This window comes from Sander vitreus, chromosome 10, assembly GCF_031162955.1.
Source record: "Sander vitreus isolate 19-12246 chromosome 10, sanVit1, whole genome shotgun sequence".
NCBI classification, from domain to species: Eukaryota; Metazoa; Chordata; class Actinopteri; order Perciformes; family Percidae; genus Sander; species Sander vitreus.
In genome coordinates this window covers 6,101,226-6,173,314 of record NC_135864.1, presented here as the reverse complement: position 1 = coordinate 6,173,314, position 72,089 = coordinate 6,101,226, and the positions used below count along the sequence as shown (strand labels likewise).

The 72,089-nt window shown below is 40.3% G+C and overlaps 1 protein-coding gene across 1 annotated transcript; it reads right to left on the bottom strand.

Moving 5' to 3' along the window:
- Positions 1-18,603: 18,603 nt before the first annotated feature.
- On the bottom strand, positions 18,604-54,326 carry ankrd50 (ankyrin repeat domain 50). Its single transcript, XM_078260056.1, has 5 exons — positions 54,289-54,326; positions 51,897-53,017; positions 39,584-39,816; positions 20,652-24,196; positions 18,604-20,348 (listed from the first exon to the last, which is right to left on the bottom strand). Exons 2-4 carry the CDS (start codon positions 52,400-52,402, stop codon positions 20,655-20,657), a joined length of 4,281 nt encoding a protein of 1,426 aa, XP_078116182.1. The 5' UTR covers positions 52,403-53,017; positions 54,289-54,326; the 3' UTR covers positions 18,604-20,348; positions 20,652-20,654.
- Positions 54,327-72,089: the final 17,763 nt, after the last annotated feature.

Below are 72,089 nucleotides of genomic sequence, written 5' to 3'. Positions count from 1 at the left end.
ATAAAGCAACAAATAAATTATGGATAATATTATAGGTTAAGATAAAACATATTTTATTACAAATGAAAATGTATTTATTTATTTAACTAATTTAACGTAACTTCAAAATACAGCTTGATAATCTTTCACTGGACCATATTCAGTATTCTCACATAACAGGAAGAGGATGCAGGCACAGCATTGTTAAGAGACAGTCCTTTAATGACTTCCTGTGGTAGCACAAGGCCGGTCTCATGCCATTGTTGTCTCAAAGGATACAGTATAACCTACTCATCTTGTTGTACTGTGTGACCTATATTCTCTTGCACCCACTACTGCCAAGTTCCCTCATGTTCGGAAATACAATGGTAAAGGTGCAATGAATCAACTACGGACACACTGAGCGACAGACATGAAGCTCTGCACGTGTCACTGAGTTGACTAAATGAGGTGAGTGAGTGATGGTGGTCCAGTGGGTTTTCTATGCACAGAACAGTGACTCCTAACAGACAAACTATAGGAATGGATGAGCCATGCATGAATAATTTGTGAGTGAGTTGTTTTCTCTATTAACAATGTCCCTCAGTATTAAACAGTAGTAAAAAACCATTCATTCGCCCTCCATGCAAGCTGAGCAGTAAATTGCTGCAGGGGCGTTGATGTGCAAGAAGAGCCGGCCGTCTTAATGGGGGACATGAGTGGGTGGTCTGCTCTCTGAGGGCCTTGAGCAGCCCTTTACCTTGCTGTAATGACTCATTCAGTTCCGCTTATCACCCTCCTTTTAGCTTGTTTTTGCATGGTATTGAAAGATGTTACAAAAATTGGGCTTAGTCTCTTTTCTATGCCTTTCATCATGAGCTGAAAAATCATTATTAACTATCAGCCAGGAAGATTACTAGTGTTTGGAGATATTCCATTTGGAGATGGCTTTTTGCTAATATTACACAGAGTTTTGAAGGAAAAGGATATGATTAGTAAAACGGCCACTGGCCTTTAATCTGAGAGCTGATGCATTGTGAAACCAGGGGCCCTATTCACTAAAGAGGCCAGGGAGTGAGACTTTCTTCTTGTCTCGCCATGCCCTGAGTTAATTCTTCCTATTTCCAATCGGTCCCTTGACTTTTGCTGTTTCCAGTCCTGTCCAGATGCTGTTTGGTTTACTCCCATGTTGAGTATGATAGAGCGTGTAACCAAAACAACCTAAGAAGGTCTAAACAAGACAGGCAATACATCGTACATGTCAGGATGAGGTTGTTTGTCTGTGGCTTCCAATATGACCCATAAAGCTAAAAGCAATTTTCAGCATAGGCAAACACACTATGCCTTCTAGTTTCATCAAGTCTGTGTGTTTCACTGTCCTGTTTTTTGTGAGTTTACACTGTCGTTAAACTCTGTCGAGTGTTTATTGTGATTCCATATCACATGCTGGTCTGTGTCTGCAGCAGGGCAACCATGACAGACAGATGTATATTTATGTATTTGAACAGTTGCCAAATAAGGTGTTTCTCATTTTAAATTACATTACAGTCGAATACCCCCCTAATTTGCTAAACACCTAACGTGACACTGTTTTTTTATGCAGATAAACATTGTTTACTTACACAAGTGTACTGATAAAAATAGCAACGGCTCTTTTAGTGTAACATAGAATTACAGTGTACAGCGATTTTGTTGGATATGCTGGTAGTTTACTGCTCTCCATGTTTGAAGGCTACAACAAACAGGGTTTAACAAGGCTTTGCAGAGCACCAGTTAAGGAGTCATGTTTGGTTGAGAAATAAAAGTTAGTGTGTTTGGAAACTAATTAGAGTTGATTTGCACTGTAAAGGATGTCCATCTCATCCAGAGTATGAAGCCAAAAACTCCAAAATAAGTGTTATATTAATACTCTATTTCAGTAATATGCATCCATAATGTGAAGTAATTTTACTTTGCCCAAAGAAAATCCATTTGTATAGTAGACTGTATTTCCATAAAGAACAGATAAATATTTAAATATTTAACAACTGATTAAATTACTTTATACACGGGGGACGTTTTCAGAGACAGTGTGCATTCATGCCCCTCACTTGCATAATATCTTGAATGCCAAAACTCAGTTTGATGAAATGAACACCACCCGCAAAAGTTTATTGAGGAATGAATCCTTAAGCTATTTGATAAAGCTATGCAATTGGTTTGTTTTTCTCTCAAGAAAAGCTCAGATGTATTTTTAGGGACTCAGTAATATCATTTAAATATATGCTTGACTTGGTAAAAGAAGTAAGGAAGAGATTTATTTCTGTTACTTATTTGTATAGCAGTTTAAAATATGACTGGCCACTCTTGCAAGTAGAAACATTTTGAGGCTATTCATTTGGAGCATCATTCAGTTTTTTTAAGGATACCAAGGCTCGACATCCATTTCACGAAAAACCTTGGTGTCTCCTCCTCCAAACCTCTTTCACTGCACATCATTGGCAGAAAACAGATAGGAAATGAAGGGCATGATCTTGCCTGTAGTTTCATTTATATGTTGATCTTTATGTGGTCCTTGGTTAGGATTTGAATGATTCCAGCTTGGTAATGCATTCAGCTGGACACATTCAGACAGCAGTGGAAAGCCTATACATCCTTGTAGTGTAGAAGCAATCTATCATTTGCTTTGGCAGCATGGCGGCCCTCCAGACTCCATAGCTGTTCCATTTATATAGAAGACTACCTGTAAAATATCTGTTGAATACAGTATAGAGCAGCCGCGCAGCTGAGGTTAACTTTTGTCATAAATCCAGAAGACAAAGTAGGAGTCTGTATGATTGACTGTAGCCTGCTCTATTTCCATCCAGTGACTTGTAACTGAACTGTGAACTGTAAATGGCAAATGTAGGGGAGAAAAGAGGAAACGAGATTTTTCACAGGCCGCTAATGCAAGCACATGCCTGTTGAAAGCCACGGAGAGAGTGGCATGATGGATGGAAGCTATTGACAGAAAAGGCTTTGGATTGTGCTGTTTGCTGCTTTAAAAATGTAACATATTTTGAAAAGGTTTTAGGGCTAAACAGAGGCTTTAAAAACTAATATCTATTCATCAATCTGTGATATACAGTAAAATAGTCGAGCACTTAAGACTAAAATGTCAATACTTTGTGTCATAATGTCCTTACCTTTGTATGAATCATTTCAGAGTTACATTTTGCATTAGCTTTGTATTGCTCTTTATAGCTGATATTCTTTTGTTATGGCTTTATCTGTATTTTTCATGTTGCAGCAAAGATTTATAGTTTTTACCTATTGATTTTTCTCTTGATGTTCTTCATGTTCTATCTTTTCTATCTGTGTGACAGCTGCTTCTGCGTACAATAAGCAGATTTAAAACAGACAAAACAAGACCAGGTCAGCCAACCTAATGGCTCTGTGAGGATGCACTTAGGTGCTTTATGGTCACATCAGCATGCTTATATGCTCACAATAACAATGCTAAAATGCTGATGTGTGGCAGGTATAATGTTTACTCTGTTCCAGGTAGTGTCTTAGCATGCTAATATTTGCTAATTCACTTGAAACACAAAGTTAATTTGAGGCAGGTGGGAATGGGATTCATTTTTGCTGGTATTTGGTATTAAACAAAAGTATTGAAATAAATGAAATTTTGATAATGGCGCTAGATGAAAAATCAGAGGATCACTAGAGTGATTAAGATCATCCTGAGGGGGACATGAATGTCTGTACCAAATTTCATGACAGTCCAATAGTTGTTGAGATATTTTAGTCTGGATCAAAGTGGTGGACTGACCGACATTGCCATCCCTAGAGCCACGCCGCTGGCATGGCTAAAAGAAAATGAAATGCCTAAGAACATATCTTGTTTCACAATCCATACGCTTTACCCCCACATATTTGGTACTATTTATAAAATCTATCATGCATATGAAAGCATCCAACACGGGAATATGGCTTAGCTCTCCTGCTCTCTGCAGTCCATCCTGCTCCCCTCACCACTTACATCGACAGACCCTCCCCTGGCTGGCTGCCATGGTTCCTAATGAGGTCAGATTCCCGCCTGCTCGGCTACCTTGATCAGCAATATGTGTGTCATTGTGTGTGTGTGTGTGTGTGTGTGTGTGTGTGTGTGTGTGTGTGTGTGTGTATATGTGTTGAAAGGGGGGGGGGGTAGAAAGGGGCAAAGCAAGCAAGACAAAGAGAGACTCACAGAAAGACAGAGTGACTTTGAGGGAGGGTAAAAGGGGTAAACGTGTGTGTGTGTGTGTGTGTGTGTGTGTGTGTGTGTGTGTGTGTGTGTGTGTGTGTGTGTGTGTGTGTGCCATAGGTATTGACCTGGGTTAGGGTTAGTGCTAATGAGGAGAGGGTGAGAGATGTGAGGGGAAGTGCAGGGTTGCCAGGTCAGGCCTAATTCACATTTATGGGGGAACATTTGTAAAGTCATGCACTGATTGTGCTGAATAGCAGCTATTTTCAGGGTTTGGTGTCACACACAAAAGCTTGGCCAGTGATTTCAATGGTGGTAGTGAATGTCTACAGCAAGAATAGACACCCCAGCCAGCAGCCATTAGCAACTTGGAATTTCAGTTATGCAAATGTCTCCCTGAGGTAAACTAGACTAAAGACTAAAAGTTTATAACAAAAATGTAATGCTCATTACACACCAGAAAATGAAATCCTGAAAAACAGAGAAAACATTGCTATTCTTTCAGCCTTATGTGAGACCGTACTCAGGTGCTGCTTTGAGCTAGAGATGCTAACATCAGCATACTATGATGCTCACAATGGCAATGTCATCATGCTGATGTTTGGCAGGTATAATTACCACAAAGTTCAGCTGAGGCAGATGGGAATTACATAGGTTTTGCAGGTATGCATGCTGCATTCACCAAATCTGTCGTGGTGGCGATTAGCGCAGGGTTGTGCGGTGGTGTGGGACTGTCACTTAAATGGCCCATTTGTGTTTCCATTGTGTTCTCTATGGTGCTAGCATTTAGCCATGCATGCTACATGTGAAACATAACGTTATCCTCCATTGTGTTTTGTCTGTTTCCCAGTTACGTTATTGGCCACCGCAGGGCCACTGCAGGGTTTTTCCCGGCATCCCCTGCGATCCACACCGCCTCAGCCTTGCACTACCCACATTCAAATGAATGGAAGGATTATGCTTTTCTCGCAACACCTGATTTGGTGTGAATGCAGCCTTAGTCATAAACCAAAGTACAGTATTGAACAAATAGAAGATTTGACCTGATGATGGCGCTAGATGTAGGTATGATGTTAAGGGATCATCAAAGTTGCTGCAATTAATCCTGAGAGGGACATGAATATGTGTACCAAATTACATGTAAATATATTCAATACTTGTCGACATATTTTACACTAAAGTGTTGAAAAGATGATGGGCTAGCCAGCATTACCATCCCCAGAGGAACTCTGCTAACGTGGCCAATCTCACTGGTTGGGTTCAATTTCAACATTTGGAACCAGCTTCTGGCATCCCGATGCTGGAGATTTTCCCTCACAGTGTGATATCCTTTTATCTTATTGCATCATTGTAATGTTAGATAAACAAATAGATTTATATTTGTCCCAAAGCTGCCACCTAGAATATGATCCTTCAATTTCCCACTCTGTTGTGCTGTACAGTAAACATTGTGAAAAGTGATATCCGGGAAGGTCTTGAGACGTTGAGAGTAACATCTTCTGTAAAAGTCAGGTCAAGTCTGCTAAGCACTCCTGACAAAATAAATTCAAATACTGGCAGAAGCAAGACGGAGCAAAGAGATCGCAAAATTGAAGCCAAAAGGGCAGAGTCTGTGCCAGTTTTTCATGTGCTCATGTGCAAAACACTGTTGAACAGCATTCGAGATATCATGTGGCATCCTTGCCTGCCTTGTCATTTTAATATTTCTCCCCCTGCTTTGCGCATCAGTGAAACTAGGAGAACGTCTTTCTTTCGTCTTCACGGTTCTCCATCTGTCCCCGGGCCCCGTTACACCCAAGACTTTGATTCAGTCGACAAACGGTGTGTGTGTGCAACAACAGCAGAAACAGCAGCAGCAGAGCAGAGTTTTGTCCTGAGGTGAACTCTGCAGCAGTCGTGGTGAGGGTTGCTCTCTGCTGACGGAGGGAAGAAACAGAGGGAGCGAGAGCGAAAGGCAGGGGAGGGCGAAAAACAGACAAAGAGAGAAAAGAGCGACAGAGAAGGCGGACATGAAAAATAAGAGCACGGAAAAAAGAGTAAAAGAGACAGAGAAGGAAATGAAAAGACTAATGAAACTATTCCACAATAACAGCAGAATAAACAGCACGAATGAGTGGCATTAAAAGAGAGAATGAGCCACAAAGAAGCAGAGCAACAGGAAAACAGCAAAGAGACATACGAATAAAATATGGAAAAGGGGGGTCAAAAAAAGAAAACAAATATGGACAGGAAAAGCAAGAGAGGGGAAAATGCAAACAGGCAGCAAATAAACAATCAGAGAGGATGGGGCTATGGAAAAGGAGACCAGGAAAGAGAAAATCTAAATACAGAGATAGAGGATGAGAGATAAGTAAAAGATAGAGAGGGGAAAAAAAGGCAGTGAACAGGACAGAAAGAGAGTGACAGGAAGAAACATGAATATATTGGCAGCAAGTAAAAAAAGACATGAAAGAAGAAAAATGAAAGAAACATTGCCAAGAAGAGAGACAGAGCCAGGTAGCAAGAGGGAGTGAGAAAGCGAGAGCAAACCTTTGCCAACACTGTGAAATTTCCTCAACTCCCGGCGATAACAGCTCTGCATAATAAGCCGATTTAGCAGCTCAGTACCAATAAAACACCCAGGTGGTGCTCACTTTTCTCAGCTTGATGAGCAAACGCTGTGTTTCAAGCAAATCTGCTTCTCATTGTCCTGTTTGTGCTGTACTTGTAATGCTTAGCTACAGTAACACTAGGGAGGAATCAAGGAGCGGTGGGGGAGTTTACAGGGTGTCAATGATCATTACCGCTTAGATAAAAATTCACATTGTGGTGCTGTGTTTATTGAACTGTCTAGGTAGGATCTGTCTTGATAGGACACCACATGCTGTTGAAATGCTTTACAGAAACTGGCTTTGATAACTCCTTACCTGTAGGCAGTTCAGAAATTACTTTTACAAGAGATTTCAGTGTTGTGGATGAAGTTGTGCACACAAGTTTCTCAATATCAATACAGAAGTTCCTCTGGATTCTTGGGTCTTATCCTTTTTTAGAATTTACATGACTAATTATGACCGGATGTTAATAATTGTGGATTCGTGGATTAAAGTTATATGCAGATGACACTACATTTATATACAAATGCAAACATAACTAAACACTTAGACCTGGTTTAGAATGCTTACAAAGATCAATCTAAAACTGATTGTATACTTCATATACATTGTATACATTTTACATTTTAAAAGTATCTGCCTACAAATATTTTGGAATTTGAAAATAACATTTTTATTGACAGTTATTCACTTACCAGGTAGAAAACAGTTTACACGTTTACACTTACACTCGCAATTCTTGACTATGGCCCTGTTTCAGACCTGTCCACATGCTTCTTAAATGACCACTTGTTATCAGATCTTACTTCCCTGCTCTATGTGCAAATACACACGTACATCATTTTCATTTGTTAAGACCAAATGTGTGTTGTTTTTTTACCAGTGTGACGCAGCAACATACTCGTAATATATACTGTATCTTTGGGATTTTCCAAAATTTTAGACATCGTGGATAAAGAAAAGCCAGTTTACACGATTTCAGAATGTTACGCTTACACATGGGACACATTCGCATACACACAGCTAAAAGAATGTAACCATATGTGGCGCGATCAGATCTCTACGTCTCGAGGTGCATTCACACCTGTACTTACTGTAGCTGTACACTTGTGTTTGGATCACCCAAGAAACTTGTTAATGCCAGGTCTGAACAGGGCCTACGATACCTACGATGTTGCAGTTTATATTCAAACTTAAACCTCATGCCTTAACCACCCAGAAAAACATGACAAATTATTATCCTGTGTCCCTCTCTACATTAATTGTTGTGTCATCTCAATGCGTTATCTCATCGCATTGTCATGAACGGGTTTGTATGATAGCCTACGAAAATGCATGCACAAGTCGCATGATTTCCTACACATTAAGGCTGTTTATGCTTCTGCGTCAACTCCACACCGTAGCTACGCCATTGCTCCTACGCCGTCGTGACCCTTTCGGAGTTCTGCGTCAGGGTTGCTTTGCATCACGGTGAATTTCACCGCCATAACGCTAGGGGCTGTCGCCTGTGTCTGTGTCGCTCACCACCGAAACGGTACTCAGAATGGCAAACCCCATAGACAGTCGTCCTAAAATATTAATCTTATTTGTTTGGCCTTTTCTTGCTTACATTTTGTAAAATGTCGAGAAATAGACACAGTAAAATCCATTGACTTAGTTACTGTAACCAGAAAATAAATCTGAGGTTATTTGCGTGGTGTCTGTCAGCCAGTTTATGTTAGCAAACAAACTTTAGCACAACTGCCCACAAAGTACTGCTTGCTGGCAAAGTGCTAATTTCAAAATGTAAGTAAGTAAGTAAGTAAGTAAGTAAATTTTATTTATACAGCGCTTTTCACAGACAAGTTCACAAAGTGCTTTACAATGTGCATAGACAATAAAAACATGGTAAAAATAATCAATAGAATAAAATACAAATACAACAGAAACAATTATCAAATAAATAAAAGACATAAGCTACCCAAAAGCTAACCTGAACAAGTGAGTCAACAAGTGTTTGTCCCTTAAAACAGTCCACATTCTCAGCATACCTAATGCTGGTTGGTAGTGCATTCCAGAGTCATCTAGAGCCCTATAGGTTATGGTGAAAATTTTGAATTGGATCCTGTAGGTTACAGGAAGCCAGTGAAGGGAGTAGAGTAAAGGGGTGGTATGGATGCGCCTGTTTGATCTAGTAAGAAGCCTAGCAGCAGCGTTTTGAATGGATTGCAGGCGGTGAAGGACAGATTTATTGAGTGAGGAGAAAAGTGAATTGCAATAGTCAATACGGGAGGAAATGAAAGCATGGATGAGCATCTCCAGTTCTGACTGAGAGACCACAGCCCTTAATTTGCTAATATTGCGTAAGTGAAAATGTTACTGACATATAGACACTTTACAAACGGATAACCCCGTCATTGTAACCAAACTATGTCTGTTAATTTGCAAAGCTTATGTCAGTGAACTAGCATGTTGCTACTCCCCACAGTAGGCTGCTTGAAAAACACAAAAACACAGGATGAGTTGACCAATCACAGTCCTTGCGGTCTGTGTCACCTCAACGCAAAGTTACAAATTTTTGGAGGTGCACGTCGAGCTACGGCAGCACATGGACAGGTGTTTGTTTATGTTATCTGTAGGACAACGGACGGGAAAGGACACGGATAAGGTGGTGTTTTTTTATACATGAGCCTATTTATGAATAATTTGAAACATGTTATGTCTGTGTATGTTTCTTGACAGAGGCATTTGTTCACAATAAAACAGTTTATTGTCATTGAAATATGTTCAGTGAACCAAAGTCGCCTACATCAAACGTCAGTTGTCAACAACGCGTCACCAACTGGGAAACTCGGTTAGCAAAATCTAGCTCCAGTTTCCCACCTCTGATTCCCACAGCAAGGGACGTGAATGATGACGTTTTCACTCGGAAAAATGTTTTTCCGATGTCTATGAACGCAGCATAAAACGCTGGCCCCCTAAAGTAGTACTCCCGGGACACAAACACACATTTCCTGGGTCAAAGTCTTGTGTTTTTCCTGGGACACGAACTCCACTTCCCCTCTTGAAAGCCCTGTAAAATGATACAAGGTTTCCTTCTGAAAGTGATTGTGATGGAAAGAAAGCATGGAGCTATGAAATATGGGGCTATCTAGTTTACAGGCTGCTGCTTTTGTCTGACACCAGAATATCTCGGTCTGTGGAGCGACAGACCTTTCATTGTGTCGAGCTTTAGTCCATTTATTGTCCTTGGCTTGATTAATGATGCAAAGTATGACGGTGAACTATAGCCAACTCAACCCCGCTCAAAAGACCATTTTTTTTCAGTGTTTTTTTTCCCCACAGACAGACAGACTTCATCTTTTACTGGTGTTATCCTGTTCAGTGTTTAGTGAAAGTAGAACACCTGTGTGAATGTTGGGCCACTGTGTTAAGCTTCAAAGAAGAAAACGGGTTTTCCACAGAGAGGTGATGAAAGCTTTTCATCCATGCTGCTTGATGAGAGACTGTAGGGATTATGTAAACAGGCAACAAAGAGGAATACAGTATGTTTAATCTCTCATTCTCCAGTTTTGTTGGCCATGAGTTACTTCATTGTTGTCGAGCAGAGACTGCTTTCATAAGCTGCCTGTTTTTAAGCACTGGCTTTTTTATTTATTCAACTTTTTGAGTTGATACGGCCCTGCAACAAACAGTTTTAGAGCCTACAGTTTGAAATCTTCCTTTTGTAAAAAATAAAAATGCATTCATAAAAGTTCATTCAGTCCTTTTGATGGACCTAAGAGCTGTTTAAGAAAGCAGATGAGCACAAGCAGGTCTGCTAAGCCATCTTTTAAATGCTTGGTTCCTGAAGGACTCTTGAATAACCACCTGCTGTACTACACTGACACAAATCCAGACTAGAATGGCCTTGTTCAACTCAAACGCTCTGTGTTTGAACCGTTGCCAGTAAAGAGTGTAAAATGCAGCAGGTTGGCTGTAACAACCACATCTGAAATCAACTTTGTGATTACTGCTTGTTGGCATTATGGTAGTCCAAAAGTTTATAGGAGCTATAACAAAGATTTATTCTGCCCTATAGCACTAAGTGATCATAATGTATCTGCAAGGGGATGATGGGGTTTCTGATCAATACCAATGACTTAATGACTACTTCAGGAGGTTCAGAGATTTCTGGCTTTTAAACTGACTAGTGCAGTGCCCGTTGAAAATGTGCCTGTTTGGAACGGGCCGATTGCTTGGCCTGTGGTATTGCTGCTTGTAGAATTCTTCAAAACCAAATTGTACCCCAAAATTACTTACAGAAGGACTTAATATGCAACTCCACTGTATAGCCTACTACTGACTTACAGTGTAGGCTACTTCTACTTCAGAGGAAGACATTGTACTTCTATATTTACCTGACAGAGAACGCTGCAGATTCAGAATGTAATCACAAAATCTCACAATGAAAATGTGGCATAATCAGTAGAGATGCACCGATTACAACTTTCTATGCCGATTCCGATTTTCTTTGAGTTAGGCCAGCCGATACCGATTTTAGCCGATTCCGATTTCATTTTTTCTAACCACTTTACAGCACACACAAATATTTATTTTCTATCTTTTCTTTAATAGAAAATGTAACATTTTGCATAGAACATAGAACATTTGTTAAATAGATAATTGATCGCAATAAAATACAGCGATATAAATTACTCCTGGTGTGGGAAATTAACACACATCTAAAGTGCAATGTTATGGAAGAACCATTTCCTTCTTTTCACATCCAGTATCCAACTAAACAAATGTGATATATTTAGCAAACTAAACTTCTGTATGTATGAAAACAGGTAATGGCAATAAAATAATATAAAAATAACAAATAAAAATAAAATAAATATAGCCTTAATGCAGTATAAAGATATTTCTCAAAACACACACACAGGCCTATTTGAACATCAACAGTAACGTTACCTTAACAGCGTGTAGTTCCTTTTTTAGCAAGTTTGCTTTATGTGTCATTGTGCATAAATGTGAACACTACCGTTGCTGTCAACGGGCTTATCTGCTAACATTAGCTACCGGCGGTTACCTCGGAACAATCCAGCAAATAGACGGTAGGCTACCCTAGAGTGCCGTTACCTGAAACAGATGATTTAACGTCACCGCTCATTTTACACACAGTTTAACAACAAAACTAAACTCTTTAAAGATTACTGTGTTTTTAATGTTGGTTTTAAGCGGTATGCACCCCCACTAACTGGAAAGCGTTTTAAACAGTAACGTTAGTACAGCGTGTCGGAGGAATACAGCGTCTCTTTTTTTTTTGTCTCCTACAGCGGCCAGCGGGGCGGCAGAGGTAGACGGACCACACAGCGTTTGCTAACATTAGTTTCTTGTCTCATCTGGGGTCTGATACACTCATCAAAGTCAGTGTGCCCAACGCTATTTTCCAATAAACTGTAGCTGTCATATTTCACGGGACTCGCGTGAGTGCGGTTTTCATGTTCCAGTTTTTCAGCCTCGGAGGGGAGGGAGAGCGGCTGACTGTTCGAGCCGTGTATAATTACGACTTTATGACATTTCATAAACAGCTGATTGAGCGGCAGTGCGCCGCTGCTACATGCATACAGCGAAAACCCTGCATGCGCACGTGTGATGTTGCTGTTGTGCGATGTAAATCATGCGGCGCCCGAGTGCATTTGACCGGCATAAAATCGGCATATGTCAGTCTGACCGGCAGGTCGCCGGTCATGGCCGATGACGTGAAAATCGGCCAATTCCGGTCACCGGCCGGTCAATCGGTGCATCTCTAGTAATCAGACCTCAGCCTCATGGTAGTGCTCTACCCAAATTTGTTATGAGAGCTAATCAGCACCTGCATCTCAATCAGCATCTGCGTTCATCAACCACCAGAACCGGACCGTGTGTGTGTGTGTGTGTGTGTGTGTGTGTGTGTGTGTGTGTGTGTGTGTGTGCATGCATGCGAGAGAGAGAGAGAGAGAGAGAGAGAGAGAGACTTTGTGTCTTACGATCGTTGACAAATTTAACACTTCAGCAGAGGACGTGTTCATTTCTATACAGGTTTAGTGGCTTGACGGTTAACAGTGAAGTAGGGGATTTGAGTCGCAGGGGTATTTTGGCGACGGTAATGTTATTAGTGTTGTAAGTTAGCAGTAGACTTAATTAACCCGACCCAGGGTGAGTCTGATGAAAACTGATGTGTCTGCCCGGTTCAACTCTGAGATTTTCTCGCATTGCACAGCGCTCTGAAGGAATAATCTCCGAGATTACGTTATGTTCTGCCAGCTCACAGCAATTTAATACAATAGCATGAAAAAGAGTCCCTCTGCTTTTCTAAAGCATTCTGCATGTGGCGCCTGCATGTGATGTGTAGGTTACCTTCCCCCCAAACATGTCCCCAAACACGGACACATATATATATATATATATACACAGATACGTCTTGCTTTATACTGTAAAATAGATAGCCTGCATCACGCTCTGTCTGCACTTGTTGTCTGTAGCTGGTTGTGCTTTGCATGTGTGGGATTCTGAAACGTCCTTAAATTCGGGAATTGTCGTTTGTTTATTCAAAGTCAAAGACAGTCCAAAGTAGTGCAACTTTGCACACTTTTGTGGGTCTGAGGTGTATGTCACATTTTAGCTGCCAAAGCTCCGCTGCTCTGGTCCACAGTGTGAGAGGGGGAGTGGCCAGCGGTTAGAGCGGCAAAAGTCAATGTGTGCTTCTTTTACCTATATATTTAACGATATATTTTGCATTTCTAATCCAAACAACGTCAAACTTGGCATTGCATTTATTAGTGCCCGTAGCAAGACACCTGTCAAGTTTGAAATCCATCTGACTAATGGGTCGAGAGATATGCGCATGACAGACAGACAGACAGACAGACAGACAGACATTCCTGCAATTTATAGATAGATGTTGGAAGTTGTTGGAACTGAGGCAAAAGTTATACATGTAACTGTGGTTCTATGAATCATCGCTGATGTCAAGATCGTAATCGATTGTTTAGGAGGGAGGTGAGCAAAACAAGCTTACAAAGCCGCTCGTGAATAAGATCCAAGGCTCAAGAGGTTACAAGGCTAACAGCAACTAGTCATTACATTACTGTTTAGACGTTTCATGTTTTAATGCAATACCCATTTGTCATATGTATGTTGATTTTCTACTTTCCATAAACCACCTTCGTAAAGTAACCACTGTACATAATGCAAAATCCATAGTCCTCATTGCGTGCAAAAAAAGGCATCTAGTTCATCTGACCAACTCTCTCTGTGATCTGTGGTCTTTTTAGCCAAAGCAAGTGGGTATTTTCCAAACCTACGTTTTTTTTTAAAGTTTCCGCGCAATGTGTGTCCTTAATGAGCCACGCGGGAGGAATACGTCATGGTTGTCACATGTAGGTTTGTTGCTGGGATAGAATGTAGGCAATCAACCAACATACAACTGCCAGATACCCACTCGATTTGGCTAACTCAGACTACAGAAGCCTCTTTTAGCTTCAAACATTAGCATCATAGGACATTTTAGCCATGATGGCTCAAACAAAAGACTAATTATTAATGACGCAATATTATTGTTCCAGCACTTCACCTTTTAATACAGAAGGTGCCTTCATTAATCGTTGCAGTTCTCTGATGTCTTTAGTTAAAAAGTGTAACTGTTTTCTGTCCACTATAGGTCAGCCATGCCAGAGAGCTGTTGATTTAAATATAAGAAATTTAAGAAATTTAAAAATAAATCACAGAAATTGGATGGGGAATCTCAATGCTTGGAAATAGGCCTCCCCTCTCTTAACGTGATCTTATATTAGAACAGCCGGCACTGTGGCAACAAGTGGCAATTTATAATGGTAAAGACTAAAACGTTTTACTGTAGAGACAAGTCATAAAGTCAGTGAACTGACTCAGTAATGCAAGTTAAACAGCTATGTATATCTAATGTCAGCTAACATTAGCCATCGTAGGCTAATGGTAATACCAAGTATAGGTTGTATCAGCGTAACTCCAGGGTGTATTGAGCAAGCGTGTGTTTAGTCATACTTTTCATTTCTGAGGGATTCAAAGTGCTATTTCGTCCTTCAAAAGTTCATCTCACAAGATCATCTCACTTTAAGAGCAACTGCTAGGGCAGACAAAGTCTGTCTTGGATAAATTAAGGTTAGAAACAAGATCTCATTCATGAAAGAACAAGAAATCTGTTATGGACCCTAACTTCTAAATCTCTTAAAAACAACATAACATTCAATAAAATGTAGCTGGGAATTTGAAACCTCTTTCAAGGTCAGTGGACCTCCAACTACAACATTAATTTCCATTCAAAATACTTAAATTGCAGTCGTTTCCTGGAATTGTCAAGTAATTGCTGTGAGTTTGGAAAAAGATCACCTTTTTTGAATAATGCTCCTACACTGGCAATGCCAGTCAATCTAATTTGAAATCTGGTATGACAAAGGGCTCTGCATGGCTGCACTTGTGTCATTATAAAAATGGATGGGCAGATTTAAATACCCCTTTGTAAAATTCTCCATAAGTCTGCCACTTGGCTGCCTCCTCATCAAATCACTGTTGGCATTGATCTGCAGAAGTTGACTATTTGTGGGTGTGTGGATGCCAGTTTCCCAGAACAAGTCAGGGGTTGTCAAAGGTTTGATGACTGAGTGCCAAGTTAGGGAGCTAGCACATAATTGAGGGCTGCAAGCGAAAAATGCAAACAAAGCAACATATATTTTTCATCCCACTTCCACATTAAACTACTACTACTACTACTAGTTGTCTACCGAAATCGCTAACTTTATCACTGACTTTTTTTACGACATAGTATACAATGACGTTTTTATAACATACTGTACTATGACTTTTTATGACATACTGTACTATGACTTTTTACTGTACTATGACTTTTTATAACATACTGTACTATGACTTTTTATGACGTACTGTACTATGACTTTTTTTAGACTAATTTATAACATGACTTTTATATCACGTTTTAATGACACTGTACAATGAGTTTTTTAATGACATACTATACTATGACTTTTGTATAATATACAATACTATGACTTTCATTTGACATATACTATGAATTTGTTTTAACTTTAATTACATACTATGCTATGATTTTTGTAATAAGATTTTCTTGACATACTATACTATGCCTTTATGACATTTTTTAAGACATACTATACTATGACTTTTTTTTATAACTTTTCTGTGACAATATACTATGACTTTTTATGACATTTTCTAGACATACTATGACTTTTATATGACATACTATACTATGACTTTTTATGATTGGTTTCATGACATACTATACTATGACTTTTTAATGACTTACATGACTTTTCATGACTTTTTTATGAGATGAGATATGCTCCTTTTTTTAGCGAGGCTTTGCGCTTGTTCATACCATAGTCTCATGTCTGAAGATGCATTTGCAAATGCACCTTTTTTTGTCCGTTTTTGCCCACTACGATTGCATTTTTCACCAAGTGAAAATTGAATTTCTTGAAAATCTCAGCTATGATGAGCTATACTGAAAAACATGTGATCACAGAGAGAGTTGGAAGCAAGGGCAGGCACACAGCCCTGCCAAACAAGATATCTTGTCAATGTTTGCATTCTTTTGAATGTCCTCCTAAGGCGAGCTGGGAAAAAAATTTCCACACAAGGACACAACAATTAACAGCAGTTTTTTTTATTTGATAATTATCTTGAGCCTGTTTAGAGACATATGTATGCATGGTTTCAGTACAACCAAACAACAAAGCAGCTGGTTTCACTCAGTAGTTCCTGCTAGTTACAGAGCTAAAAAGTGCTAATCAGAGAAATCTTTAGCTAAAGTGTTTTTTTGGAATGAAAACCTGCACGCACATGGCTATTGATGGCACATAGATGAAGGCCATTGGGTTTAAAGTTGTGTCTGGAATGAGTCGGCCACAACTGTCGCCATGTTGTGTATATTGCGTGGGAGCTTGTTAGCACTGTATCCAAAACAAGGGCATGGGTGGAGAAGAAACAGATGTGGCTATTGGCAGATGGTTCAGGAGGAGATCCTCCAAGCATGGACAGAACATATTACATGACATCAGCACCAGATGGTTTAATCATTAACACCCACCCTCCGAAAACATACAGAAAAGGCTGTGCTGAAAGTCCAAAAATCAAAATACAACTTTAGGAAATGTTTACACTTGCCGTCTTTTTTTAAACTGCCAGCGTCTCTTTTACATTATAATCCTATAATCGTGTTTTCAAAAAAGTCCGGAGCGCTTTTTTAAACGCCACCGTCAATGTTTTTTTCTGCAGCTAAGAGAATCTTTTTGAAGTTGAAAAATGTTTAACTTTTCTGAAAAGAATATTGCCCTACGTCAAAGCACTTTTTTGGCAGCTGACCAATGACAAGCCGAGGAGCGAGACCTGTTGTTTCAGGTCAAAAAGAAAAATGGAGAAGGTGCCGATAGACTTGTGCTACTGTCGGAGCACAGCGAGTTAAATGATATGACTTGCTTTGTTTTAGCTAACGTCAGTAGTAGCACCGCTCCCTGTCTCTGTTCATTTTCTAGATCACTCGACCACTTTGTTTTATCTAGCACCGCTCCACATAGCACTCTTGGATACTGTAGCAGTAGCTGTTGTTATAGCAACAAAAGACGCTCCCGGCTGCTTTTTGGAACCAAAACGATGCCAGCTTTTTTTTTTTTTTATCTACAAAAGCGCACTATTCAACTTTTTCTTGTCAAAAAAGACGCAATATGTTTATTGCCTTAGCTGCTCTGTCTCACATTTTTTCATGAGATGTTAGCCTAATTGGTCAGCGTAAGAACTTTTTTTGTTTGTTTCTGAAATACTATGCATCTATTTTGACTTAAAATGTTATAATATATGAAATGAAAGAAATCAATACAATCTCTGTATTTGATCTATCTTACAGCTCCTGTTTGACTGAGATAAACTCAGGGGAAAGGGGGTAGTGATAGCACTTGGCACACTTGTCTGTTCCACTTCAGCTTGATCCATGTGTTGTGATGCCTGCAGTGTCCTGGTTTGGCCCTCCACCACCGAATGACCAACAGTGACTTAAGTATTAACAGTAGCCTGTGGCTTTGCAGCCCCAATACAGGGAAAAGCACTACAGTGGATAAAAAAGGGCCTTTAGATTCAAACAAACAAGATTTATCTGAGATAGGAATGGATGGAGAAAATAATTAGTCACTGCAGAATTGTCAATTGTTTTCTAATTGCCATTCCCCTCTCTGGCTTTTTTCCTGTGTATATCTATATTAAAACAATGCAGACTTCTTCAAAGTCAATGGAGCATCATTGCTAACACAAGGGTTTCTGTTCCAGACATAATCACTTAGTCTGCCTTGGATTTAGGAATATTTTGATTATATTGCAGCGAACGCTATCAGCGTGGAATTTTGAAAATTGTAACACACTTGCAACCACTTCATCGGCATTGCCGTGACTCACCGTAACTTTGCTCCGTCCGCACCCCTGCGTGTGTGTGTGTGTGTTTATCAGAGCTGAGCCCCGCTCTCTGTCAACATGCAGGAAGGACAGATATGCTCGTGCTTACGCGTTCACATTTACCGAAATTTGGCAACGTTTGATTTAACATGGAATCAGTCTTTGGTAGTACCGACGTAATTAGGCCGGTACCAAAAAAAGTACCGAATTCGATACCTAAACCTACGTCAGTATAACTTCAGATACCAGACATATTCATTTAAATGTGCTCCTGCCTACGTAACAATGCCTTAGACTGTCATAACATTAATTTATTGCATTCATCAGGTCTGTGTATTGTTTTTGACATCCAGTCCTATTGACAATGTAAATAAATTAGCAAACTTTTTTTTTTCCAGCAGTAAAGCAAATCTGTTTATTAAGCACTTTAATATACATCAGAAAATCCCACTTCATATAGATCAGGAATTCTTTTTAAATGACAGTTGAATGTACATGTTAAGCTATTTACAATCCAATCACTGACAGTCAAATCAAAGATGACAGACAAACACAGTCAAGACAAACAAGATAACTGCTTAATAAGACTATACAGTATGTTTATTTCAACACTGTTTCAAGACCCGATCCTGCTTTGAATCCTTCTATTGACCCTTCATGGCATACGTTTGAACTACTGTAGAATCGAAGAGCTGAGAGCCTTCACTAGGGCTTATAAGTGTTTGTGCATGCGATAGGTTTCTACTCCCCCCCCAATCCCAGTTCTTGGCAAAAAATAGCTCACTGTTGACAATATGAAAAGCCTGCAAAAATACGACACAGACGGTAAACGCTAACACAGCTCCACACAGTTCATGAGAAACAGATGTTTCAGTTCCCTCAGTGTCACAGTCGAGCACCTCCTCCCCTCAATCTCTCGCGGGGTTAAGTCATGTTGAACTGATATTCAGGTTCTCACAGGGAGGAGGTGGGACAGAGTTATGCTGTTTCAACTTTGGCTTTACAACTCTGCATTTCAAACAATATGATTCACAGCTATGAGTTGTCTTAATGGCTGAACCCTTTTGAGACGTTTTGTGCCATGCCCCCGAAAAATCCAGCAGGACTTACTGGAAATTAACCACGTGGCAAGAAGGAAACAAAGCTTGGATTTTGTTTCTTGCAATGCAGTAGGTTATACATGTAATTCTGCGGACAGATGCATGTTTTGAAGTCACTGCTTTTACTTGAAATCGCTGCATTTAGCACCAAACTTTTTCTGACGGTACACAATGGGTTATTTAAATAGTTTTTATGCACACATAAAATAACACATAAGCAACTGAGAAATCCCATAGGGACAAAATTAACTTTTTTTTTTTTTACATTTTCAATGAACCTCCCTCTTTCTTAGATACAATACACAAACGCACAAAACCAACAAAATTAGGAGACCAAAATAACTGCAGGCAACTTCTGAACACAGCACCATGGTAGTGTAATGCAACACAAAATGCAGCAAAAGTGGCTTTTTTTCCAAAAATAAATATGCTTGTATATACCGGTGGAGTAAATTGCCATAGCTATTAACATATTACACACAACATACTGTAGGTTAAGCACACCGATCCAAGGTTAACACAGATTATTTGGGGTCTTTAGAAAGGCAGACTATCAATGTGCCATTTATACCATGGCATCAGTTACTGTTATGTCCTCTGGCCTTGTACTCAGTGGTACATTGCTGTCAGTGTGAAAAAGTAGACAGAACAAACATAATATAAAATAATAAAAAAGCATTGGTATGTTTCTCTCAAACAATTACTTTGATAAAACATGGATGGGATACAAAGTGAATAGAACAAATGCATGTCTGTCATTTTACTCTTTTAAAAGTGCATACACTGTTTATTAAATAGCATTACATTAAATTAAAATGATAGTTTGCATGAATACATGAAGAAGGCTGTAACAGATGTAGGCACATTGATGTATCAGTTCACATAAGCCTTAGGCAGCAATCAACAATAGTCCCTAGATATTATTTTGTCTCCCACTGATGAAAAAAAGGAGTATTTTCTATGTAGATGAAAACTGTTGCTTTGGCACATTCCCTCCAATGTCTGCATGACGAATGGCATTCATGACATCTGAAATGGTACAGGAATGATTTCAGTTAATGTTTTGTTTGGGAGGAAAAAAGCTCTGCTTATCCATTTGAGGCATTCTTCATGCAAGTCTGATTAAATCCAACTAATGATGGTTGTGTTGAGTGCAATCCAGTATCAACTAGAAGTCAGTTTTAGCCTCATTATTAGCCACTGTAAATGAACGGACAAGTCCAAGTCTTGCCTTCGTGCCATCACCCTGACCTTAATTTCAACTTTGAGACAAATGCTTTATGTATTTCAATAAGTACATACTGGAGGACTATTTTGAAAAGTATCTCTTACCAGCTATAATGGAGTCTCCTTTTTGTAGTTAAACCCAGGGTCTGATCCTTCAATCTGCAGTTTCAGGGCTTGTTTAAGGCTTAGTTCAGTTTCCCCTATGGGATAGTTCTCTAGAACATCCTGGTGGCCTCTGTTCTTCTGTGTCCGAGGAACTGATACTCTACTCAGGAAAACCTGACTACCCTGTAGATGATAGTTGGGGTTGGTCATGATGCCATTCCTCTTCTTCTCAGAACAGCTCTGCTGCTGGATAAAGAATTGATCTTGGCTTTGCCCCCTTTCCTGCCGAATTGAACCACCAATCATGATCTTGCAATGTGGATCCTTCACTGAAATGTTTGCTACTGATTTGTTGAGAGCAATCCTCTTGTCAAACTGTGTCATCTCATACTCTAGAACCTGACCTTGGGTTGATCCACTGTTCTTGACTTTTTTCTTGTCTCCCAGTGCTCCTTTACTATTTGATGTCCCATTTCCGGTCTTACTTCCCTTTGTTGACTTGAGACCAGATTTTAACTGAGACCAGTCAAAGTCACTGGATGGAGATGATGGCTGCTGACCAATGGACTTAGACGTAGAGGAAGGGGAAACAATAGACTGTCTGCTCCGGCTGCGAGGCAGTGAATGCTGTTGGATTTGTTCTGTGAATGTCAGTCCATGAAAACTGTCAATCGGCACAGTCTGGGCTGTGGCAGTGGATGATGTGGTTCTCAAGGAGGAGTTCTTCGAACTTTTGAGGGAATTATTTGAAAGGGAGGATTTCTGTCTGTCTACTGTCGAATCAGGAGATTCGGATGGTGAACTGAAAGCATGGACAGGTCCGTTGGGTAGACCGCGTCCAGACGACTGCATATCTCCTGCTCCGGTGCTGCCAGAGCTACTTGATTTAATGGTGAGGGACTGCATTTTACCAGTCACAGCCAGTGGTGTTTTCTCTTCCATGGTGTGTACTGGGGAGGGATTGCAGCCATTTAGAGTTGTGCCCCCATACTTTTCCAGAAGTTTAATGATCATTGAATGGCCACCTTTTGCTGCCACTCTCATTGCTGTGCGTCCAAACTGATCAGCGTGGTTGGGGTCGGCACCATTTTCAAGAAGTATTTGCACAACATCAATGTGACCCTCTTGCGCAGCTATGCCTAGTGCTGTTGCTCCCTGGTTACACGTATGATCCACATGTGTGCCGTTCTCTATCAAAAACTGCACAACTTTTGTGTGTCCTTGCCATGCAGCAGATTGGAGGGCAGATCGCTTCTCATTGTCACAGGCATTCACATCAGCATGATAGTTAATCAGCAGCCTCACCATTTCAACATGCCCTTGCCAGCAAGACACGTGGAGGGCTGTTCTGCCCTCAGTGTCACAAGCTTCCACATTTGCTCCATTTTCAAGGAAATACTCTGTCATGGCCAGCTGATTTTCAAGTGCCAATATGTAGAGTGTTGGGCGTCCATCTGCGTCTTTGTAATCTATGTCGGCACCATGGCTCAGCAGCAGTTCAACAATGTCTCTGTGGCCTTCCAGTGCAGCCACCCTGAGAGCATTTCTCCCATCATATCCCCTCTCGTCAATGCATGACTTGTTTTCCAGAAGAATTTGCACACAGTCATAATGTCCCTCTTGTGCAGCTAATATCAGCGGTATTCTACCATCATTATCAACCTCTGTACAACGAGCACCTTGCTCAATAAGGGCATCGCACACTTGTCTGTGGCCCTCAAATGAAGCCATGTGTAGCGGGGTCCAGCCTGCATCATCCCTGTGATTCTCATCCAGACCCCTGTCCAGCAGAGTTCTGACCACCTCCACGTTACCCTGAGCAGATGCAATGCTCAGCACAGTCCTTCCCTCACTGTCAATGCTATCAACAGCAGCCCCCCAGAAAAGTAATGTGTTGACAACAGAGGCATGGCCCATAGATGCAGCAGCAAGAAGAGGAGTGCGACCATTGTTGTCTGTGTGATCCACATCAGCCCCACCTTCTAAAAGCAGATCAACTACATCGACATGTCCTTCATAGCCAGCCACAAGGAGAGGAGTCATGCAGTCTTTATCACAGTGGTCAACTTCTGCTCCCCTTTCAATTAGAAGGCTCACAACAGACGCATGGCCTTTACTTGCAGGAACACAGAGAGCAGCAACTGAGAGGGCAGTCCTTCCATCCACATCTTCATGATTAACTTCGGCCCCATGGTCCAAGAGGTGCTCAACGATCTCTCTGTGTCCCATGTATGCTGCGGCAATGAGAGCTGTTCTTCCTTCATTGTCTGCCTTGTTGACCTCAGCCCCATGCTGAAGAAGGTTCAACACTATGTCTTCATGACCTCCCCAAGCAGCAGCTCTCAAGGCAGTTCTACCATCAGCATCAGCACAGTCCACTTTGGCACCAGCATAAAGCAGAGCAGAAACTACCTCTGAATGTCCACCCCAAGCTGCTGAGCGCAGGGCTGTCCATCCATCATGATCTGTGTGGTTTATGTTGGCCTCACAACCAATTAAGCAGTTGACCACTTTAGTATGGCCCTGCCTCGCAGCAAGAGTAAGTGCTGTTTGTCCATGGTTGTCTTCTAGCTCCATGTTTGCCCGTCTAGATATGAGCAAGTTGACCACATCAAGGTTTCCACTGTATGCAGCGTTAGCCAGCAGAGTTCTCCCACTGGAGTCACACTGGTTCACAGATGCCCCATTGTCAAGTAATGTCCGTATTGAGTCCTCTCTTTCCAGGGCCTGTTGTACAATACACGACGCATGGTCATCCTCATTGTTGACATGAGCTCCAGCTTTGACCAGAAGTTGCAGGACCTCCTGTTCTCTTGGTATGGAGGTGGTCAGAGAGTCTTTAGCGGGAGTTCCATTCCAAACCATCCAAAGAGCCAGATTAAATGGCTCAATCTGCAGATTGGAATTAACAAGGTGCAGTGCAAATTCCTGCACTTCGAGTGGCTTAAGCTGCTTTGCCCGACAAGTATAACTCATTGCCAGCATCCTATGTCCCTCTGCTGCATTGCACAAGTACTTCTGGGTGCAATGCTTAACATCTAGTAGCCACTCTGCAAAACTGTAGTGAAAAAGGATTTTAGTACTCCCAAGGCCATCGACCAACAACTTGGAGAGAATGTCCATCTTTTTCTGAAACTCTTCCATAGTCAGTGTCATGTTTTTGGTCCAGACTGCATGGTACAGTTCCTTGACTGTAAGTGGCCTGCACGTTGCCAGGATTACATTAAGGATGGGCTGGACTTTGGCAAACTGTTTCCTGACAAATAGTCTCTGGCAGAGCCACAGGTAGAGGCCATTGAGGGTGCCAGGGATGTCACGGATTTCTCGAAGCATGATAAAGTTCTCCACCACGCCATCCAGCACACGCTCCAGGTAGAGGAAGCAGCCACTGCTTTTGATGTGGAGTTGGTTGAGCATTTCGGCTGTCTCCTTGGTCAGGTGCTGCCTCAGGGCCTCCTCCTGGTCCAGCCTGTGGAGGATATACTGTTGCACATCCTTGACGATGTAGGCCTTGCGCAGATCATCAAGGCTGATTTTGCGGAATCCTGTAAGAGAAGAAATGGACATTAGATGAATCGGATGACAAAATGGATACTATAAAAAGACACTTCAAAACTTACTAGGCCAGTATATGAAGAATATGAAAAGATGGAGTGCAAGTGGTTTTAGAAATCACAGTTGATGATAAGTAGTGTTACTTTCCCCACAGTGCTTCTTGAGGCTTTATCTTATGTCGACCTTGAGATCATACCCAGTACGTATCCACTGATCTTGTACCTTTGGATAATTAGGTTAAGCCAACCTTTAATTTCCTAAGGCATGGGATAATTAACAGTAAAGCTGTGTTGTTAAAGAAGAATTGAGTGCATAACCCCTCTGGCTGCTGGGAGCAGACATGATGAGCAGCTGTAATAATTTGTTCCTTGGTGAGGGTGCAAACAGCAATAATTTCAGTGGAAACATGACTGAAATAATGACTAGCTCACATCATATTAAAATATACCTGTGCTGTTGTTTATTTGTGTATGGCAACACCCACAGAAAAACAATTAAAAAGGGAAAGCTCCAGTCTTAGCAGAAGACCTTAAAGAAATAACATATAATGGTAACTATGTGTAAAATAAAATCCTGATACCCTGAGAAAAAATATCAGTTCTTTCAACACTAAAGTTTGGTTGATTGGTCACTTAACCCATGAAAAAGTTAGAGGTTATTAGTGCTTAATCAGCAGTAGCAAATCTGCGGTAGGGGCTTAAGATGTACAAGAGTCAAATGGAGTCAAATGCCTGTAGCACATCAGTGGTCTGTATAACATCTCTCCAGTGCCTCACTTATTATCGTACTACACGCTCCCCGAACAGATCTTTAGAAATCCTTCTGAAAAAAAGAAATTATCACAGTGGGTCTTAATGAATGATCTTTAAATGGGAATTCCTCTCTGAGACGTGGAAAAATGGCTCCATAATGGCCTTGGCTAATGGGCATAAAGTGAACTTTCCTCCATGTTATAACAATCTGTTCATGGTCTGTGTAAGCCAGCCAGAGGGCAAGAGGAGCATTTTTTTCATACTTATATTTGCAGTTCCCATGGTTCTCAGGGGTTACTGGGACATGAAAAAAAATGCCACCAGAGACTCCCTCAGTGTTATTGACATACTGCATTTTAATATGACTAACAGGCCTCCTACTATGGGAAAAGCAGTTGCATTTTCCTCCCTAAAACTTTGCCAGGAAGAACACAGAACATGGACTCATTAACCTTTTCAAAGTATGGTAATTAAATGTTATTATTGCATCTCATTACTGACTGAACATTTCATGTACTGACAGGAAACTACTCTTAAAAGAGATTTTTTTGAAAATAATCTATGAAATTCAGCACCAGCACTTTTATCTTGGAACGGTAAACTGTGATTGTTTTAATTATATAACAACTTTTACCTTACATAATATGCATCAGACTCTTTCACCAAGCCTGAGGCAGTGCTCTGTTCATCTGACTGCTATTGTGTGGCTAGAAAAAGCTGTGAAATCTTACTCCACAAAGGGACCAGTGCTAACCACACCTGGAAGCCTAACAGATCTGACGAGTTTAACGCGAGTTTCCATGTAGGTACTAACAGTTTGAACAACGGACCCTGGTAAACAGAAGGAGCGATGGGTGTTTTTTTTATCATCTGCTTCTGAGTTTGTTTAAGATAAGCGCCACTCCACTAAGTGGGCCTCACAATAATCTTTTACATTGTCCTTGAGGCCTTCATAATATTTCAACCTGTGATAAACCAGATAAAATGAAGGCATTCACACCTCAGATCCTGACTATGTTGAATTACATCCTGTGATACAAATAATAATCAGCAAAGCACTGACACACACACATTTTTGATTCTAATAAATCACACGCTTAGGTTCAACTTTGTTATGGGCACAAACTACATACAACACAACATTTTTATTGAGTAAGTTTTAAATTTTATTGTAATAGAGATCACATGGACAGCTGGGTTTAACTCTACACACTAAACTGGTACAAATGTAAATAAAAAAACAAAACCAAGTACAAACATGCTTATTCTGAATATAATGTCTATAAATGTAATCTAATGTAAGACAAAGGGGACAGCTGTGCAAATATTTTAAATTAATAAAGCTGCAAAGTATCATTCTCATTTAGATTTATACTACATACATTAAATATAATTGCTCAATCATTACAAAAACTCAATGACCCCAACCCACTTTCAGTCTGTCTTTGTTTTCAGTGACTGTGCACATTTTCCACCCTCCCTTCGCCCTCTTTTGTCTGGCTCCATGACCCCCTGTACCAGCTACCACTCCCCTCCTGGAGAAGTCATTGACAATACAAGAGACAGATGCACGTTTCATAGTAGCTACAAGTAAGTAAAACACTCAAGCACTTCTACCTTTTAGTACTAAAAAACATTAACTGTTTTGTGTATATTCAAAATCTTTGCTCCAAAAAGCTGACTGATTCCTCATTTTGACAGGGCCATGGGAAGAACCGGAATGGGTCTACTGTATACGAGTCTAGCAATGGCTTCTTTCAGGTTTGTATCAACAGATACAGAACCACTTGAAGGCATCACATGTTCCTAATGTGCATTTAGGTTCTCAGTGTACTCACTACTCCTCTGGCTCAGCCTATCAGGCAATCATCAGAGGACTTCTCACTCTTCCCCTCCTTATTTTCTCTAGCATGCATGCTCCCTTCCCCTGCTTTTCAGGCTAATGCACAATCACACGTACCTCAGTCGACACAGGCACATACAGTATCAAATTTGCATTTACAATTTATGTTTAAAATCAGACATCTTATGCCCGGTATGATCCCCTGCCTATGTGTGTCACTGATGGGTCCTCCTACTCCTTCTGGACCTAATCCCTCTTTGGACATTCTGGGGTTGCTCCAGTTGGGACAGGAAACCCACTGGCTGAGAGAGGGGAAGAGGCCATTAATGGGGGGAAAACAGAAAAAAAAAAACTATTTCCCCCAGCTAGTTATTTCAGCAAAGTGTGACATTTAAAATGTTGTCCTGATTTATATTCTTTGTTGATTTGTCTATTTACAGAGGGAAAAACATTGCATGTGCATTACAGCCCAATTCTGGAGATGTTCCTCTATCACAAATATTTTCTCAGGGGAACAAATGAAAAATGCTTCTGTGCTTTAGTTTATGATAAACAGTTTCTCCAACATTCCACGGTCGCTGGCACACCAATTATGAAGATATAGCGACTAGGAAAGCTAGAGAAGGGAGCAGGATACAGACATTTGACCGCAGCCACCTTGACAAAAAGAACTTGGATAAAAAAAATTAAAAAAAATTCTATATGCAAGAAATAAAAGACTAAAACAAGCAAGGGCCTCCAGTCAGAACACACCAAAAAAAAGACCTCTTCTTTCAGTTGCTTCACATAGTGGAAGATGACCTACAATTTCCACTTTAGTCATCAGCAGACATCATTTCATAGGTCTTGGATGTCAATTGTGAAGTCATGGCATTATTACTGCCCCACTCCTGCAGATAAAGCACTAAAACAACCACAGGCGGAAAGTCATCCAAACTGCATTTGATGACTGTGGTGTAACAGGAACTACTATTAAGTACTACAGAACAATGCAAGAACTTTCATTGGCTACAAATGTCCAAATGCCTTCCAAGAACCATTTTCTCTCTTTCCAAAACGCAACAGTCATGAAGGTCTAAGTTTTGCGCCATTATATGTGGGCTACACAAACTGTAGTGGAGTATTGTGTGTGTTCAGGCTATTTGTGTGTGTGTGTGTGTGTGTGTGTGTGTGTGTGTGTGTGTGTGTGTGTGTGTGTGTGTGAGAGAGAGGATGGTTCAGAGTCTGAACAAAAGCGACTGCTAAACAAGCAACAAATGACACATTCATCGGGGTGAGGGATGCAGCTCCCGAGTACAGGCCTCTGAGCCAGCTGCTGCTCGTTACAGAACTGGATACCAGCCACAGGAGACAGAGCCCTGCATACAAAAGAGGGGCTGTTTGCCTACTGGATTAATTTTTCAGATGACAAACGAGGCAGCGTGTGTGCAAGCATGTTGAGAAATTAGAGGTCCAGCCTTATCAACCAGGATTTCAAAATGGCAGCGTCTCTGATTTGGCTTGTTCATTGCGAGACACAATCTTAGGTCATCTGATCCATAAAGAAAATAGAAACCCAAGCCCCGCTGCCCTTTCCTCAGGCTCTCCAGTAAACCCGCGCTCGACAAACGTCTGTTCGACAGCTGCAGCGTTCTGGGCTCCAAAAAACATGAGAGCGCCAACCTCCTAAACACAAGTATGTGGATGAGAGTTGGCTCCAACGGTCTGCAAACAACAGTCCTTTGACAAGAGGGCTGCTATTTAATCTTTGACAAATATGGTTCCCTGTTTAATTATATACACGCTCTAATTTCTAACAGATGAGTGGAGGTACCACTTTCTAGTTTATCTCGGATAAATGTGGCATATTCACAAGTGAAAAAAGACCAAACCGACTCATTCGACTGTGCAAAGACAACCGCCGCAGGAGAAAATAATTTGAGATTAGCAGCTACATTCTATGGCCTATGTACTGTATATTTCCTGCAAAACTACACCACCAGGCGAGTCAGTGAAATGATTACACTTTAACAATTAATTTATGTTACACTAAAGGCAAAGCACAAGAAAACACTCGTGCCCAAACACGCCTGTTGCTGAATTTCAAACGGGATGTGAAAAGGTTTCCAGTCAAACCTGTTGTGGTGCAACTGAACAGTGCTGATGAGATGAGGGCTGCCTTTTTCAAACATGAAATATATAACATTGCTGACTTCATCTATCTGTTAAAGTGATGGCATTTTGTCATTAGCACATTTGTGACTTTTACGTTAATGTTCCTCATGGCTGCATTCAGACATGACATTTACAGAATGAGCTTGCTCGTGTAATATTTGTCACCTAGAGAGAGAGAGAGAGAGAGAGAGAGAGAGAGAGAGAGAGAGAGAGAGAGAGCGCATGCGCCCCATGTCTTCTAACAGTAAATTACCGATACATTTTCACATCACTTTAATAATGTTATTGATATTGATTTTCTGCTGCCTGTTTTCAACTCAAATGCTGTGAGTGCGAGTGTTCATTCATGCAGTTTGCATGAATGAACATTGGAAATGCATGCAAGACTGGTGGTCAGATTATTATTGTAAGAGGGGTTTTTACCTCTTTTCCCTGGTCGCACCGGGATGGGAAAAGATTGCTTTTATAGACTGACCTGATATGAGAAGAGCAATCTCTTCAACACCTTAAAATTGGCTCTTTCACAGGCTTTTCTGATTTTGTGCATAGACGATGTCTATAGACGATGTCTATGCACAAAGAAAGAATGCACGAAGAACACATTTAAAGGCAGGCTTGGTAACTATTTCCAATATAAATGTTTTTGATATATTGTTTGAAATGCTCCTTACACCCTGACAGCGATAAATCACTTATGGGCTCTGAAAAAGGAGGGAAAAAGATCTGTCACCTGTAGTTGCTGTAATCCTGTAAAAACGCCCACCAATCACTGCCTCATGGTTCGCTTGAAAAGACCCAATGAAAAGCCTCCTTGCCCTGCTCTGCGTACTCTACCCCGCCGGTGTACGAGTCTGTCAATGCGCTTTGTCGCCGCATTGCTAACAGTAGTCGTGTTTGTTTTAAACATGTGGTACGATAATATTAGCGGTTTGCTTACCGGTGAATGAGACATGAAGGAAATTTGCGGTCTTTTATCCTCTCTGCTCTGAAGCAGCCGTGCACGTCTGTCTGTGGGTCAGAGGCCTGAGGAGATGCAACTTTCAAATCTTGCTAGTTTTTTTTAACATTACCAAACTTGCCTTTAATCTCTCTTTCTCTCTGCAAGAAAGAGGCTTTACAGCATGGCTCAGCTTTAGAGGTGCATTCTGATAAACCTATCAAACCATTTAGACACATAATAAAACATCAATCTTAAGACTGTCTATGCAGAACACACCACGAATTGAAAGTTTTTTTTTTTCTTTTTTTTTTCTAATAACCAAAGACAAAAAGCTGTAAGTATGATTTTGAATGACAGGAGCTCATTAAATGATGACAAGAGACTGAGCCATGAGGCTGTGCACCTGGTCACAAGAGTTTGCCTTCACTCACTGTGCATCCCATAATGGATTTCCCTCTAAGAGAGATGTAACTATATATCATGGAGCTTCTTGCAGCTGCACAGATGACTGGAGATGTCATCTATGTGAAGAAATCCCCAAAGAGAACTGAAATAACAGAGTGTTAAGCCAGGAATACACAGATCAAACAGAATCAACCATATCTAAACAGTATAAACTTCATTCAAACTGTCCATTTACCAATTTCTGTAATCGTGGGGGGAAAAGTAGGGCTTGTACAGGCAATAATCCCTCTTTTCATGCCACATAATCCTTTTTCGTTCAATTTAAAAAGGTCAGATATGTGCTAAATATGTCCCATGATCCTTGGATCCATAGAACCGAGTCCATTTTAAACTGTCATTTAAAACAAATGCCCACTTCAATGCCTATGTCAACCTAAAATAACTCATTTGTTTCTGAAGATACAAGTTAAGTCTACATGGTGGCAGTAGTGCTGGGAGTTCCCTGCCTCGCACAGGATCAAATTCCCTCAATCTCTGCCCTGTGTTTTTGTTCATCATTACACTGGCTGACCTCCTGATGACCTCAGTTAGCCCTACCAGCATGTTTCCATTCACCTGTGCAAGGAACTACTAAGTCAAGCATGTCAGTCAAACAAGCCATTCTCTGCTACAAACATACAGTGCCAGCAAGGTCTGGAACTCATTTTAGAAGGATTTCACAGGAAAATGCCCAGACTACAGTTCCAGCGTGGGGAAAGGTGTGGCTTACTGTTAAATCAGACACTTGCAGTCTACCTTGGCATGCAGGTCAAGAGGCAGTGTGGTATAAAAAAAATTTAAAAAACGTCTTTAATTTAAAAGCCTTTACCCCTGCAGCAACACCAGCCAAAAATGTGCCAGGAATTCCACTGCATTTATTCAAAGTTAAATTAGGACTTAATTAAAATACCCTTCAATTAAAGCAAAAACTGACAAGTTGTGCTGTGTACTACAGCCTTGAAGAAAATAAAGAATCTCAAGTCTATAAAAAATGTGGCAGGGGCATGCCACATACCAAAGGGCATCACCTCAGGAGGAAAGAGGCCAGCCGGTTCGCCCCGCCATGTTCAGAGTCATGTTACTGCAGTGGAGCACCCAAGGTGTTATAGATACAGACACGGTAGACCTGTAATTTGCCCGGCTGTCAGACTGCACAGTGGTAAATTACAGTATTCAGCGAGGATTATGGTCTTCAGCTCATCCAAAGTGAGGCTCGACATGCAGCCTCACAGACGATAACTCACACATGAATATGGACATAAATCAGCTTGTCTATGTAAGCCAATTTCAAGAAAGGGGGAGTTAAGCTAATTAAATATGTTGTCCTTGCTCTTGTTACCCAGGCATTGAGGCATCAACACAATCAATACCCAAAACTCTAAGAAGAGAGGACAGAGAGGGCTTTTGTTATGCTTTGGTAACAGCAGGCATTTGTCGAATGTGCTCTTTGGTCTAGTGTTGTGTGGTTTAATCTCTCTGGTGAAGGCCGCAGCATGACCAAAACGTGTTGAAATTGGTTTCAAAGTTATTTAAAGCATTAAATAAAGACTTTATTTTTTTGTTATTTTTTGCAGCTCCTTCCCCCTTTCAGTACTGAAAACTGTTCTTGGCATCTGCGCTCTTATAAAACTTACAATTTTATTTCAAATTTTCCAATTCATCTGTTGCATTCGTACAGCTAAACATCCAATGGTCTATATGATGCCGCAAAAAAGTCATTTACTTGGGGGGGGGGGGGTTTCAGTAAGCAGAGCCATCTTTGTCTCTCTTTGGGGAGCATTCCACAGCCCAGAAGAAATAAACCGTCCGCGCTGCTTTACGACTGTGTTTATGTTGTCAGTCGGCCAGAAGATCTCGCGGTCCCTCCAGTGAGGTCTTACATTTGACCAAAAAGAAAGTATACAAAAATAACACATCCAGGGAGATGTTAAGAGTTGTGTTGGCCTTTTACTGGAGGAATGACCGTGCCCTGTGTCAGATTTACCCGCAGGCCTCGGGACAAAGGGCTGCTCAGAGCGGTGGAGGAGGGTGCATACTTTAAACAGGGCTGCTCTTTTTATTTGTGATCATTGGTGGTAAATCAGCTCTGTCTCTTGGCGAGTTGGGTAAAGAAAGGTCCATTCATGGCGGGCAGAGTGGAGGTGGAAGATGTGGTTCAAGTACTAGGGTGGGCTACTCTCCCTCCAAAGACACGCAAATACAGTAAAACAAAAACACAGACCCACCCCAGAGTCACATCATTTCCTGAAAGTGTAGCGTTTATTATACAATAGCTGTGGAATTGGAAATGACTTATCTACAGTATATACTTCAGGGTGTGGAAGAGGACCTGCTGATTACTTTTGGGTCAGAAACTCATGAGTCATCTAAGGAAGGAAGTGAGTAAACCCTGCATCAAAATGCCTCACAGAATGAGTGTCTTCTTAAAGTGGCCACGCGCTCCTGTAACATTCCTCAGACTGAGCCAGGAATAAAAGAGTCTTAATTACAGCTGGGATTCATAACTAAAGGGGCTTTTATGTGTGTATAAGTGTGGCTTTTTTCTTTCTACGTTTCTTGCTGGTACACCCCAAATGCCTGCCAAGTGCCCTCTGTGACTAACTGGAAGAACTCAGAGTAAAATTGAAAAAGAAATAAAAATAATAATTTATTTTATGATAGTGGAAATCAATCTAATTGAAGTTGCTATAACACTGCAGGGTATGAATGTGGTTGTTGAAGGGGAGGTATCATCTTTCACGGCTCCAGTAGCACACTGATACTATATAATTATAACTACTGGCACTGCAGTTGACAAATCCATGCCTTCTCCATCCTTCCTCATCCCTCGCTCATGTTGGCTTCTCTCAAAATCCTCCAAAAGTACAGCTCGCTCAAGGTTTTGTTTTGTGTTTCCTTTAAACTGGGCTGTATCATCGTCATCTGTAGCACCTCCTCCTGTATTCGCGGATTAGTCACGACATGCTTCGACGCGGGATGAGAGATTTGAGTGGCAATGCTCTGCTCGCGCTGATTATCTCCGATCTTAACACGTGCCTTTTACCTCTATAGGGCTGCGTTCTGATAGCTGGTGAAATAGCCAGATTGGATAAGAGATAAATAATCTAATCAAGTCTTTCATCTCCTCTTTGGGTAGTTTATATATTTAATTATTTTTCAGTTTTATTTGATAAGTCAGCAGTAAAGAGATGACAGGACATGAGAGAAGAAAGAGATGGGGACTGATGTGCCCTGCCAAAATTCTGGTTATTTTTTATGTCAATCTTTCAAGTTTAGTTGTAAATATATAAGTATATATAAAATATAAATTAGTTAGTACTTTTGGTACTTAATTAAAAGGCTAAGTCAGTTCACAGAGGAAGTCTAAAGTATTCGTTTTTGATAAGCCGATTCAATACTGAATTCAGATTCAATAAAATGCTGACCAAACCCTTCCTCTTTATTTAACCCATTTCTAGATATTTCTAGCACTTTTGTGACAGTAATGTAGTCAGAGTGGTACGGCTGTGACCTTACACGACTTATTAACTGGATGTCAGCATGACAATGTGGGAAAGCAGGCTATTTCTAGGGCTAGGGCTTCTAGGGGTAAATGTACTTACTGAAGCACAAGGACTAGACAGGTATATCTTTGCTAACAGTACATAATATATTAATATCAGATTTTTAGGTTGGTCAGTGTATGCACTTACACACACACAGTGATGTGCTACAACCGATGCAAAGGGAATTCTCTCTTATCAAAGAATTATTCATGAAAATGTGCTAAAACTCCCAGCACTTCTTAGACATCCTCTTATGTTGTCCATGCAGTACTCCCTGCTACCCCTAAGGCAGCGCCTACACATACTTCACTACTTGAGAAACTGACTTTGACAAGCATGCACCATAAACAATATTGGGCAGATGGTGGCCATTACAGTTCAGTGATGCCTCCACATGATTAAAAAAAAAAAGATCACACACTAGGCTGGATCCAACAGGGGATTATGACTAAAATTACTCTGTGCTTATTTTATTGAGACCATGAGCAAAGTGGATACTTTGAAAAACAATGCAAAAAGCAAAATGAGTGTTCAAATAAAATGTCTGCTTTATATTATATTAGGCTAATTTGGAATTTGAAAAATTATAGGAGGCATTTCTGAGTCAGCACAATATCAGTTTTGTACAATTTTGAGATATGGGAGGTATGAGAATACATGTCTGAGAGGCTGTTTCTATTTAAACACCCAACCCCCAGTTTCCCACCTCCACCCCGCCCTCTCTTTCCCCTTTCCCTTGCTCTCCCTTCTGCCGGAGGCCTTGTTAAATTGGCACAGATTCTACCCCGGCTCCCAATCGAAATCGCTGCCTAAGTGTTTCCACTCCGCTAACCCTATCATGGCCTTACAGTAGCAGAGCACACAGAGGGAGTATGCACAGGAAAAGCTTCTCTACATATGTCTACTTGGGACATAAAAGAAGCAGCACAGCTACAGATCGATTCAACTGCCGACCCTGCGTTTGTTTAGATCTCAAGACAGAATTTGTAGTGCATTTCAGAGATCATACATGAAGACTGAATTGTAATCAAAACTGAGTGATCATATAATGTGAGTCAGCCAGCAGGATACTCTGCAAAATTCTTGTAGTCCTCCTCACAAACAGAACAGTCTTTGTTTGTGAGGCTTTAGCCGAGCGGATGCAAGCGAGGCATTCTGCTGCAGAAGTCATATGCCTCCTTCTTCCTGCTCGGTCTCAGAGGTGTTGAAAACTTCCAAAAGCACATTCCACTCTGAGACAGACAGACACAAGGAATAACAGTTGAGCAAGTAAAGAAGAATTCCGAGCTTTGCTCCTGGGGAAAAAGGCATCCATTTCAGAAGAAAAAAAAGAACCATTCCCTGCAGATAGTATGTGTCTAATCAAAGACAACTGAAACGCTTCAAAAAGGATCCTAAATTCTTTCAGAAGTCTTAAAAAGGCATCGGAGCAGACTTTTGGTCCAGCAACTTTTCTGCAAAGTGACCTTCTGGTTAAAGGTCATTCCTCAATCTTTATCAACACTATATTCACACAACCACCAAATTCCCATCACCGCAGACCAGAGTATACTGGGAAACCAACACAACCTCCGCCCCAGACAAAATAGGCCGCTCATATAAAACAGGAGTTGGCTTTGCACTGAGCATGAAAGTGGAGTCTTTTGGCAGGCCACTGCCATCTCTGACTTGTAAACAATATGGAGGGTATTTTTAGGGGACACTCGGACTTAATGTGATACTCTGAAGTCCGTTGGTCTATTTTAGGTCCGGTGCTGCATGAATAAGAGGTATCTGCACTGCTGTATTCATAATAAGGCGTACAAGCTAATGGAGGACATGGTAAGTAGGTGAATGTGTTTGCCTGCATGTCTACATCCGTCTACGTGTGAGGGGGAAAAAGCCAGTCTAGCAGAATAATTTCCAGTGTTGAACTAAAAGCGGAAGACTGAATCTAGACAAAACAAAGACGCCGCTAAAAGCATCAGCAGAGGAGAAAGGCCAAGGCTTATTGTAGGTCTGGAGGAGCATCTTTATGTGCACAAACTCAATACAATGCAATAATGGAAGCATTAAATCTAGAACAGCATGTTCACATGAGCACAGCGACATCACTTCACTTCTTTCAAATGGGGGCATCACATCTGATGTGTGAGATTGGCTCTGTTCCTCTGTTCAAACGGAGAGTCGTTTTTTTTTTTTTTTTTGTTTAAAACCAATTGCTAGGCAATTGGACTAGAGCTTGACAAAAGCTTGGCCATCATCAAAGAGGCAGTATAAAGGGAAAGAGATGAGAGCCAGTCCAAAAAGAAAGAAAGAAAGAAAGAAAGAAATTAAAGAAAGGAGATAACTGCTGTTTATCAGATTGTTCCAAGATAAAATTCCCTTCAAACCATATCAAAAACAAAAAGAACAGAGAGCTCATCAGCTAGCAACATAAATGGAGGCAAGGCAAATAGGCAATCACAGAAGTCCCTGAGATACTCTGAAGCAAGTTACAGATAAAAAAAAATTCCCATTGGCATTTACATCAGTGGCTATATATTCCCCTGGTGACTCTACTCCCAACTTTATGTGCAACTGCAAATCTGACGATTTAAATCAATGGTTCGGGCCACACACACAAACACACACACACACACACACACACACACACACACACACACACACGATAAACCAGAAAATATGATTTAATGCAAATTGCTGCTGAATGGAGATCAAATATAAAACTTCTTCTCCATCTGTGTTGTCAGTGGGCTCAAAGTTTTGCAGAATGCTGTGAGGATGCTTTATAATACACTCTGATACCATTCCAGAATCTAATCTACCACGGACACCTACGTAGAAGCTTTGATGTTAAGAGGAAAGCGTGGGTGGGCATGTCTCTGATTATGAAGTGGGCAGCTTACATCACCGTTGGTTTGCTAAATTAGACGCATGGCACATACAAAAGACTCAAAAAAAAAAAGAGTCCTGGTGTCCTAAAACCCAACTTTCAACAACACTGCCACTGTCAACACTGATCAGATCTAAACTGCACTTCCACCAGTCTGACGCCTACACTTAAGATTTCACTTAATCCCTAAACACCGCACCCAATCATTTACAACCTACTTTCAAACTACATCGTTGAGTTCAGGTGTAAACACATGACACTCCTTCTAATGGGAGACAGGTGCTCTGATAATGGTGACACTGAACTCCATCATGAAATTATAGCTAATCATTACACAAAATGACACCCATTTTAAAAGAGAACTTAAGCCTGGAAAGCCATGCTCTTCAAATCATATGGCTTTCTACACTAAAGTGGACCAAGTAGTTTGAACCGAGTGGTCGGCACAGCCTTCCTTAGCTGCATTCACTGTTGAACAACAGGTCCACAGTTACATTTGGGCTGAAAGTAAATCTTTTTTTTGAAATCTATATATTTTGATAATGAAACTTTGGTTTAAAACCAGTGGTTAAGATTAAAACATAGCAAGTCAACATTGCAAACTATGTATACTTACTACCTAATATTTTTATATATATATATATATATATATATATATATTTATATATATATATATATATATATATATATATATATATATATACACAGCTTCGAATGACAGAAAATCAGCTAATCCTAACATTGGACAAGCAGAAACACAGAAATGATCATGTATATTTTGAAAATATTTTGTGACAGCCAATCAGATAACCTTTAGAGAGTAGCCTACACATGTATTAACAGTAAACTGGTACTCTGCTGCATTCAAAGTGGACATACGAGTATGTACAGGGGCATTATCAGTATTTTATCCCTTTAAACGAGCCGGTCTCAAACATGCCTACGCACCTGGGGGCATTGAAATCAATCATTGCATCGATGCATCGCGATGCAGTGACAGATCATAATCGATTATTGCCTATTGATGTTACTTGTTGATTTTCGGGTTGCTGCTTTTTTTTGTTTTTGCCTTTTGTCTGTTGTCTGCTGTGTTCAGACTCCACTACATTTAGGAAGTGTCTTTTTTAAGAGCATGTACAATAAAAAAAGAGGAGTTTGTATATATGTTCAAATATATCATGGGGTGGCAGCAAGGCACCGAAACCCCAACTGCTCGGGGCGCCTTTCCATGGGCACCTCCCTCACTCTGACATCTCTCCATTAGTGCATGTATAGGTGACTTGAGTATATAGATATATAGTATAGAGCATGTGTGTGTAATTCAGGCCTGTGTGTAATATCAACAGAGTGAAAACGTAATTTCCCCTTGCGGGATTAATAAAGTATAAACTATTATTATTATTATTATTATTATTATAATAATAATAATAATATCTGACGGCTTGAATTTGTCGATGGAAAACTATGTGTAGCAATATAAATATTATTAATATATATTGAGGAAGTGAGGCATCATGATGCAACGTGACATTGAGTCAATTTGAATCGTTGACAGGATAATCGTAATCAAATTGAATCGTGAGACCAGTGAAGATTCACACCCATATGCACACCTGCAAAACATCACGGCATTGTTCTTGTGAACATATGCCAGGGATCAAATTCGCCACCACTTGCTGGTCCAACTTGGTGGTCAAACTGGAGGTTTCCTCCCGTCACCAAGTCCAGTAACGTTTTAAGATGATACTATATGAATGCTAGGTTTTTGAACATTTCATCTTCACATCATCTTAAAATGTCGCAACAATACACACCCTGACAAGAGACAAATCAAACAAGACAATACCTGTATCATACAGGTTCCTGATTAGCTGCCTATTGTGCTGCTCTACAGAACACACCACAATCACACATATTAGCAGAGCCAGCAAGAAGAAAAATCAAGACAACATTCAAAACCTGCTTTTGTCTCCATGCTAGATTCTCACAATGCCTGATGTCATACACAAAATAGCATTAGAATGTACAAAATGGCAAATTACAATCCAGAATATGTATTAATATTATTTATTGGGACATTGTACAACACCATTTAGGCAGTAAAAGAAAACGAAAATAAAAATGTAGCTCTCTTAGCTTTGAACCTGACTTTGTGCATCTCCTGAGTGGGGAGTAGCATAGTGACTGCTTAGACTGCTGGGATATTACGTTATGTGTTAAGGAGTACGCTGAGGGCATGAGAAGCTCCAACATTTGGTGGTTTTAGAAAGGTAGCGAGAGTACACGCCGCAATGCGAGTCTGCGGAGGAGACTTTCTCCCACACAGTCAGGTCCTTGATTAATGTTATGCCAGCTCATCACTACAGAGAAGGCTGCTGGCCTGACAAGGAGATAATAGCAGCTGGTATGGTACAGTGTCATAGGACATCAAGGAAGCGCTGCAACTCCTACAGAGGTCTGCAATGGTGACCCTAATCTCTTTAGGCATGTTGTCACGTTAGAAAGCTTTTTGCATCTGCGCTAGTCAAACAGCCAGGACAGAAAAGGAACGACGCCGCAGGCTTTGTTTGTAACCACATTTTCGGGTGAAATGTATCACATTTACACAGAAAAATAGCTGCCTTCGAGCGGAAACAAGTGTGTAGCATACATCTCTTTACATGAGCTCAGTTGAGTTGTGATTAACAGAGTCACAATTATTTTGACAGTGATTTATTACTGCCACATTACACCCTAAACCAATTATTTGGATATCACTTACAGAATAATGACCTTAATTGACCAAGAGTATAATGTGTTCAAGAGAAAAATCTGGACTGTTTACCTGTGAAGAGTTTAGTAATGGCCTTATTCTGTCGTCGTGCGGAGCAGATGAGTAGCAGCCAGGGAGGCAGGAACTCGTGATGACTGGCCAGGAGCTCGGCGATGGTCCTGGGGGAGCCGGGGGGGGACCTCTGCTCCCCCTCACCTAGCTGACAGCCTTCATCGATGGAGTCCACAAGCAGGAAGAGAGACTGCTGAGGAGGCTCAACACTCAGGAGAGGCAAGAGGACACATCTGAGGAAAGGAGGAGGAGAGAAAGAAAGAGAGGGAAATGTAATGTTTTCACCTTTTCTGATTGTGTCTGACTCATAAATAAACGATAAGATTTTAGTTTCTGTTCAACAAACTTCTGAGAGAAAGTTTGTGTCTGAAGTCTGCGTTCAAAGCACAGTATAATTTCAGGCAAATCATTTTCTTTCTTGTGGAGGATTCACAAATAAAAAGGAGAAGAGGTTGTCTTATTTTGTAAATAACTATTGTAATGTGGTTGCATTTTCTGCTAATGATGCGAGGCCACTGTTCGCAATTAGCATGTCTGATGCTGGAATCTCATTTTCACTCTCAACGCCGCCAGCAAATACCAGGCTTCTGCTTAAATTACAACAAGCATGGTGAGATTTAATAAAGCCTCTTTTATGCTGAGTAATTTGGTGAAAACAGATAGGTTTGCTAGTTTACCAGTTAAAAAAACAAAATAAGAAAATTTAAACTTGTTGCAGTTAGCTTTACATGTGTTGTGCATGTCAACTTTCACACTAAATGCTTCCTCTTGGGGGAATTACTGGAGTTGTTGGGTCTTTGTTAGGGCGGTCAGCATTAATGCGTTAATCGCGATGCGATTAAGGGTCGAGCATAATGCGTTAATTATTTATTTATTTTTTTAAATCGTATTAATCGCATGTCGCCATTTATTAATTTATTTTCACTTCACTCCGCTTTGCGTCGTGCCTAACAGGCTACTATGTTGCCGTAATTCCTCGTAACACATCCTGCCGCTGCAGGAATAGCAACGCGGATTTCGGTGCCTCATTCTCTCTGATGCTCTGAAACAGACGTTACAGGCAACAGAAACACCGCTGCACGTGAACTTTGCTATTGTAGTTATGTGTTTTATGGATGGCATAGGGATGAATCATCCTTATGCTCCCCCACAACCTGCAAAATATGGTATGACATCAGGATGATTGGGCCCCCACACTCAAGTCACCTTTTTTGCTGCCACTTAAGAGATTCATGGGGGAAAGCACTATCTGTCAGAGTTACTCTGATTCTCCACTGGGTATGTTCCGGCTGTGCCGCTGTTTTGTTCCGTCCTCCGCCACGCGCCATACCACACCGGGCGCGTCTCAGAAGCGGAGCGTCTTGCTGCCCGACTGCCCTTTAATAATTGTGTTTGCAAAGATTATGTAAATATTCATTGATCCTAGTCCTACTGTCATTTACTTTTTGGAAATGTTTAAGAGTTATTTTTTTGTTTTCTTGAACTTATTTTACATGTTGAGAACAATATGTTGTACAAATGTATAAATAAAGGAAACATGAACAGGTCTGGTGTCTTGCAGCTAATTAGTGCAACGTTGTTTTAATATATTTTAAAATCAACTAAAATTCAATCCCATTTCAGTCACCCTTTTTAGAATCCGTGTTATTCTGTAATTATTTTGCTATCTTATTTCAACACTGCCACCACAAAGGAGAGCAGGAGAGTGATTTTATTGAGGCGTAGCGTAACATTCTCAGTTCATCAGTCTCAATTGGTAGAGAGTGTACGCGTTGAAATATGTCTCCATCCAACCCAAATTGCATCTATTAACAGGCCCACTGTGGATGATTTGAGCTCACAGAAACATCCACAGCAGATACAGTCATTTATAATTCAGTGGGATTTTTTTATTCAACAAAAAGAAAAACTTTGCCTGGGAGCTAAATGTTCAGCCTTGAAATTATATCAAAAGACATGGAGAGAAATGTGCTCAGCAACTATCATGACAACTAGCCTTTTGTCTGAGTCAAACCTCGACAAATCTCCCTGCAACATACTTTTTTTATGTTTGAATATGAAGACCCATTAAAACCAGCCCTGTGGCATCCAGTAACAAAGTAAAAAATGATGTATTGCACTGTGTATCACGCGTCACATCAATACTCCGCTGAGCACAAACGAATCAAACTATTTAAATGCTACATTAACCTTTTATCAATGCCAAACCGCAAGCCAGACATGGAATCTACTTGCTCCAGTGCTTATGTGTACCTTCACACATTAACGCTCACTGAAGCTGGATAGCCGACAAATGCAATTTTTGTTCTCTGGAGTGGAGTTTGTGCTGACAAGACCTCTGTTCCACTGTGACTGCCACCCACAGTTTGAAGCCAGCCATAAGACGTCCATTTAGAAAAAAAAAGTCAAATCCCAAGACTCATAAAATGACTTCCAGCTCAACTGGCCGTGATAAGGGATCTGAGGATTTCATATTAGTGACATTTTAATCTGGGTCTAAGTTAATTAAACATTCAAACAGGGGCTGAGCAAATCAATTAATCGAAATGAAAACTCAAGAGTAGCGAGACGGCTTCAGGGCATCTGAGGCTTTTTCACGGGTAGCCGTTGCGCAGATAAAAACCGGTCACCTTCCAGATGATGGGACTCTTCAACTACCACTCTTCCTTAATGGAACTGACATTGGTTGTAAGCTTTGTCATAAAACACTAAAATACTGTTTTAATGAGACTTCGTCTGGATGCTCAACAGCCTGTCACTAAGCCTGTGGCTCCAAAGCCATTCCATTTTACGCATCTACCATTTTAGGCTTACATTTTACCCATAGCTCATTAGCCTTAAGCACATGGGAGCAGGAATGGCTGGGGTGAAGGTCTGTGTGCTTTCAGTCCAAAGTACTGGGCCATAGAGAAGAGGCCATTTTTACAATGACTTCACCTTGGTTACTATAGAGAAGTGCCAATGCCTGATATTACATTACAAAATTACCCAAAACGAAGTTGTGTAATATCAAACCAGTCTGATAACATTTAATGCTATGAAATAGTTGCAATGTATTTTACCTCAGACAACAATGTACAATATGGCAGCTTACATAACATGTTGTGAAAGTCTTGGAGGAAAACATGCATATGTTTTAAGCCTAATATTCAGGTATACAGCTTACTTCTGAAATCACACTTTACCATGACTAATGGCTCCCATATCATGCCAATGCCTTTACTCAACTATTTGAAACCCTTTTTTCAAAATGGTTACCATTTTGGGCTGAAATTGAGATATTTCCATTAAGCTGTCAATTATGTATTTCTATTTGCTGATTATCTTTAGTGTATAAAATGGTCTGAAAATTAAATATATTCTTCTTCTCACAAATTCCCATAGGCCAAGGCAAAGTCTTTAATCAGCTTGTGTGTCCCGCAAAACAGTCCAAACCCCTAAGATTATTCACTTCTACTGAGAAAAGAAACAGGTTTATACATTTCAGAAGCTGGAATTAAAATGGATGTTGTTGATTGTTTTTGTCAATCAGCTCCTCTGTTAATCGACTGTTCATTTCAGCCCTAGATGAAATCTTTTAAAATGTAGCTACCCCTCAGGTGGGCACTGGACAGTTGAACCTGTTTTGCAAAGCTTCTACAAACTTCAGCTCCTATTCAAAACTTTTTTCCAAGCAGTTTGAACCCTCAGCGGGAAAGAAATCAGTGCAAAGTGCCTCAACCTTCACGTCATGTTGTTCAGCCTATCAGGAAACACAGTCAATCACTCCTTCTGATGGCTGCAGGCCACAGAGAACCTGCAGCGCCATCTGGGAGCCCTGCCAAAAGGAATGTCCATCCACAGGGGTGACTGTGTGCGAGTGTGTGTGAATGGCTGTGTCTGAGGCCAGGTTGCCTACTGAGACAATCAAATCCACAGTGACAGCAAGTGGGCAAAACAAAGAGACATTCTTTTCATACAATTCAGCTACTTTAAGGCTGTCAAAGAGTCAAAAGACAAGGACTGCAGACAAAGAAAACTCTGCGGGATACTGGAGATGGAGAGAGAATAAGCTCAGGAAAAGCTGATTTAGTTTGCCAGACAAACCTGCAGCATACCTGAGCCAGAAAATTAAAAGTGATTCAGCCACACACGGTGGTCTTGGACATTTGTAACAACTAGTTTTGGTTCTTGCTCAAGTCCTCAACATTTGCCAATTGCTGTTTAAGAGAAAATGGGAAGAAGGGGGATGTGAAATGCATCTAATGCTCTCACCATCTGTCGTGTTGTGTTCGCAACTGCAGCGGCCGTCGCTCACACCACAATGTGCAAAGTGAAGCTTTCAGTGTGACGTTTAGTGAAGATGTCTGGACCGGCAGGGCAGCACTGGGCACAGAGCCAGCGCCTTACAAATGTACACAGCTCATTTTATAGAGCGGGCGCAGAGCCTGAAATTCATGCCGCATACTCAAACGCCACCCGCAGGCGCACACACACAAACACTGACCAGGATATAGCAGAAGTTCGAGAAAACAGAGAGTGAATACACGAATCATGTCTGGCCTTGACACTGCTCTATTAATGGAAGTTGGGCCGACTGTTGAGTCAAGCTCTCAGCTTCACACAGACCACCACACAGAGTGATACTGACAAAGTGTTCCACCACATTCAGTAGAAAACCAGAGATGCCTTTTTATTAGAAGAACCCCTATCTCTTCATTTCGTACCTAGTCAACTTAAAGGAATCCTGCTCAGCGTCTTTGCAAAGTCAAGAGAGCTTAGTGTCACAGAGTTTAACGACAACAGCTGACTCATGCTCACCCAAAGTGAAAGACAACAATCTTGCAGTAATGCTGACATTATGCATAACGCTACTGCAATCATCTTGTTCAAAGTGATCACAGTGATGCAGACAATAAGACTGATGCGAGTGGTGCTGAGAGCAAATGTTCTGAACAGCCAGGCTGAGACACTTTAACTGTATTCTCCTCGTTACCTCAGCCATATGCTCTTGTTTCCTCCTCAATCTGTTATCATCTCACTCCAGTTTTATCTGATTGGACATAAACTCCAAATCTAAGGCTTCATTACAGTTTTTGCAAAATGGGTATGCTTTGATTAAAGCTCGTTTTTCAAAGCTTTTTATAAATCTAGGGGTTGATACAGAGTGATTGCACAGGAGGAGAACTGCAGTTATGTACGCTGCGGACAGACATATTTACATTCATTTGTGCTGAGAGCTTTTCATTAGACCGATAACCCTCTGATGATGTCAACCTTGCAGCAGTAAATTAGTTATTGTTAAGAAATACAGAAATGCCAATTATAATAATTTGTTCACAACAACTGAGTAGAGGATTGGGCAACGTTTACAAAAAAATCCATATTAAGCTTGAACAACTGCATCGTGTCTAACACAAAATAGCTTAAAACCATGCTGACAGTTAATTAACTGCATAATTTAGCAACATCTCCCCCACATGAAGCTACTCTGCCCACATTTCATATCTCAGGGAGTTGTTTGGGTTATTAGAGACAGTTGCAGTTTGGAATTCGTGAAGCTCCAATTTTCATTTGATTTATTTAATTGTATCAAGAATGCCTTACACATGAAAAAAAGACATCGAATAAAATCAAGGATAAAAACACAATAAAGGGCAGGACTTATTTCCATTGTGGTCCTCCTGAATTTCTCATTGAGTATCTAGCTGGGGATGTCAGTCAGTCATTTGGTCAGTCCATCACTTTGGTTCAGACGTAGACATCTTAGCATTTACTGGATTGGATTGGTTTGGATTATCAAACATGTGTACAGACGTTGATGTCCTCTGCAAAATATCTAAATACACTCAGCCCCCACTAAAAGTTGAAACTCTCCAGCATGTTCCACTTCAGGCTTCACCTAGGTAAGTGATGTCAAATCAGGTGTTTTCCACAAGCTGTCAACAGCAGATTACCTCACATAGGCTACTGCCATAACAAGTCAGCAAAAAAAAAAAGAAGACAAAAACTCCGACCACATTTGAATGGTCCTGTAAGTATTTATTTTTAAAAAAAAAGTGCTTGTTTCTGCTGTTCTTTAAACATGCTGGACAATGCAAGAATCTGATCTCAGCTTAATGGATTTGCACAATCAATTCTGTGCTGGATTCCAAGCAGACAAACGCCTCCAGCTGTCTGAGAAACAACGTCCTGGAGACTGCTTGGTCAGGGGGAAGTGAGGTGCGCGTGAGAGCCAAAACTGGGTGACTTGCACAAAAACAGCCGTTCCTTTTAAAAAGAAGCCCATGGTGGTTCCCCATAATCGACCCTTACTAATGTCCTTTAAATTGAAACTTAAGCTGATATCTGGTCTGGTGATCTTTTAGACGAAGTGATGAATGAAGTGAGGTTTTGGATTCTAAATACCCTGTCATGGGACAGGTCCCACACAGTGTTCACATTGTTATTGTGAGGGTGAGGGCTGCCCATTCCCACCCTTCAATTACATCATACCAGAGTGTTGCAGTTAAAAAATATGATTTTCTCTTGACTTACCATTTCATTTCAATGTATCTACACTGTTAATAGGTTGTTTTTAAAATCCAAATATTCATATAGACCAAATTCTAATTAGAAATGTTAAAAACAGGCCTCTTTAATCACTAGTCAAACTTCTTAACCCCTTTAATGCAGCCTATTAATGATTTGCAAAAGTGTAAACACACTGCACACCAGCACACATACCTAGGATAACTATTCCAAACCCCCAAGCTCTTGCTAACCCAGACGAGGTGTGCATTCCTGGCCAGCTATCCAATACTGTCAAAGGAATCTGAAATTTCATCCTTTTCAACCCCCTCCCTCTTCTCCCCACAGACACTCCTGCCACAGTTTAGTCTCCGAACCACTCTCTGCTCTCTTCACACAACTGTCTTTGTGTGCAAAAGCCTCAACACATGAACACACACAGTTGAAATGGATTTCAACACACAGGTAAACCTGCAAGGTGTCCAGTGCCAGCCACGACAGGATTTTAGCACAATTCAACAGATTTCTGGTGACTAGGGGTGTAAGAAAAAATCAATACACTTGAGTATCACGATATTTTATTTTGCAATACTATATCGATTTTTAAAATCGAAATTACGTTCAAAAATATTCATGTAAGACAGTGGTTCAAGTTTATGTTGTGTTTAAACCCCCTACCACTAGATGGCTATGCTGAGACACCACTAGTGTCCTTGCCTAACAGTGCCTAGCAGTGCCTGAAGCTAGAAGCTAACATTGTAGCGCTGGCTGAACTTTGGCCTACTTTAGCATATAACAATTAGTTCACTAAGAACCTGTAAACCACAATCCCAAACTGGCAGTTTGATTTTCTGTGTATTGAATTGTTTACCAAAAGTAAACTTCTTTGACTTTTATGAACATCATGTCTTTTTTAAATATTAGTTTTTCTAAAATTATACTTTAAAAAAATCCCAATATATTGCCTTATGCACAGTATCAAAATATATTGCAATATATTGAATCGTGACCCGTGTATCGTGGTACGTATCGTATCGCCAGATTCTTGCCAATACACAGCCCTACTGGTGACAAAAGGCAGGAGTGTGAGCTGTCTGGCACAGATATGATATAATACTAATAACACAGTGCTGAAACAAATTGTAGATCATCAGAAAAAACTATTTTTAATATTTGATTAAACGCCCTAAAAACATATTTCCTCAATCAGCTTCTTACTATGAGCGTTGAGATCCAAAAGACAAAAACAAACGTGTTGTCAAAAAGGTGATGTCACATATTTACGCCCACCAATCAGAGTTAAGCAGTATTTGAATCAAAATGTGATGGCAGTTGAGGGGCTGTTTGCTTATGGTGCAAAACCACTGTCAATTAAATTTGATCCAACCACACAATCCCTTTGAAGCAGATTAGTTGGGTTTGAAAGTGTTAAAAATTCCTAATAATACCTGAATGGTTGTTTTTTTTCTCCCAAAGCTTTAGCTTTAATTGCTGCATATTTAGTAATGGATATTTTATTATCATAATATTAGACTTGTATTAGACTAAAGTAATTTATCAATTTATCAAGTCACTGGTTAGTTTCATAAAAGATTGGACTTGCTGCTTTCATCTGCTGTTATAATTTGAATAATGTCCAGTTTTGGACTATTGGTCAGACCAGATAGGCAATTTAAAGACTTAACATTTGGGTTCTAGGAACATATGATGGAGATTTCTTTTACTATTTTCTTATATTTCATATTGACTAAATTATTATTCAAAAAGGTAAGTTACAAAATCAAGTTACAGCCCTCCGGTGGCTTAATGAATGAGTCTAAACTTGCATCAACTCTTTCTCTGTGCGCTCTTGTAGGAGATTGGGCACCATCATACATGAGCTTTATTTACTGAGTGGGGTAACAATAATATGAATGAGTTATGTATGCCCACACAAGCATGTAGGCACATCCACACACAAACCCTCACATAAACACACACCATCCACCGGTGGTGTGGAGACAGGGGCTGACCTCAGATTGCTGAGTCATCGTTGCAGCCGCACCAGTACTGCTGTTTCTCCTCATCTGCTCGACTGGAGCTGATGCGTCAAACTGGGAGCCCTTTTTTTTTTTTGTTTCTAAAATGTGGCCCTAATCTGCAGCGAGTTTTCCACAGCCATGCACCACATGAAAGGCAGACGGCCTCTTTCATTTAGCATCCCTTAACCCCAATAAGCAGGGCCGCACAATGTGCAACAGTCAAAAAGTCAACACAAAAAGGAAGAAAAGAAAACACAATGCTCCCTCACAAACTCAATAAAAATGTCCTTGTTGGTTTTACTTGAAACTGAAATATTGCCCAATTTAAACTGTGTTCAAAAATCAGACAAAGACAGCCCAACAGACACATTGTTGAAATTACTGTTTTCTACTAATCTCACATTAATTTGAGTAGGCATGCACCGATTACCACTAATTGTGAGGGTTTGTTCTCATTTAGATAACGGTTACATCACATGATGTCAAGACATCACTGCAAACATTTATTTACATCTCTGGCTTTGCGCCTCACAATTTCCTACTTTTCCAAGATCTGATAACTGGATGGAAATATACCCTGTCAAAATGTAATAAATAAAGTTTGCTGTAAGCCAGTAATGCCATGCTGTCTTGTTAAATAACAACTTGAAAAAGACAAACAATATTCATGTTCGCCGAAGGCTACCAGACTAGCTCTATCATGCTTCTGTTTTGAATAGCGTCACTACTTATCTGAATTATCAACGGTTATTTGGAACAAAGCTACAGGCAAATGTTTGATGTAGCTGCCAGAAAAGCAACATTTTTAACCGTCTTGTAGAAAAATATCTGAACTACAGCATCAATTTCTTCTGTGGACACGCTGTGGGAATAAAACACTGCCAAGGAACTTTAAATCTTGTTCCTAAATGTAAGCCTCGGTCATTCATCATTTCTGAAATCTGTGCCCTTTTATAAAGAAATAGAAACTTGTCCGGCTTCAATTCAAACCTAACTCATGTTCAGTGGAGAACAGTTCAACAACAGACCCACATAAGGTCACACCTAAACTAAAAGGCAGCTTTGTCTCATCAGCACAAAAAAAACCTGTTGCCTTTAGTTTGGCCCACATGGCTGGGTTAAATCCACCTATTTGAAGCCAGCTCTTTTGTCCAGAAGGGAGAAAGTGAGGCATGTTGGATGGCAGGAGGCTGACGGACCGTTTAAAACTGGAGGACTGCAGTCAAATCATGGCAGTGGCCTTTGTAAAGCTAAGAGAGAGACTAATTAAACAGAGGAATGTGCTTTGGCTCTGTCTAGAAATAAAATCCTTGATGGGACACTACAAGTGTCAAACCTTTCACATATTACAGTACAGTGTATTCAATGTACCGCAAGAAGAAAGGCAAACTGAAAGGTGAAACTGCCTTTTATCTGGAGAACTGTGGCTTATGCCCTTTGCTGGGAGGCATCTGCCCTGCTTTGCTTATTAATACATGAAATAAAAATGCATCAGAAAGTTGCAACACTCAATTTTAAAATGTCTGCTTGACTGTGGTTGCAGATCCACAGATGGTAAAAGCAATGATCAAGTTGCACGGAGTGGACGCAAACCCGTGTCTGAACCACTTTCAACGTATTAACATTAGATTGGGGATTACTATCAACACAGACTTGTTTGTCTTTGACTGGGCTTAATGATTTGACAGGGCCTTTTGCATTCACTCACAATCTAACATTTAAAATCACAGCTGGAAGGGGAATGGCGGGGGGGGGAGAGGTCAAAAGCCCCCCAAAAATCTGTGTTAAACAAGGCCCTTAACTCAATGAAAACTGTATAACTTTTATTGAGTAAAGTACAGGCCAACATGTGTTAAATGAAAACGAGGTATGCACCCCTCTGGGAGTTTTTATCCCTGGTGTAAATTAGTGGTCATAATGTTGGAAGAATAAAGTTTTACACCATTCCATGCCTTGCGCTGTTTTTATTTCTTTCTTTAAATGTCACCTCCAGATACAGCCGACAATCTTGGCTTCCTGAAACCAGATAGCATCAGGAACAGCAGGGGAGCCGTTGAGATTATTTGTATACAATGCCTGGAGCACTTTTACACCTGAGATGGCGATAAGACATTCACCAAAGTGCTTATTTGGCTCACAAACAAAACAGGCTGTGGTCATAAGCATGGTGTCTTTGTTGTCCAAAGATTTAGGTCCTGAGGTTTCCAGTGCTATGGAATACTTGCTTCACGAGACGAGGATGAACAAATGTGCCTGTCTGCAAAAGGCCCTCGACATCCAGCGTGACACAGAGCAGAGCTGAAGTGAGAAACCCCTCCGAGCTGGGCTCAGTCTCCGTTTACAAATGTCCCTACGATAACCTGCATTTTAATCAAAACAGGGTCAAACTGAAGTCAGAGTCATCGGTAGAGGACGCATGATTACAAGCAGACGACAAGAGGAGCGCTCACTTCCTAGGAGACAATTTTTTTTTATTTTTTTTTTAAAGGAGGAAAAAAAAAGAAAGAAAAAGGTTGCGGTTGACTCTGGTGACTTTTAAAAAATAATTTACCTTGCTGAACGCTTGACCTAATTCCCCCCCCCCGTGTGTGATGTTGAGATGGTGCAATAAGCATCACCAGATGGCCAGACAAGAAGCGTGAGTGTGTGTGTGTTCAGTGCTGCATTCCAGCCTGTGTTGCATAGACTGCCTGGCCTATACTGTGTAGACAAGTCATGCAAGGAACCCACATGCTCACGTGCAGCTCCTTTCAAAGCCTCCGTCTACAATAACAGTCCATCTTGATCGTGTTACATGTCCAGGCAGGGCGCTGGAAATCCACAAGCCTACTGTACTTCAGTTTGACATGTGCACTTTATCTTTCGTCAGTGCAGTCACTCGGGTCAGTCAGTCTGTGAGTCAGTCGCAGTTCAAATCTCCTTCCTCACGAGTCTTCAGCCACCTGAGCTCTACTGCAACTTAAAAATATCTGACCTTTCTTGAATCACAAGCCAAGCAGGGACAGTCCCACCCAGTATGCCACACCAGGGGGGAAAACCAACAAAACCATGACATCAAATAAGTAGAGAGGCTGCTAAGGCGGAGCTATGCGAGGAGTGTGAGCAGTCAAAAACGGGGGGGAGAGAAGATGCATCAGGGTCAGGAGGTGGAGAGGGAAGGGAGGGGGAGGGGTTGGCTTTGCATTTTACGTTTCTGGCCAACCAAATTCCTAGATTTCAAACATTACCTGGAACCACCAGAGGAATTGTAGGATCAAATTTGAATGTACATATGATTTCTCTACAACAAGCAGATGTCATGACCAGCCAATAACATGCAGGTTTTTATTCCTAACAAATTATACTGCAGGTGATTTCAGGCAGGGCTGTAACAATCTTTTGTTTCTCACAAAATTCACCAGTTAATAATGCTTTTCAATTTATCATTTAGAAAAAAAGTAAACATTGCCCAAGGTAGTATCTGCAAATGCTTGTTTGTCCCAATCAACAATCCAAAACTCAAAGATATTTAGTCAATACTGATATAACACTTGGAAAAGCAGCAAATGCTTATATTTGGGAAACAACTGTTTGGCAGTTTTGCTTAATAACTGCCTCAAACAATGGATTGCCAAAATTGTTGTCAATCAATTCTCCATCGATCAACTACTCCTCAGCCATAACTTCATGAATTAGTTCCTCCCCTCATTGTGTGCTAAGCTGTGAAATCATTTCGCTGTAGTGGATAGTAAGTAATAAAATGAAACAAAATAAAGAAAGAAAGAGGGCTGTATTTGCTTGTGTGTGCGCTCGTTCATCCTTACCTCTTGAAAGCCTCTGTGGGGTTCCTCTCACACTCTCCAGGCTGCAAAGACCTTTGCACAGCTGGGTCGCGCACCTTCTCCTCATACCCCGGCACCAGCCCGCTGCGGCAGATCTGAGCCACTAGACCTCGGATGAACCCGCCGATGCACAGCGTGTCCGAGTCGTCCGCCCGGCAGAAGTGGAAGGCCAGTGTCTGCTGTTGCATCCCCCGGTGTGTTCCCTGGGCCGATGTGGGCCATAACAGCTCCGTGCACAGTGCGGTTTTCCCGCTTCCCGGGCCCCCTACCAGCAAAACGCCCCAGGAGCTACCTGACTTTGTGGATTCTGCTGTCAGGGTGCCGGGGTTGGATGCACCCCCGCCGGGCGTCAGCAGGGGCTGCTTACTGGGAGTGCTGGTCACTACACTGAGGCTGTTGGTTTTCTCCTGGAGGCAATGCTGGATCTTATGGAAGACCCACTCCCGGCAGTAAAAGCGCTTCCCCTGCAGCAAACTGGTTTGGGCCATTTTGATCTAGTGCTGCTGTTCCACCTATTCCTCCTCTTCATAGGGGTCCCTTCATTCTGACCCTCACATTTTCAACTCCAGCAAAGGTCGGCAGTAAATTCGAACATCCATTTTGCCAGCTGAAAATGTGCCTCCCAGAAAGCAGGTTCAAGTCTAGCCGTCCTTGGTGTTGATGTTAAGAAGAGGCCAGAGTGAATGCAAGGAAGTGGAGCTGCTGCAGATGGCAGGAAAAGCGGACAAGCTATGCTGAGTTACAGAATATCTAGGTCAAAATTAAAAAAAAAAAATCAAAATTGACACTCAAACCATAGATTTTCCACCAACTTTTTCCACAGCTTTCCCACTGGTTGAACTGAGTGCTCCTTGTTATTATGAGTGTGTTGCTTTAGCATGGCGCTGGGCATGGCAGGGCACCCGGCTCTTGAGTGCATCCACTGGCAAACTCAAGCCACCGCCGCTTGATACAATTAGCCATGGGAGTTGCTGATATATTTCCGCTGATGCATTTCAGATGCTACCGGGGGCGACCAAAGCGTGTTTCCATTACATTAACATTGAAGAGACTGCCAGTGCAGAGTCAATTTCTCCAATAACACACTAAGCCTGGCTCTTTCCCTGGAAACAGACACAGAAATAAAGGCTAAATTAGGACACATTTCAAGTACAACATTATATTATATAATTATGCCCAATTAACCATCCTCCATTTATTGGCTTTAAAAAAATGTCCCATATAAGCTGCAACAGTTTGCCACTACATGTTACAGTATGATGCACATTAGTGTTATAGACATTTAACAACCTACAAAGAAGGGTTAACTCTATTCCTGCAGCTACAAAAAAGGTGGGTAAGTTGGTTTTCGGAGCTTTCATCCTCCACAATCCACATCACAGCCTGCCTGCCCTGCAACTAAATTCTTGGCAGAGGTTCGACCAGTTTCTCTAGTCTATTTACTGATTCTCCCCCCCCCCCCCTTCCTTCCTATGTGGCTTTAAATCCCAAACAGTCCACATCCGTCCTGGACTGTAGGGGAGGGGGAGTCCAAACGAGAGGACCCCCTTTCCTGCATATACAGGGGTCATTTACATGGGTGGAAGGTAACCCACCTAAAACAGGGTTTAATCGCTTTCTGAAGATGACAGAAATCTTAATTCAGAGTGGATGATGGATGGATCTTTAAACAAATGGTAAAGGACATCAAATTTAAACTTCTCTTGATTTGATTTCTGATGCTTTTTGGCTAACTGCATTTTAACCATCTTTTTTATTTAGCTCTTCATCACTGTCTACTACTGCCTCTGTATACTGGAGCAAATGCAAATATTACCCCAGCCTCTCCGGCCAAGAAAACACACACACACACACACACACACACACACACACACACACAGTATTGCTGGTTACTTTGTAATGCTGCCAAATAACAAGGTTGTACACGGGCTGCGATACATTTCCACCTAAGGCGCTCCCTGCCTCCAACACAAAGCTTAACGTTACCAAATAAATATGAAATATACCCAGGGTCAGTTGAGTTTTGAGGCGAAAGGCGATAAATAATCAATCAGAGCAAACGACATAAACCCACTCCTGCGACTGAAAAGGCAGCACAAGTCTTTGTATGGCCACACAAACCTCACCCATTTCAAATGGGATACAATTTACACCTATGGGGGCTTTTTTTTTTAAACCGTCCAGACTAGCTAACAGTTGCATGCTTTAAGGAGAACCCCCCCCACCAAAAAATAAACCTTACATGTTGCCTGTCGTAATTCTGCAGACTACAAAAACTGTTCCTTAAACTTCAATATAGCACATTGTGGAGCGTTTCACTGTTTTCGCTACAGTTTGAAATATCTCTCACAGCCCCAAACGGTTTTCCTCTCACCTCTTGCCGATTCCTTTTGGTGTTTTTTTTGTGGGGGTTGTTGTGTCCGTAGTCAACACCCTTTCTGTCCACGTTAAAACCAAACGCTTCAGATAAACCATTCGACCGTTTCCTCCGGTGCAATTTAAAGCCCAAATTTCTGCATTTCAGCGACGTTCATATCTTTCTTTGAATCGGTCTTTTCTCTGGTTGTCGGCTCCTCCTGCTGCCCGACACAGCTCCACAGTGAGCCGACTGACTCTCCGCCTCCAAACACTCGACATTTCTCTCCACTGCATGCAGAGCACACACACCAATGAGCGGCGCAAGGTCTTCTGGGACTTGGAGTTTTACCCTCTTGTCTCCATTAATAAAATAAAATGAGGTGAGCCATACATAATTGCAAATTATTTAGCCTATCTTCCCAAAGAATCATAAATGAACCACTATTTCCCTTGCTACTAGTAAATATACACATATAAATACAAATTTAAAAGTGTATTACAGTTTTTTGTTTTTTTTTTCCAATTGCTAAATGACAGCGGGCACAACTGAAGCCACATGTGCAAAACTCAAACTACAGTCTGCACACCAGCAGTTCTCGTTTTTCATTGCTTGAACACAGTTTTCAAAACTCTACGTACACTTACCTCATGACTTTAACCACAACGTGCACAACACTGTGGATTTACAGCACTTTGTTCAAATGCTAACACACTGCTGTCAAAACTGTTAACCACACATTCAAAACAGAATAGATTTCAGTCTGGTGCCTATCAAACACTGCTGATGGCAATTTTGATGAGGATTGTTCATAGTGTTTGGCTGCATTCAGCCTGTTTTGAGACGTGTGTTAAGAGTTTTGTTGCTTGGAATGAGTTTTGCAGGAGATGTGAACTGTTTAGTTCAGGTGACTGTTGGTAGTGCAGACTGTAGTTTTAGTTTAATGGCGTTGTCTTTTTAACACATAAAAGATTGGGGAAATTATTTGTTATTTAGCAAAGACAAAATATAGGATAAACATTTTTAAATGAACCTCATTGGCTGTTTCATGTCTTTAGAAAAAATATGGTTTGTTTTAAATATATGTAACTGGGACTCCCGGTAGGCAGTATTGATACTGAGTAGTTTAATGAAATGAAGAAAATGTATTGAATTGACTGAAAATAACACTCTAAACATTCATTTTTTCCTCCTCTGTCCTTGTCCCTTGAACGTATAAAATCCTGCCATAAAAACAATTAATTAAAAGCAGCATTAAAAACAACTGCTACTGACTTTAAAAGAAGCCATACATCAGAAGAACAAGGTAAGGACGAAATCCAAACCCTGATTATTTATACTGTGTGCTTATGTGCCATGGTGGTTGGCTCAAATCTGTGGTTTGTTTTTCACACACACAGAGGCTGCCAGCATTAAACATTAAAGTAGTAGATGCAAATGATGAGATGATGTTTTAAAAAACTGTATCACATCCTTCTCCATCTGTGAGTTAGTACAAACATTCCTGGGTTGAATGTTGGCAATGTTGCTTTGATGCTACAGTGAAATGTGTCTTTTGGAGGTGGCATGAGATGCAATAGTTTTGTCTTTAAAAACATGATGTAAAAGTTGTTGGCTTCCTGTATTCATTCTCCCCAAGGTGTCTCATTGCAGGACATCCTGTGTATTTTCAACATCTGCCCATGGTTGCTGATAAATAGGTTCAGACAGCACCAGAAATGAATAATACAACATTGAACAGCATGTGCTCAACAGAATTGTGGCTCAAGGTGCTGTAGGTAGGATTGCGAAGATCCAGGACTTAGCCAAAAAATTTGAACATCAACAACTTCTCAGTCCTCCCCCCTTTCCGCTAAAGCCCAAAACGGTCTCCTAAGTCCCTCCCCCCACAAGGGAGAATGAATGTTTGTGCATGAGCAGTGATTGACACGCAGTTAGACACCCCCCCTGGCCCTGATTGGTGCATCTGAACAGGGAGCGGTGGATTTTTGCAAATCGCACTACAGGCTGTAGGTGGTGCCAGAGGAGCCGGAATTTTTTTTAAATAACCTGCTTCATGTAGTTCTACTCGAACATAGGGTCAGTTTCAGCAAATATGTCAGAAAGTTAGTTTTATAAGTCTTACCTACTGCACCTTTAAGCAATGTCACAGATATTATGTGTTACATATTGGAGCAGGCTTTATCCCATATTATCATTACAATTAAATTACTCATACTTAGTTATGTATGTTTATGGTTCTGCTGGAAAATAATGAACAAAGTATTAATCAGAAATGAAAACATTACCAGGTTGTTCTTTCCCTGGTCCAACTGTTAACTGTGATGTGTTTCAAACCTCACAGCTGACACAATGACACGCCAGATGTTGTCATTGTTAGTGAGCAGCTGGCAGGTGTGTTGTTTGGAAATCATGTTTTAGTGTTGACAATAATTTGAGGAGGTATCCCACTATTTTGCAGCCTGAATATGAAGGCTGATACTGTGTTTTTATTTTGCAATGTCCATAGATTGGTGCTGATTTATTCTGAATAAAAGCAAAAAAAGAAGTTCAGCCATGTCATGTCTTGTATGGTTGTGGTTCATCATAGCCCATCCTGAAAAAAAAACGGCTTTTATTTTTTCAGATTCAAGTGAAATTCAGTTTGACCTGTGGTTTGCTGTATGTTTCAGCTGCAGAACAAAATTGTATTTGTTACATAACCTACTTTACAAATGAAAAAGCACAAGTGAGCAAGTTGTAGAAGTTTGTTTTCCTTCCTTCCATCAAGGATGCACATGGGGCTTGCAGGTTGATGTGTTTTGATCTAACTGGAGGCTGCTGGTCTTACAACTTATTCATCACTCCATGAGGAGTGTAGCTGCAGCAGGTTCTAGTAACTGACACCGTTACCAGCTGATGCTGTCTGTGCTCTCTTGAAGATAACCCACTCTTGTGTTGAAGTCAGTTTCCACTTCAACTTGTGGTTCCTGTAGTGCTGTCTCTCTTTAATTTAGGTTAACAATAAAGGTTATGGTTGGGCATCACAGAGATGATTGGTTGGGGTTAGGGCTAAAGTTTGGTTCAGGTTAATGTAAGGGCATACACAAATCGATGTGGAAACCGACTGTAACACCTGACAAAGAACAAAACAATAATTCAATGGAATACAAGCCTGTAGTGACTGCAGCATTGTTGCACCTTAATGGGTATGTTAAGGCACTCACAGCACATAAAGTTAACACTTTGGTCAAAGAGATGTTTTGCTTATTTACATCCAGCTCTGTGTCATGGCTGTGTGGGCATTGTTGAGTCGATGTCGAGTCGAGTTCCGAAACAATATCTAAAAGCACTGCCCACACAAAGATATCACAGAGCTGGATCAAAATTGGCAAAATATCCCTTCAAGGTTAGGGAAATGTCATGGTTCTGATTAGTGACTTGAATCCCAATACACATTATGTTTACAACAACACAAATGTTGTCACATTTACCGAAAACCACAATCTTTCCCTAACTGTAACCAGAGTGTTTTGGTGCTTAAAACTAACCGCAGTCTGGCTGCAAAGCCCGGTCTCTGTTATACATATAGAGATTATAATGTAATTGTGAAAACAATTTAGTAATACATAAATGTAATTTCTAGGAGATAGGGTTGGACCGCCAGCAAACTCTACAAAAACACAAGGTGTTTCTGAACCCTCAACTACACTCTCACTTAGAGTTAGCAAATTGAGAAGAACTGAGAATTATGATAATGTTGTTTGATAACGCAGAATGGCTGTATACTCACTCAGTAAGAAGTATGACTGTGATTTACACAACTTACACAAACATCAGGTAATTTGCAGTAGGAAAATATGTGGAGGACTCTTGTAACATTACAGTCTTTGTGAGGTATAATGATAGTGCAGAATCAGAAAAGTGTATAAGGCCTTTGACCGTTATTTTGTGCAACATGCAGCACAGCCAACCAGGCAACTAGAGGCCCGCTTTGCTTCTAGTTATTTGAGTTTATTATTGTGTTCACATGGTGCACATTCCAAAATGTGAGGGGCAGCGGCCCCATAAGAGGTAATCTGGCCATAATATACAGCAAATAAGTATATATCTGTACAGTACAGTGCACTTTGTCACTAAAACAATTTTAAATTGTTCCATCTCTTAAGTTGACCACAAAATATATTTTTACCAAATCAACCACATTTTAGAAGTTATAATAATGCAGAGAAACTGCAAGGCAGACACGTATGTCTGAAAACCCAACAGTAATGAGCCTAAGTTTGATAAAGTCCCTATAAACACTCTCATTACTGAATTCCACAAACAAATTAGACCTCCTATTGGAATATTTTAGGAAAATTATGGTTATCTTTTTGTTAGGTTTATCAAAAAGCAAAATAAGCACTCTGCCGAAATAATAACAGTGTTGTGAAAAAAACACTATTACAACAACAGTATGAAGCCGGATGATTAGGAAAAACAAAACACTGTCTATACTTACCAGCTGACCACTGTCTATTCCGCAGCAAATCAAGCTTGATTACCCACAGAGTGTTTAAAACAATTGTTGTTGTAAATATTACATCAAGGACTCCCATTATTGAGTGTTATATACATTTCCCTCACTGAAAACTTGTAGACGTTGGTGTTCATTCAGTTACTGTTCTGTCAGATGTGTGGAGGTGCCCCCTGTGGATGCGGAGAGGAGTTAAACAAATCAATACTATATTGAACTGCCCTACAGAGTTATAACAACCACTGAGCAACCTTACATGATACTTCATCAGCTAAATCCTCAACAAATAAGCAAGAGAAAGACAAGACGAAGATCAACTGTTTGGGTCTTGTTTTCTACCTATATTGCTCCAGGTAATTATAGGGCTGCATTAAATACTTAATAAATCTATTAATTGGTGATCCCTTAAGTTTTCCTTTTACGCTATCATCAGGTCAATATTTTGGTTTATGACAAAACTAATGTCTTTCCCATCAGTCTAAGCTTCACCTTGGGTTGTGGTGCTAATTAGCAATTGTTAGCATGCTGACATGCTAAACTAAGATGGTGATAATTGTAAACATTACATGCGTAACATCAACATGTTAGCATTGTCATTGTAAGCATGTTAGCATTTAGCTGAAAGCACGACTGTAGACTCTTAGTCTAGGTTTGTCATCCAGCACGAAAAACGTCTCTTTATATTTAGTCTGCATCAACGACGTTTCATTTCCGGGATTGTTCAGGTGCCGCCGTAAATTCCGCCGGATGTCCCTCATTTCGGCCGAATGTCCGTCACCTTCCAGTTTCTTTGTGTTGGCATGAACCCTGGTTTCCTAGGTTAAAATCCTGTGTTGTTTGACCCATCCACCACCCCAACCAGCCTCCTTGAAGGGTGCTTTTTGCCTATACCTGTAGGCACATTTTTCATACCACGTTACACACAGACATACATTATGAGGGCAGTTCTTAAAGAGTGCTCAGTAAAACACCAGTATTCGCCAATCTGCCTGCCGTTCCAGTATCAGCAGGAGCCAAGTAACAAGCTCACTCCACCCCACAGGAAATCTCCAACGCTGTATGTTGCTGTTTATTCCATTCTTTTACATCGAGACCGATGTGTATATCCACTCCCACCGTGCTCACCAATCTGCCGTATTCACATAATTGCACTACTTTTTCTGTCTTATGGCCGACTAAATACCAACTTGTCCAAGTCCTATAGTCCTCAGGAGGCTGGATTAGCATGAGCCGCCATGATTGTTCCCTCTTTTGTGAATATTCAGAAATATTCTCCACCTCATTATTAACAGTGTGATGACGCACATTTGGTGATTGGGGTTTGGCTCGGGGACACTAGGTTTGATTTAGAAAATTGAGTTGGACTGGTTCATGTCTTCTCTGTTTTGTGTCTCTTCTTCTCTCTGACTTGGCCGCTGCTCCAGAGTGCTGTAACATGTAAGCTATGGAAAGCTGGTATTGTGGTTGTTTTGCATGTTTGACTGAAACAAGGGCTGAAACTGTGTTGTTTCTTTGCTGTGCTTGTTCCTTATTAATCAGCTAATTAGCATAAAGGCCACTGTAATGTATATAAGCTTTGCGGAAGATGTCTGTGCTGATGTTCATCAAGCAGTATTCATGCCATTGCTTTGTTAGCTAATGCTAATGTTGCGTTATAAATAAAGGCTCATATTGGATGTTGCACATTGTTTACAGCTGCAGTGCCAGATAAATAGAGGTGACAGAAGCACAAAGAAAGCAAAGGCTGGAGGAGGCAGCTAAAGGAATCTTTGTTAGAAAGCTGGTTTCAAAGCAGCAGCAGCCAACAGCTGAATAATGATGACTGAAACTCCCAGCAACTGGTTCTTACACACAACCTACAAAACTATATTTCTTTCTGTATATTTTGGAAGTAGCTATGCATATATGTAATGTAAAAATCACGTGCTTATGCCCATCTGCATTGCAAATTTTGTGAAATGGGTGTTTTTAGTTGGACACTGCTGTATGCACATCCAATTTCTATCTTTAGACCCGAGCAGGATAAGGACTTTTTTTCAAATTGTAAAACATAAGTGCTGATACAATACCTGAGATTTGGAAATGATACTAAAATACTATAAAAGCCTAAGCTCAAAGAAGCCAAAGCTTTGTTTAACGTTGTCTAAACATAAGCAGCCATATCATACAAGAACTTGAACAGAAAAAGCAATAAATGCCAATGTTTTGGGCAGTTTTCCATAATGGGTGCTCATGGGTGGGTAGTCACATAATAAGTAGTGTTTGATAACGCTATGCAGGAAAAAATATTCTACAAAGGACGAGGAACAAAGAATCTACAAACTGCTCCTGAACTTCACTGGACTGAACAAGCAACGCCTCGATCCTGTGGTCTTACCGTAATGGCATACATGAGAAAGGGTAGAGATTCAATGCCATGTTCAACTAAATAAGTTAAATTAAGCACTTTTAATACGTCACTCAATATACATTGTCAAAAACAAATAGTTTCAAAAACAGTTATCATAGAAAATACACAAAGACACAAAGAAAAAATATTTAAATATATTTCAAAATAACGGGATTTACTGCATGGTATGACAATATTGTACATGTTTAAATAGATCCTTTCCTGGCTGGAAAATACTTGTAATTAGGGATGAAATCTCCCCTCCAAATGTAGAATACGGATTTACTGCAGTTATCACCAGGTACATCACAATACTGGAAAAGAATAGACCTTTTTCCACAGCAGAATTTTTGACTGTGTATGTGTGTGTGTGTGTATATACATATGAGAGATACGTGTGTGTGTGTGTGTGTGTGTGTGTGTGTGTGTGTGTGTGTGTGTGTGTGTGTGTCCTGTCATGACATTTCATTTGATATAGTGTAGCTGACACAAGAATGAGGTTATACAGTTGGCAGAGGGGGAGATGTTGTTTTATTTCAGCCACCAACTCTCAAAATGTCCAAGCAGATCCCCGCAGTAAATACTGCATCATTTTACGGGAATGACTTCTACACAATGACAAGCAAAATCAATTTTTGATCAATTTAACCACACTGAATGATAATGTTGTAATAATGAACAATGGCGATGCTGGCCGTGATAACTCATGCAACAGCACTTCACTCAGTCTCTGAATAGAGGCTGAGTAAAACATAATTGGCAATCATGGAGCCTGAAGCTACAGGCCTGTAAGTGCTAATTTGCAATCCCAGGGTGGGGCAACGCTTGCTCCTCAAGAGTTTTCTTGTGTGTGTGCCTCAAGTGTGCATATATATATATATATATATATATATATATATATGTGTGTGTGTGTGTGTGTGTGTGTGTGTGTGTGTGTGTGTGGACTCATCAAAAATAATTCAAATGCATGATCAATTTCTGTTACTGTGGGTGACGATAAGCTGTGCGAAAACAGATTGAACCTGGCATGTACCTTGGTAGCATTCACAGCTGATTAGTGTGTCTATTTATTTATAGAATATTATTTAATTGAAGTGATTCATGGTAGCACACACTCTAATGCAATGCTTTGAACATCACCCAGCAAGCAAATGCACTGGAAAAAAAGTTTTAAAAAAAACAGCGTTTTAGTGTCTTTCAGTTCGTTGTTTTAATTTTATGGTCAACGACTCTGCTGTACCTACCTCCCTCATCAGTGTAGTTTTCAGCCACAGCACACACCTGTTTTCAGCAATAAAGGTCCTAAAATCCACTGTACACTACCTGCTCAGCACCAAACTCAGGCGGAAAAAGATAGCAACTAGCTGGTTAACGTGGTGAACGTTGTGGAACATGTAGCAGCTATTTATATATTTTTGTAACTTTGCTATTATGCTCTGACATAGGTTTTCTCATAGCTTCATTTCCCGTCAAATGACAGCTCAATCATGATATATCTCACCATCTCATATCTCATTTCTTGTATTCTGTTCACTTGCTAATGTCAGTTTTCAAATTATGTTGCCTTTTTATGAAGGATGTAGAGCCCAAAGGCCTTTGGAGTAAATAGAGATTTTCTCTTTTTCCTGTCAGATTGGACAAGACTTCCCAGCTCAGTATCCTCAGGCCTATACACAACAGTTGACAGGCAAACTGCGTGATTCACATGAGTGACCCCTTGGCAGTTTCAAGGCTACTGAGCTGTAGAAAATGATTTTGTGTTTCACAGCACAGCTTCCCTAAGATCAGAGAGATATGATGATAAATATGTCAGGAGTTTGAAAGCATATTGAAATATTTACTTTAGGGGAAAAACGTGATATGTCTGATAGGAAGAAGGGACCAAAAATTAAAATGTCATGTTTTTTTAAGGACACTTTCAATCTTTTCCAATTACCTTACTATACATGACTAATTGATAAATTGCACTGCGAAAAACATCCATCATGCATTCACCAGCCTTATGTTGAATCTTATTGTACTTAAAATGTGTGTGACATATTGTTACACTCCAATTCACATGCACTTATTTGATACAGTATTAGTAGGATATGCATTCTTTTTTATTCTACGTGTCAACACTTGATTTTATGAAATGAAAATCTGAAACAAATAAGACTACTTTGGGAAAAAAAGCCTAAATAGTTCCACCCAGTGGCAGAGCTGTTTCAAAACTAATATTTGAGATCAATAGATTGACAACAAAGTTGTTTTTAACCCTCATTGACCTGCCAAGATATGTTTTTGGTGTTTATTTTGTGATATTACAGTTATGAAGACACCTTCAAGGAATGACATGTCGACATTTAGGAAATGAATCACTACCTAAAGATTGAACATGTGGGGTTTTCATTAAGATAATGAGGCTAATTGAATTGATGGGAGTCAAATCTGCCAATCTGAGACAATCTACTTCCATCATAGATTAAAGAAATAAGACCAAAAAGAAGTTATCACAGAGAGAAACCAACCTTTATTGCTGAAGAACACTTTTATTTATTTTTTCGATTTTTAATCTCTCCCCAAGAGTCTTGAGGCGCAACAAATTATAAAATCATTAAGCTAGATTGCTTCCATTGACTTTATTTCCCCTATATGGGTCATGAACTCATGTCCCTCTACTCTAGAAACTGGTGTTTGCTGCTTCGCTACAGGCTCATCCAGCCCAGCAGACTGGAACTAACAACCACTCTCTGAAATATTTATGTCCCTGGAGAGTGTGTGTGTGCCTGCTTGTGTGTAAAGGTGGCACAACATTACATCCAAGCTAATGTGTGCACTGCATTAAAGCAAAGGTTCTTCTCTGTGTGCCTGCAGGCTGTTTCTTTATCTATCACTGTCAACGATAACTTGGATATTTGGGGGATTTTTTTTCAAACAATAAGCTGAGAATTTTGATAAACTTGCATGTGTCACAGTTTGGGTTAAATAACTTTGTTTGGTTAAAAAGGTCCCAATATAAAATACCAAAACAAAGTCAGACGAGGCAAGATATGTGTGGTTGAAGGTCAGTAAATGTGAGATGTCAGTAAGAATTCTTCATTTTACAGGAAAACTATCTGCACACCCCTATACATTATGTCAAAGTTGAACAAGGGAAAACGTTCATCAGCAGTTTGGCTAATCATGTCATTGTTTGCCTTCTTTACAACCTGTCTAACTGTCTGACTGCTCTTATTATTGTGCCCCGTCTGACTAATGTTAGCGATGTTCCTAAATCTCAGCAATAAAGTTTATTACTAAACAGTTTGGTTACCGATAGGACTGATAGGCCAAAGGTATACAAATAACACCCATATTTTAATAATACAGAGTTCTCCTTTAATTTAAAAGTCAATAAGGCTGGCGTTATCACAACGATAAAACAAGGACCTGTTTCCTTTCTTCTTTTAATTTTTAGCTGCATAGCATGGCTTTAATCAGCCTGTGGGTCCACCACTTTGGCTTAAACTGAAATATCTCCACAGCTGGGTTGCCCTGGTACCCAGAGGATAAATCCTAATGACTTAGGTGATCCTCTAGTCTATATCCATGACGTTTCATATCCGGGATTGTTCAGGTGCCGCCGGGAATTCCGCTGGATGTTCCTCTTTTCGGCTGGATGTCCGTCACCTTCCGCTATCTTTGTGTTGGCATTGTAACTCCGGTGGAGTTGTGAGGACTATGGTTAACTGCTCCTTAGATCTCTGCAGGGTAAATTGAGACAGCTAGCTAGATTATCTGTCCAATCTGAGTTTTATGTTGCACGACTAAATCAACTTGTTCCACCAAAAAAAGGTTCCTTCCTGAGGCCATTTTGCAGAGGCACTGTTGCTCCGTCCGGCGCTTTGAGCCGCCCAAGACGAGTGTGATTGGATGCTGTGATAGAAATGCTAATAAACCAGAGCACGTTTTTCTCCCATCCCTGCTGTGTGGACTCGCCAGACCATCGTGCGCAGCGCTGTGGAGGAAGGTCTGGCAAAGCAAGACTACTTTGGCCTAGACTAAAATATCTCCACAGCTGGGTTGCCCTGGTACCCAGAGGATGAATCCTTATGACTTAGGTGATCCTCTAACTCTTGATAAAGCACGACCAGCAGGTCAAAGTTGCCACTTATCCAGTAAAATATTTCAACATCTACCAGAAGGATTGACACAACATTACATACTTCATTTCTATAGTTGCTTTGGTTTATCAATAACGTTGCCAGCGAATGAAAGTATTAATCAAACCACTGTTCAAACAGAATGAATTATTGAATGAATGGATGAATGAAATAATTAATAAAAATAGGAATGAATGAATGGCCTGAATAAATACTCTTCATCAGAACATAAGTCAAGCACCTCTGCTGCTGTTAGCTAATGGTATCACTACGGTTTCTGTTCTCAAAATCTACACACATTTCTCATTGTAAATTCATAACCCCCCCTGAATAATTGATTCTAAATCAACACAAAAAGGCATCTCACAGCTACATGTCATCTCCAGAAATCTAGGACATGGACATGTATTTGTGAACACTGTAAAACCGTTAATGCAGTTTGTGCATCATTAATGACAGATCTGCTAAAGGAGATGATAGAGGTGAGTGATGCTGTGTTCCTCTACCTCTGCACAGGACTGAGTTTAAAAATATCATCTGTTGTGTTACATAACCACCACAGAACAAGTTACAGGCATCACTCTGCATTCCTGTTCTCCTATTTGACGAATCCTTTCGTTTCAGAGTTAGTTTTTTTTCTCCAAATGCTTTATAGTCTGAAGCCCAAAGGTTGGACACACTGACATGACAATGGTGGTGTCTTTGTGTATGCAAAGCAATGACAGCATCATGTGTCTTAGCTCCCTAAAATCTTTTACGTAAATTGGTACATGTATGAACTGACTTAATTTGATTCAGCTTTGGATGCAAAGAGTGAGCAAATGCATGCATTAAAGTGCCCATATTGTGCTCATTTTCAGGTTCATAATTGTATTTAGAGGTTGTACCAGATTAGGTTTACATGGTTTCATTTTCAAAAAACACCATATTTTTGTTGTACTGCACATTGCTGCAGCTACTCTCTTCACCCTGTGTGTTGAGCTCTCTCACACTTCTATCCCATCTTTGTTGGGAGTCGCACATGCGCAGTAGCTAGGTAAGGACTACTAGCTAGTTACTACTAGCTAGCTAGCGGCGCTAGCAGCAGCGCTAGCAGACGAGGGACATGTAAGTAGTTCTATACAATTTCTTTTGTACATAGGGTGAACTTGTGTGTTGTAGCAGTTTGCCATTGAGAACGAGGTGGCTAACTGCTAGCGGCGCTAGCAGCAGCACTAGCGGTTAGCCACCTCGTTCTCAATGGCAAAACAGTACACTGCAGGTATTCCACGCAAAGATGGAAGTGCGCTCTCGTTTAGAAGAAGTCTCCCGGCTAATCCTGCCTTGTACTGACTGAAGTTGGAGAAACAGCTATTTCATAATATGGGCACTTTAATAAATGTATCATGTAGTCATTCATTTGCTTAAGTCTTTGAAGCTTCATTCATAACATTGGCATCCAAATTCTGAAAAAACATTTGCATGCTGTGCAGCTTTTTGTTTTTGTTTGCATGTCTATTCATTCTGTTTAAACTCTGTATTTATACACAGTTGTAGATGAAGATTAGGCTACACTAATATTTTTAGTATTATACTATTTGTAGAATTAGATTACAGTGGTCGGATTGTTTCAAATTTGTGTGATCCACACATTTCCAATACCTCCAGAGCGTTGTTTCTGTCGTAGGATAATGTTTCTGTAAGACTAAAATCACAATTATTATTTCATCATTTGTTATGCCCTTATTGGATTAGCCTGCTGCCTACATGTATTTATGTTGTGAAAAACATATTCATTAAAGAAAGTTGATTCAATAATTTTTTTTTAACTAATTTAATCCAAAGAATCATTTTTGTATTGTGATGACGTCATGAAATATGATGACAGAGATTAAAAGCTTCATTAGAAAACTTCAACAGAAGCTTTGGGGAAAAATGGCATTCAGTACAGCCCTAATGTATATATTTATATATAAATTTGTCTATAGCATCTATCTCACTTAAGATGGACAGTACACGGGTCATCACATACTTAAAAGTGCAATTCACATGTAATTAAAGACATTACAATAGCACAGTTTACATGGAATTCCAAAGGTTTTGTCAGTTCTAAAATAATATTCAATACCTAAAAGTGCCATTCACGTGTAATTGAAATGACATTCACAATAGTTCTGTTTACATGTAATTTCCAATGTTTTACATTAAAACTTCCCATTGTCATACCTAGTTTTAAATTACCTGCTGCCCAACTTACAGACACTAAAATACAGAGTAATACTCCTTTATATATATATATATATATATATATATATATATATATATATATATATATATATATATATATATATATAAAGGAGTCAATAAACGAAATTCAAACGAAATAAACATAGTAGTAAAATAAAGTGGCTTTGATAGTTGCACTGTTTTGTTCTCCATCAGAATAAAAACTAAATCCCAGGTTTTCTTGGTTTATGTGTAACTGCAAACAGACAGCCGCCTGTATGACGCAGAATTGCCTTTAAAAGCCTGTGTGCTCTGCCATAAAAATGTTGTAGTACCACAATCTGTGGAAAGAATTTGTCATTAAATGGGATTCTGTGAAATGAAACAAAGGAAAGTTTCTTTTTTGTTGTCTTTATTTGAACATTTGTTGACCTCCACTCAACATCTCTTCCAGTGTTTATGGAGAAGCTTGTCAGTGTGATTTTATGACCATGGTGCTGGTTGTTTAAAGGACACACACTCTCCGCTGAGGCTGCAGTTTGTATTTGTGGAGGCCATGAAGTCAATTAGAGTGAAGTCTCACCAGGCTTTCCTGTTTATTGTACTTCCTGTTTGAGTGATCCGACACACTGACGCAAAGACTTGTGGAATATCATGAGATCTGTATCAAGAACTATATTTGCATGTCATTATTTTAACCAGCTTGTAACTATACAGAGTCAGAGCATTCTGATTATTTAATATTTGATGTCAGATATTTTTACACTTCCACCAAGTTGTTTGGAACAACAGATAAAGATAGATGCATCCAGAAATCTCTTGAAATTGATTGAATTGTAACAGAAACTGTTTGAAAATCATCCAAATTCTGTTTTGCTTCAAAATATAACAATTTAGGACTCAATAATAGACTGAAAACTGAAGGTTTTTTTTCAGATTAATAACTTAATCTAAAGTGGATTATAGCCCAATGTGGATTTAAACCGGCGACCAGGGGCGATTTTTAGGATCAGGGCTTTGGGGGTGCCTGGAACCCTATTAACGTGCATTTAAACTGTGCTAACTGTGGATTGTAACATCATGTTGGGGAAAGAAAGACACCAACAATTCTGAGAAAACTTATGGTAACACTTTACTTGAAGGTATCTACATAAGAGTGACATGACACTGTCATGACACAGTCATGACACATGAACCCTAACCCTAACCCTCTAACCCTAACCATAACTTGTCATGACAAAAACCGAATGACACGAATTACAGAAGCATAATGTCATAAACGTTTATGACTTGTTTATGTTATATGACACGTTCATGACAGTGTCATGTCACTCTTATGTAGATACCTTCAAGTAAAGTGTAACCAAACTTACTTTAATGCTGAGCCACATGGCCATTACTACAAAGGTCAGGTGGTATTACAAATAAAATGCTATCATGCAAATATTGAAAGTCAGAGCATCAAATTTAAGATTGGGTATTAACAATACATTAATAATAAAGATATAAAGATAACGATTTTTTTTGGGCTGAATAAATAAAGATGTACATAACAAAATAATGCTGTTGACACACTGAAAATGGTTACTATGAGGCCATATAATCACACATGAATGTAAATGTGCTCTTAGGATCAGTATTTAGTTACATCCAATTTCCACAATGCCAAGACTTATAGGTAGGCTACCACAGTATGCAGAAACCGAGCAGGGAAAAAGTTAATAATAATATTAACATATTTTCATTCTCTCATTTCAATCATTATTTTTTTCACTTGAACGTCATCGGCCAAAACATTTGGTGTGTGATAACCACTTTAGCTAATACCACATCGGCTAGCTGTTTCTCCAACTTCGGTCAGTACAAGGCAGCATTAGCCGGGAGACTTCTTCTAAACGAGGGCGCACTTCCAACTTTGCGTGGAATACCTGCAGGCGAGGGACATGTAAGTAGTTCTATAGTGTTGTAGCAGTGTTTGACCATTGAGAACAAGGTGGCTAACCGCTAGCAGTGCTGGCTTCTAGCTAGTAGTCCTTACCTAGCTACTGCGCATGTGCGACTCCCAACAAAGATGGGATAGAAGTGTGATGTCTCACTCTGTAGCTAAAACAGAGAGCTCAACACACAGGGTGAAAAGAGGAGCTGCAGCAATGTGCAGTACAACAAAAACCTATTCTGGTACAACCTCAAAATACAATTATGAACCTGAAAATGAGCATAACATGGGCACTTTAAACACACATTGTATGGCAACTGTGTGCTTTGTTGAAATTCTGAGGACAGTTTAGAAGTAGAAACATGAGCAAAATGACATTGTGTTGTTCTATCCTATCCAATATTTATATAATAATGATATTAATATATTTCTAAGTAGATTTTAAAGCCGAGTGGAGCTGCAGATTCAGGTGATAGTTCTCTGTAGGTTTATCACTGCGAGCGACTGCTTTCACACTGTCACATACATCCATTATAGTCACTTTAAGGATTATTTGATGGTTGAACAAAATACATGTTTTAAAGTAATATTTCCCAACCTTTTTTTCATGAAGAAGCTATCTGGTTTTCTACTCTGTATTGCCATTTGATACAACAGAACAGTGATATAAAATATGCCCACCAAATAAACCTTGTTTTGCATATGTGCTGTAAATATCCTGTTTCCTTGTGCACCACTGTATATCAACAATGGATATGGAGAAATGACCAAAACTAGTCCATACCATTTTCTTACACATTTGCTGAAGCCTGAGTCTGTTGTTCTGGTCAAGGCTGTTAAGACAAGGTTGTCGTGGGGTTTTTGCTCTGCAGTGACCTTGCAACAAATGGCTCAATTATCCGAGGTACCAGCATGCTTCATGCATTCTTTGGTTAACCCCTTGCTGTCACACACAGTCACAAACACGCTCACTCAAGTGTGCACTGGCCAAGAAGTTCAGAGGTCACTGCACTCTGAGCTGGGGCTCTTAACTTTTCTTCTTTCTCTTCCACTTGGACTAATCTGGTGACTTAATGACCGATGCCTTGCAGGAGGAGTTGGCGTGCAGGAGGTTAGAAGAGGGTTAATTGAAGTCATATGCAGTAAGATTTCTCATAAATGCCAGGTAAAGTGTATTGAAGCAATAAAATGCATCATAAAGACTTTGCAGTTAAAAATAAGTTGAATTAAACAAGGGCCTCTTTATACTGTAGAAGCTGGTTTTGATTCTGTGTCAGTCAGGGTCAGGGACAGTGAAAACCATCGTCTCAGTGTGTAAAAATTGAAATCTGTCTTTTGGTCTTTAAGTCTTGAAATAAATCCTCAGCCACATTTTAAAGTCCCACGAAGCAGAGTGTGTGAGATGGAATGTAAAACGAAAATCAGTCACAAATGTTTTTGCTGTTAAAAAGTCTTTTTCTCTGTGGGCGGGTTGGGTCAGTGGGTAGAGCAGGCACACATATACTTGGCGGTTTATGCCTCGATGCAGAGGTCCAGAGGTGACGATATCATCCATGTCTTCTAGGACTGAAATGATTCCTCGAATAACTCAAGTAATTCGATTACAAAAAATCCTCGAAGCAAAATTCTTTGCCTCGAAGGTTCGTTAAATCAATGTAATTAAGGTTGTACGGCTCACTGTGTTTCCACACGGAGGAATATTACTAGCGCACAACAGGTTGACGCTTCTGTGGACACAAGACTGACGGCCCAGATTAGAAATGAAGGAAGGAAAATAGCGAGGGTCTAAGAGAATAGACAGATGAGAGAAAACGACAGAAAGTTTGGGATCTTTTTAAGCTGCAAACATGCTACTACATCATCTTTGTAGAAAACATCCAGTGTACTCATCCATTCCACGGAGCGAACCCGACACCAGGTAGCTAACTAACGTCTGCTGCTCTCGTCCACCGCGCTGTTTTACACAACTAGCCTACAGCATGCTACTCTGCAAATAGCGATGTTTTACCAACAAGCTAAAATGAAAGCTGTCGGTTTGTAGTCTAACTGTTTATTAGTTTGCTACTAATCTTTGGAAACTTAGCTGCTGCCGGAGACAAACCGGTTCCTCCCCCCAGCATGGCCACTTAATATGCACGTGAATGACGTCCTCATGCCGGTGATGTCTGCATTCTTTATTCTTTCTCCTCACTGTGTATTAGGCTTCTGAAAATGTGTCCCCCAGAACAGTGTAGTTGAATAGCCCTGCGTAAGGTTTGTACCGTCACATTTACCCTCTGGTTAGTGAACAGCTCTTGCATATCCAGTGCAAAGAGCCAGTGGCAAGAAGGGGAAGGGGTTGAAAAAAATGAACATTTGGGCCACCAAAAATTTGCTTGGAATTTTGGAAAAAAAAAAAATGTTTAGAATCTTTTTCCTTTTTTAGTAAACAGCAATAATAAATATTTACTATTGCTGTTTACTAAGTATTTCTTACTAAGTATTTCTTATCCGATTACTTGATTAATCGATGGAATAATCGGTAGAATACTCGATTACTAAAATTATCGATAGCTGCAGCCCTAATGTCTTCCCTTTCTCACCTAGCTGTCCTGTCAAATTAAAGGTGGAAAAGCCCAAAAAAGAATCTTAAAAAAAAAAGTCTTTTCTCCTCTATTTTGAAGCATG

Coding starts and splice junctions, on each gene's coding strand:
- ankrd50 (XM_078260056.1), bottom strand. CDS start 52,402: ATGGCCCAAACCAGTTTGCTGCAGGGGAAGCGCTTTTACTGCCGGGAG. Junction 39,817..51,896: donor CCCACAGAGGCTTTCAAGAG/GTAAGGATGAAC, acceptor TCCTTTCCTCAG/ATGTGTCCTCTTGCCTCTCC. Junction 24,197..39,583: donor CATTACTAAACTCTTCACAG/GTAAACAGTCCA, acceptor CTTCTCTTACAG/GATTCCGCAAAATCAGCCTT.